We start from the raw sequence: 71,219 nt of genomic DNA, 5'->3' as shown, positions 1-71,219 counted from the left end.
GAGCGGCGCCGTGACAGCGTGACCTCAGCGGCGCCGTTACAGCGTGACCTCAGCGGCCCCATTACAGCGTGACCTCAGCGGCCCCCGTGACAGCGTGACCTCAGCGGTCCGCACTGTAGGCACGAAGCCCACCCGGCAGGGTGAAACCCCAAAAAGCAGCGGCTGCTTCTGACACTGTGGGAGTTCTGAGTAGAAACTGACTAGCGGTTAGCGTAGCCGTCACCTTCCTGCTTCCTGTCAAAGTGTAATGCAGACGGCGCTGAACTCCCACTGAGATACGAAGTGAAGAGCACGGTTTTCACTCGCACATATGACATGAAGGAGACTCAAAGCAAGGAGCCCCCCCCGTCCCGTCCCCCCCATGAGGAGAGGGAGCAGCTCGGGCAGGCGGCTTGCAGGAGGCTCCCTGCCTGTGTATTTGTGAAGGGAAGTGGGCTGCTGCCTAGCAATGCTGTTTATTTAGGCAGCAGGAAGGAGGTCTCCCGCTCACAAAGTCACCTTCAAACTGTGATCGGCTGCTCTGAGCTTTTACCAGCATCAAGTCCTGGCAACAAATAAAGTCAAAGGCCGCAGCGTATTGAGAAGCCGTCCTGAAGTGAAGGAACGTCTCTGCTTCACTCGGGGATGTGACTCATCGGTTCTCTGATTTGCTGCCGCGCTAAAATCCCAGTGATACCAGCTCATGCGAACCTCCTGAGGCCCCGCCCCAGCAGTTTGACACCGGCAGTGCAAGCACCCCTCCCTACATACTACCACCCACAGCAGGAATGCAGAGGCTCCGGCTGCTCGAGGAGGAGAGAAGAGTCCAATCCTACCGTAACGCCCCCCCCCCCGCCAGCCCCCTCCATGCTCTGAAAGGACCATCAGACACAAGCACTTAAACCAACTCCTGTGCTTTCAGTAGGTTTTTTTTTGTTTCGCATGATATTTTTGGCAAAATGCATGATCATTTTCAGAAATACTAAGTTCCAGAAGAGGGACGGGACTCTCAGGAAAGTTGATTTAAGACGGGGGTCGGGGGGGGGCAATCTGACAGACTTGAATGACGGTCTTCAGAACAGCTTGAGTTCCTGGGCTTTGCATGCACTGGGGTCGACACACACACAGCTCTTACGCCGGTGGGTGCGGTTGAGCAGCCGTGGCATTAAAAAGCAGAAAGTAGCCATCTTAGCTGAGAAGATGCTGAACGTGCAGAAAAGCATCCGCCAGAATAAACTCAACAAAGTCCGGGCCGGGTTCGAGGCAGAGCAGTGACGGGGGGGGGGGGGGGGAGCCCCAGAGGCGGCGGGGCCTGCACCGCTGAGGGTAACGTGCAATCAGGAAGTCACAGAGATGCCCCCCCCCCCCGACAGCTCCATCACAGCCTGCCAGAAACGTGTGTGGTTTAGCCTCTGCCGATGATGTCATCCGTACACACGGGAACTTTCCCAAACAAAGGGAAGTCTGTGTGGTTGGGGTGGTAGCTGCCGGAAAAGGTTTGGGGGGCGGGGCAGTGGGGGGGGGGGGCAGTTTAGAGAGAACACAGTCTCTTTTGCAGCTGGGGTGAACTCGGAACCCTTCTTAAATCATCAGCACCTTCACATGGACAAATATACACGGCTGGACCAATGGTACAATGACTGTTTGTCTCTGCATGTTACTCTACTGCTGAATATGAATACAGCATGTTTAATCTGTCCTGTGTATTTAAACGTAACCGTGTACTCAAGCAGACAGACTCAAGCGAGGCACAAGGACACTAAACTATTAATATACCGTATTTTTTGGATTATACGTCGCTCCGGATTGTAGGTCGCACCAGCCAAAAAATGCATAATTAAGAAGAAAAAACCATATATAGGTCGCACTGGAGGATAAGTCGCATTTTTGGGGAAAATTTATTTGATAAAATCCAACACCAAACAACATATAGCACAAAGAACATGCTAACAAGTTTACCAAAATATCAGGTTTTACTCCGAATCACGAAATCCAAGGAAATCTTCATCCTCGGTGTCACTTTTGAACAACTCCCCCAACTCGGCAGGTAGACAAGACGCCGCTTCCTCTTCTACGTCGCTTACATCAGACTCGTCGTCAGTTGCAGTTCCAATTATTCCAGCCTTTCTGAATCCCGACAGGATGGTTTCGGTTGTCACTGAAGCCCATGCTTTGTCGATCCATTCAATGACTTCCAGGAAAGTTGCATGGTGCATTCTCCCGGTTGCCGTGAAGCTGTGCTCTCCATCCGTCATCCACTGCTCCCACAGGTTACGCAAAACTGACTTAAAGCTCCTGTTCACGGAGATATCAAGTGGCTGGAGTATTTTGGTTAAGCCTCCAGGGATGATGGCAGGTATGGAGTTGAAAACTTTTAATTTATTTTTTAACTGTGGTGTGATGTGCGCTCTCATGCTATCCATCACAAGCAGAGCTTTGCGTGCTCTAAAGAAGCCATCCGGTCGCTTATTGTAGCACTTTGTAAGCCACAAGTTCATCATTTCTTGATCAATCCACCCTTTCTCGTTCACGGCAACTTCAACTGAGGAGGATTGGATTTTTGCCATGGTTTTTCGTTTGAAAATGACCATCGGTGGCAGTTTTGATCCGTCTCCACAACATGCCAGCACCACTGTGAAGTGTGATCTCTCATGACCAGTTGTAACGATATTCACACTTTTTTGCCCTTTCTCTGCAACACTTCGGCCCATGGGGATGTCAAAAGTGAGGGGGACCTCGTCCATGTTAATAATATGATCCGGTGTCACGTTGTGATCACTTACATGCTTTTCAATGAACGCGCGGAAACTGTCAACCTTGGCTTGGAAGTCCGCTGGCAGTTTTTGGGACAGTGTCGTCCTTGCTCTGATAGAGAGGCGTTTGCGCTGCATGAAGCGGTAACACCAAGAAGGTCCTCCCGCAAAGCCGTTTATATTCACCTCCCTGGCAACCACTTGGGTGCGGAGACGCAACTGCACCGTTGACAAACCTCTCCCAGCAGCACGTTGTTCAAGCACCCATGCGTGAACTCGTTCCTCCAACTGCGGCCACCTAGCTTGTCGCCCGCGATTAGCTTTCTTTGTTTTCTTCATTTCAGTAAGCGTAACCTCCGCTTTTCGCCAGTCCCTTACAAGTTTTTCGCTCACTCCAAACTTTCTTTCTGCTGCTCGATTGCCGTTTTCGGCTCCATATTTCACTATCTGAAGCTTGTAAGCCGCGGAATATGACTTTCTTTTCGGCGCCATTTTCATTCAGCCCTTCTAATTGGTGTTTATAGATAACAGGTGTGACAGATAACTCTGAACCTCCAGAAACCGCGACAGATTCTGACGGGTCACAGAGTTCCCTGTAACACCTGTTATAGAAATGTGTAGGCTACTGTCTCTGCGCTCACAGATTTTGTAAAAAAAAAGCATATATAAGTCGCTCCGATTTATAAGTCGCACCCCCGACCAAACTATGAAAAAAACCGCGACTTATAATCCGGAAAATACGGTATATGTCTTATTTCATGCTTTTTCATCTGTGTCTTCATTAAACAATATGAATACTATCAAAATACAATATTATTATGCTATAATCTGAATTAATTAACTATTTTTTAATTGCTTTAATTGTTTTGTTTTTTTAATCCCCCCAAATATCACAAATACTTCAAAGCACCTTCCCTGCTCATGGGGGAGAAAATGAGCATTGATTAGTTTCCGAGTTTTGCCCCCCCGAGGCCAAACTTGCTCAGGATGTAACCTGTAACCATAGAAATAAATACAAAAAGATAACACTTCCTCTGAAAGGCCTCTCTTTGGTATCTGAGATCTGCTCTGGAAAAACAAAAACAAAAAACCTCCCTCCCAGAATGAGCCTCAACCCTACTTGTAACTATGGAAACAATGAAAGTCCCTAAATGGTGCCGGACACTCATTATTATATGCTGTGGTTGAGGGTGTACAAAGTTAGATGAAAAGAACATTGTATTATATTACAACATAATAATAATATCATGTCTTTAGTCTTTAGCCGGTTGGACCTTTCCTAAATCTCTCTATCTTTGTTGGTGGGAGGAGCTAATAGAAAATCAACATCTGTGTGCAGTTCCAGCGTAGGCCCAGCTGCTCAGAGACGGAGGTTGGTGGTGGTGGTGTGTGTGTGTGTGTGTGTGGGGGGGGGGGCTCAGTCGGGGACCAGACGGGTTCTTAACCCAAACATATCTGCAGTGGCCCAAGTTCTTTCCCTCTTTGGACGCGACCACCAGAGCGACTGCGGTTAAAGCTCATGACTAAGCCGTCGCTGGCTAACTGCGCTGCCACGGAAAAGTCTGAGTCACCTTTGTCTGGACAGGAAGTGGGCTGAGTGGACCGGCCCGTCTACGAGCACAGCGTTGGGATTCCATTCTGAGCTGCGACATCTTTGACTCACAGAACGGGCGCGCCGCAACGCAGAGGCGTTGAGGCGAGAAGCGGCGGGGTAAGGAGCGACGGTGAGAGGGAGTCTAGTGGCTGGTGGAATCATCACAGGAAGCCACACAGGCGAGCTCAGTGGGGAGGGGGGGGGGGGGGGGGGGGGTCTACAGGGCCGCGAGATGGGAGGGCCAAAACGATTGCATGAATGTCTCCTTTATTAGAATAAAATAAATAAAACGTAAGAAGCAAGAGTTTAGCAGACCTGGACGACTGGGTGTCCTCCTGCCAGGGCCTTCACCGCGCCCCTGCTGCCCTCCGTCTCATAGTGGGCTCGATGGTGGGACTTGGGTTGGACGTCTATCTGCAGGCTGTACGGCCCGGAACTGGAGGGCAGCTGCCAGTCCAGCGCCGGCAGGGACGGGCTGTCGGCGGGGACATATGTAGGACATGTTACCTCGACAAGCTGGAAGGACGGCTTATTTTAGAGGCACCTGTCCAGGTGGAACGTCCCAGCTCACCTGACATAGTGCTTTGGTTTGGACCAGGAGTATGGATGTTGTGGGACGTCCAGAAACCCGCCACAGTAGCCCTCTTTTTTCAGCGGCAGGCGGTTCGACGGTTGCTCATCCATGCAGAACTCCCCTGGACTCAGCTCCTCCCCTCCAGGCTCCACCTTCATGCCAACCGCAGGGCCGAGCTCCTGGCTGGTCTTCCGGGCCTTCAAGGGCACTCCCTCTCCGATGTCAGCCACGCCGTCTGTGGTCAGCGCGTTGATGGCTGCCAGGATGGCTGAGTTGGTGTACTGGTTGGTGTTGGGCAGCCAGGTCTCGTCGGTAACGCTGAGGCGGGGGGACGTCTGCGGGGACGGTCCAGGGGAGTGGTTGGGCGAGTACGGGAAGGACTTGTGCGCCGCCGCGCTGCCGTTGAGGCTGTACTTCCGCTTTGCACCGCAAGGGGAGTTGGGCCGGGAGCCACGCTGGCCAGCCCAGCCGTCTTCTGTCCGGCTAGCGCGCGGGGAGGCGGAAGGGGAGTGGCGAGGGGGAGCCCCCAGAGGTGCAGCCATCACCTGGAAGTGTGAGGGTGGACCCCTTTGGGGACACAGAGGGCGACTGCCAGGGGGAGTTCTGTGGCGAGTTGTCGCAGTTGTAGGAGAAGCTCGACTCGTAGGAGGAGGCGTCAGAGTGGCAGCTGCGAGACGACAGGCTGCTGGTTGGACTCAGGCAGCTGGGGTCACGGTAGCCGTCGGCACTGGGGAGGGTCAGCGTCACGACGGCGTTGAGCCGCTGGGCCACGGGAAGGCTGCTCTCCTCCTCCTCATCCTCAGGAAACTGGCCGTAGGCTGTGATCTCAATGCGGGGGCTCTCCAGGGTCGGGGCGCCGCCCGGCCGGACGCTTGAGGGTGAGAAGTAGGCGGCCGCTGTCATGTCATCCTGAGCGTCGTAGGCGTAAGCTTCAGTACCAGAGACGGATATAGCGGGGCTGGACTGGGGCCGCGGTACTGGGAGGAAGACGGGGGTGACCCAGTGGAAGGGAGAGGCTGGCGTTCGGCGTGTAGCCGTACGCGCCTGGAACGCAAAAACAGAGAGAGAGCGTTTGTTAGCAGGACGATCAAACACACACATGCAGAAACTCAACAAGTTAATGCCCCATAAAGATGGGGAACCCCCGAACACGCTGAGGTCACCGATGCGAGCGTCTCCGAATCAGTTCTCTGCTCAGTTTAAGGTGAGACGCCGGAGCCGACTCTAAAAATAGCTCGCCGGGCTTCCTGTTGCCAGATTTAAACCTCTTAATGCACGCGCCGCCGCCCATAAACTGCAACGTCACCAAAAACACACACTGATGCGTTTGTTGGCCGGCCCCATATTAGAGCAGCCACTGAAAACAAACGGGGGGGGGCGAGGTTTATCTGCACTGCGCCCATGCCTGGTGAAGCCCATGGGTCCATGCGACGCTCCCGCTGGGGAGCATGAAGCTGCACATGTTGTGGCAAAGGCTGAGGTCCCAATCTGAGCCAGCGGAGGGGGGGGGTGTGTGTGTGGGGGGGGGGGGGGGCATGGGAATGGGAGCTGTGGTGCATGAGGCTGGCTGAATGCAACCACAGTGGAGTGCATTGATTTGGATGGGGCGGCTTCCAGAGACAGACAGTTGCACTCAGAAAGTCACCACAGCTCCTGTCTGCAGTAAATTAAAGAGCGTTAGCCCCCCCCCCCCCCCCCCCCGTTATAAAGACCATGACATCAGCGCTACGCCCATACGACTGCTTGCAATAAAAGAAAACGGCGTTTGCATTTATAGCTGCTTGTGGTGCGTGACACACCACCAGTGAAATGTTCTATAATTAGTCTGCTGTGGATTAGCGGATATGCTAACAGGTAGCCCGGGGGCTCACAGCGTCCAATTGCACTGTTGAGTGCCGGGCATCAAAATTACCCACAATGCCATGCCCGTCATTCGCGCAGGCTCAATTTTGACTACTTCTGGAAGTCTTTGTACAACTTGTAAAGTGCAGAGGCACACCCAGCCAGCCTGACCCCTCAATGATTCAGTGATCTGGTATATGGCAGGGCCCCCAACCAGCGGCCGCTGCCCGGTACCGGTCCGTGAGGCATTGGTTACCGGGCCGCACAGAAACAGGAACTCATTTTATAACATTTCCGTTGTATCGATTATTAGCGTCTAAAAGGTGTTTTATTTTGAAAAACAACCGGATTTTCTCCAACATAACATTCGCCTGTGAATTTTCATGCTTTACGTGATACGTTACTAAAAACAGACGTAAACTAGCGAAAATTAAATGAAAGAACAAATGTCTTTGGAGAGCTTCTTTGCTAATGGGACAATCCAACTGAGGAGGAAGAAGAGGAGGAGGAAGAAGAGGAGGGGGAAGAAGAGGAGCCGGCAACGTCCAAGAGAATAAAAGTATTTTAAGAGACACCCAGGAGTCAGACTTAAACACGGTTTATCTGCAGCTGATTAGCTTCGTTAAGGAGCAACGAAGGGTTCAAAAAGGGTTCGATACACAGAGACCAAGAACCCTGGATTAAAAAACAAGAACCCTGGAATAAAAAACAAGAACCCTGGATTAAAAAACAAGAACCCTGGAATAAAAAACAAGAACCCTGGATTAAAAAACAAGAACCCTGGAATAAAAAACAAGAACCCTGGACTAAAAACAAGAACCCTGGATTAAAAAACAAGAACCCTGGAATAAAAAACAAGAACCCTGGATTAAAAAACAAGAACCCTGGAATAAAAAACAAGAACCCTGGACTAAAAAACAAGAACCCTGGATTAAAAAACAAGAACCCTGGAATAAAAAACAAGAACCCTGGATTAAAAAACAAGAACCCTGGATTAAAAAACAAGAACTCTGGATTAAAAAACAAGAACCCTGGATTAAAAAACAAGAATCCTGGATTAAAAAACAAGAACTCTGGATTAAAAAACAAGAATCCTGGATTAAAAAACAAGAATCCTGGATTAAAAAACAAGAACTCTGATTAAAAAACAAGAATCCTGGATTAAAAAACAAGAACCCTGGAATAAAAAACAAGAACCCTGGATTAAAAAACAAGAACCCTGGATTAAAAAAACAAGAATCCTGGATTAAAAAACAAGAATCCTGGATTAAAAAACAAGAACCCTGGAATAAAAAACAAGAACCATGGATTAAAAAACAAGAATGTGGAATTTATGAAACAAAAAAACGTGATCATGAAGGACAGCAATTATTGAGACCACAACCAATGGTGAGTAGATATTGGTGTAATACTTGTGTAATAGTTATTGCAAGTGCATAATATAAAGTTCATTGATAAGATTATATTCCTCTTTTTTAATGTAATTACCACCCCCCCCTGGTCCGCAAAAAAATTGCCCGGCATGAAACCGGTTGGAGACCGCTGACTATATGGCATAGAGGTGGTGGGTGAGGTGGGGGTGGGTCCTCCTGGGCCTCCCAGACTCTAGGATCGCCCCTGCAGCCACTCTGATGAATAGAGACATTGATCTGGAGGAAAGTGCAGCGAAGCGTTTCCTGCTTCACCAGCGAGTGTAAACGTGAATAAATAATAAACATTCATACAGACCCTCTGCAGCGGAGTCCATGATCCCGCCTGAGCTCAAACTGTGCGCGCAGGAGCCGATGGGAGTAACTCCGTCTCCATAGAGCGGAGTTTATGCCCCCCCAGCTGGTGATCAGGATCCTCTCGCCGTTTTGATCACAAATATCAAAATGACAATAAAAATAAATAATCCGCCACTTCTAAAGAGTTCAAAGTCGCATCCAAAACGAGAAGCGCGCATCAAAACGCGCGGAAGCGCGCCGCGACCGGGTCGCTTGGAGAAGCTCTTTTCGTCGCCGTGTGGGGATCTTTGGGGGGGTGTGGGGGGATCCTGGGTCTGCTGGGTCTGCTGGGTCTCCGTGACGCACTGATCCTGCGCGCACAGGATCGCTGCGCTTTTAAACTCGGGAATCACCTCGGCGGCGGCGCGCCGCCCCTCGACGCTCTGACGCGTCCACGCAGCCGGCCGCGCGCCAGATGAGACCAAAGGAGATCCTCGCCGGGGTTTCCAGCGGTGGAGGAGGCCAATCAGGAAAGTTGGCAGTGACGCGTGGACGCGCCCACGCAAGCCTTCACTAATCCAGCCGACATCCATCTGAAACAAACGAGTTCCAGTGACACAGTCAGGAGACAGATGTTAGAGAAAGCCCCCCCCCCCCCCCCCCCAACCCGACCCTTGAGTTCATCTGCTTCTCTGTGCAGATGTTTCCATTGGCATCATCTACAGAGGAGTCATCGATGCTGCTGCTGCGGGACACCCCCCCAAAGGAGAAAGATTTAAGAGTAGACTCATCCTCCCGCGCCTGCTGGGGGGGTCCACGCTGGGGGGGGTCCACGCTGGGGGAGCCGGCCATCATCCGCTCGCAGCAGTTAAAGGCTGCTGGGGGGGGGGGGGGGGGGTCCAGATCGCAGCTTCGGGCACCAAACACAAGGACAGGTGAGCTGAGGCCCACAAATACACAAAGCTGTCTTCTTGAAGTTATTGCTACTGGTAGTACTAGTACTAGTACTAGAGTATCTTACCTGTATCAGGTAAATGGATGTCATTTGTGTTCTATCCAGCGTGGTCGTTTTGTAACTGTGCAGTATATCTGTCCTCCTGGTTCTGTTGTAATCCGTGTTTTATTTATGGTTTATGTCTTTGTCTCGTTTTTACCCTCGCCGAAGGGGAGGCGAGGGTATTGCAATTGGGTCCGTTTGTCTGTCTGTTTGTTTGTATGTTTGTCTGTTTGCTTGTCTGTCCGAGTGCATAACTCAAAAACTAGTAACCCAATCGACTTGAAATTTTTACACAAGCAAGGTTCTGTCCGTGGCTCGGTCCTCCCCGAGAATGATCCGGATCTGGATCCAGATTCTAGAATTATTTTTACATCTGGAATTGTGCCTGTGCTGTAAACTGCCACTTTAAGAGGGAGGGACACGAATGGCATGATGGGAAAAAGAGTCCAGATGGAGTCTTGTAGTACGTTCCGGAGCAGCAAGCTAGAGCAGGTTTGGCCCCTCTGATCCGGAAGCCCTGTTTACTGTCTCACAAGATCCAATAGTCTTTTGGAGGCGATGGTCTGCAATCTCTGATTGTCTTTCTAGTTATTTATGTATTTTATTTTTATTGAACTGGCTGAAGGGACCTCCGATGGAAATCAGCCTTTCTTTTTGGTAAGTTTACTTTCTGTGAGAAAAGATTCTGTACATTGTTCTGTTTTTAAAAAAATAAATAAAGAATTGGAATTTGAAATTGGAATTAAAAGGCAGAAATCTTTGCTTTCCCAACGTCCACCGGACACCTGCGGGACACAAATCACGTGATTTCCACGCACTTGCATGGACGCGCTAAAGTGGACTCTCACGCCCCGTCATTGGACACGCTGACCTGGGCGCCTTCAGCGGGCCTTTCGTGGGCGTGGCTGCGGTTGGCCTCTCCTTATTTGGCCTCTCTCTTGTTGCTATGTTTGGAAGGGCCTTTTTCTTTCTGCAGCAGAGCCGCGGTTTCCGCGGCGACAACAGTCGCCCGGCCCTCAGGGCTGGTCCATCCCTGCAGGGCTTTACAGCATCTCATCAGCCGACCCGTGTGAGGCCAGATGTGTCTTCATTTAGACAGATGTGACGTCTTGGGTGACACATTTGCATTCGGACATTTTGCAGGGATATCCCATGATACACTTCGTCATCGTTGAAATAGACTTCCTTTGATGCGTTTTAGGATTCATTATAAACACTCCTTGCTCAATGATGTTTTCCTACAAGCCCCGCGTCGACATACTGTAAGCGTCATTCGTTCAGATCTGTCCTCAGATCAGATTGGCCGATTGGCTGTGATGAGTCACATTCATTGATCTGATCTCGACCTTTCGTAAATGCGTATCTCCTCTGAAGACGCGCGCCGTCGCGGCTTTGCTCGCTGCAAATTATTCTGTATTTAGAAGATTTAAAAGACGCTTAAATGAAGATGAAATAAAAATGTCTTTAAGGTTATTGATTGTATTATGAGCTAGCTCATGAAACGCTAGCAGCAGATCCATCTATGACATCACACACACGTCACCATCAATCAGTTCTTCATCGGATTTAAAACCGTATAAGAAAGTGATTCAAATGCCATTTTTAACTAAATGTAAATTTGGATTTGAGTCGTCACTTCCTGGTTCAAACTGGAACCCGGCTGCGAACCGCATTTTTAGCGCCACTGCTAATTAACACTGACAAGATGCGAAATGAACCGCCGGCTGCGAGGAGACCAGAAACAAACAGAGCGCGCGTTTATTCCTGCCCGCTAGCTTTAGCTTTAGCTCCTTGTCCTTGCAACGGCGATGCCAACAACAACACAACGTGGAAATGTTAGGGAGCGGCTCGCCGGGATCCTGCGCCATGCAGCACGTGAGAAGTCCTCGCTCTGTTGCATCATGGGGAGGCAGCTCAGCGGCCCTCCAGCCCTCCCACTTCTGTCTTTGACCTCATGGAACGCTCCCATGGGGCATGACGGGGGGGGGGGCATGTGCTGCAGTAAACACTTCTGCCCACCAGCAGCTGACAAATCGCTCTGCTGCTGATTGACTCGTGGACCCGTCGGCGTCAGGACGGCGGCTGGGGCTCAGCGTCCGCTTAGAGGACGCCTCGGCAACACAAAGCCCCGGAGCAGCAGGTAATACAGGACAACCGATCTGTGCAAAACATCCCCCGCAGGGTGGCGGCGGCGGCCGATGAGTACGCTGAGAGAGAGGAGGCGGGTGAAATGGCGAAGGTGATGAATACGTAAAGACCGGGCAGTGATGAGAGGTGACAGGCCAACGGCAGCATGACTGAAGAGGTAGCGCTGTGCTATTGGGTAGAGGACATGGAAGTGCCACGCCCGACAGGAGGAAAATTAGGACGTGTTTTATTTATAACGGCTGGAAGGATCAATAAACCGCCAACCAAGTCAGATCTGGCTCAACAAGGTCACAGCAAAAACGCACTGGGAGAGCGCAGACCTCCGCCAAGCAGCTCGTTCCCCTCCTAACCAGATCTACACCGTCCACATTGTGATCCGGATCAGCACCGAAAGGTTCAAAATTGTTCTTGGTATCTTTAGACTTTAGACTTTAGTTATCCAGACAGGTATCTGGGTCGCTCTCAAAATGTAAAGAGATCCAAGTCAGACCAAGAAGCATCAGCAGACGGATAAACGGCGTTCAAAAACACGACCTCCTCACTCGCAGCGATCGACTTTCTAGCGCTGCCGATCTCGTCCCCTTCGTGCAAAGACGGGCGGAGGCGGAGCTCCGGCTTTAAGACAGACAGAGATACCGTCCAAGTCTCTTTAACTAAAATATCCACGACAATCTCAACAGTAGCGGCTTCCACGCCGACCCCCCCCCCCCCCCCCCCCCCCATCAGGCACTCATGATGCTTAATGGTCAACACACACACACACACACACACACACACTTTCTGTCTGGAAAACACTGAAACACATTTTTGGCCTCATGTCTGTCTTACATTGATCTGCACAGACTGGAGCTGGTCCCAAAGGCTTCCCTGGGGTGTAATCATGTTAAGAGTGTGGGGGGGGGGCATCAGGGGCCGAGGGTGGTCTCAGTGTCACAAGCCACATATGGGATAGAAGCGGCTCCTGCCAGGCCTTGTGAATATTCTGCCCGGAATGAAGCGGTTTGGCCCCGTTGAGACGGAAAAGACCGAAAGGCGCTTTTCTTTCCACGGCTCAAACCCTCAGGATCCAGGGCCTGGCTTTATTTGTGCCTGAACAAAAACACGCCGGAGCATTGGACGCTGGCGAGTTGTTCATAAAGTGAGCAGCGAGCGGCCCAAGCGCCGGCTCAAGCGCCGGCCTCCCCCGCCGCCGAATCACCTGCTTGTTTTGGAAAAATATATTGGAAGGAAACTGAAGTAGAGAAAAAGAAAAGTGAGTTTCTGTGTTCTTTGTGTTTCCGAGCACGCCCCTCTGAGGCTGTTATTTTATAGCGTGTTCCTTGATGTAGAATAATAAAACGGTATAAATAGCCTCTGTGAGCCACAAGTTGAGTTTAAACGGTGACCAGAAAGCGGCTTTCAGGGGAAACAAAGTCCTCGCAAAGCTCTCAGGGCGCAGCAGGCGGCGTCCGGAAACGACCCCAGAGATTCAGAACGCCGTCGGAGACGTGATGTAATATTCAGGATTAATGACGCCTTTGTTCGGGCTTGGCTTTTTGCTTCCTTCACAAAGTTTGTGTTTCTTGCATGTTGCCATCCAGCCTGTCGGGGGGGTGGGGGGGGGGGGGGGCGGTTGGACCCCTGGCCACACCACACCCCACCGCCATCCCTGCTCTTACAGTCAAGACTTCCTGGCTCCCGTCAGCGGTCTCCTTTTTTCTCCTCTCTCTGGCGTTGTGACGGAATCCCCTCGCCTCTGTTTCCTGTTGTGAAGGCCCGTTGCTAGGTGACAGGCGAGGGAGGAGCCTACATAGCCAGGAGGGTCATTTCTGTCTCACTAACAGCTCCCAGAGCGGATGTGAAGCCGGAGCAACAGCTCCCAGGGACATGCCCAAGGTCGGGGAATGGGGCCGAGCGTGGGCACCACAGACCCGTTTGCTGCTGGGGGAGGAGGCTCCACCCAGAACGCCGATCGTCTCTCCAACGATGTTAGAAAAACACGGTGGAATTCTGTGAAAGTGGAAAAAGAGTGAAAGATATAATGATAAAGAAGGACGACGCTGAAGAGTTAAAAGGGTTCAGAAGGTTAAAAAGAACATTCAGCGTGTCGCTGGAACACACACAACATTTAACACGTGACATGCTTGATCTTGAATTGAAGACTTCCACTGACGTAAAGCTCCTATAACACGTGTTATAACCGTCATGCATGAATCGGTGCCGTTAACTCCATCAGGTTTTGATATTCTGTCTGGAGTGATGAACACATTTACTCAAAGTGCCTTCATCTAATCCTTACATCTTACTTATGTAATACTATTTTATTAATAATGATTTCATTACTTCAACTCAGCGTTTAGACATGACTATTGTGTGTGTGTGTGTTTTCGACGTCGTCAGTTCAAACACCTGAGGAGGTGATGATTGATCTAAGAGCCATGAACTCCGTTGGAGCGTCCAGAATTCATTATTATGCCCGCTGAAAATAGTAGGAAGCCAGAAAAGCCCTCGGAGAGCGCCGACCTCCGCCGACCTCCTGTGTTGTGAGTCACACCAAAGATAATCTCACAACATTTAGATTTATAGATTCCTTTACCTTGAAAATTGAGCCCCGATTTCAACTGGTCCGTTTCCTCGGGTATTAAAGATAGAATACGGGACACACCGAGGAGACAGAGACCTGTCCAGAGAGGCGGGACCTGAGCAGGTGAGACGTGTAACAGGTGCGTCTCGTTCAGTTCAACGACGCAGAAATCAACAGCAGCAACAGTCACCATAGCAACCCTCACAGATGGGGGGTTTAATGTTAACATGAAAGATTCTTTGCAGACCTCATTCTGGATCAGATCCAGAAGACATTTTGCACGATGGTTCATATCTTAACCCTGGGACGTCCAAACTGCTCCACGGAGGGGGCCGAGACACTCTGGGTTTTCTCTCCAGCCGCTGATCTCACCAATGAGCTGAAGGAGGCGCTGATAATTAAAATCACCTGCTTTAGTGACCGGCTGGAGCGGTTTGGGCACCCCTGCCTTGATGCCAGTGGGTGGGGTCTTGGGTTGGGGAGCGGAGGCGTCCACCGGGTCACCGGTTCGAGTCCCAGCCCAGACAAAATGTGGAGTGTGGACTGGTGGCTGGAGAGGGGCCAGTCTACCTCCACTGCCGAGGTGCCCTTGAGTTGGGCACCCCCCCCCCCCCTAAACTCCATAAACATCTGTCAAAAATGAACGGAGACATTGAGGAGCACATTTTAAAGCTCCGTTGACTGCAATGCTACCGAAAAGTGATCCAGATCCAGGATCTCTTCTGGATCATCACCAAAATGTAACGAACTTTTCTGAGTTACCTTGTTAACAGACAGACAGACAGACAAACCAACGCAGGTGAAATCACAACCTCCTCGGTAAATAAGTAAGGTAGATAAGAAAACGGTGAACTTGTTAGTTAGAGATCAAACAACGCGAAGTCCCGATTCCGTTTAAAGCAGCGTCTGTCTGCCCTGAAAGCAACATTAAAAAGCAGGGAGGTGACCTCTAAGAGAGGAGAAGTGGGAACATAACTCCCCAAAAGAAAGAAAGGAGGAGATCTGATTTATATTGAACCGTTGCACAACGGGGGCCCAGAGTCGAAGCGTCTGCAGGTCAGCAGAAACTTCAAGGCTCCGTTTAAAGTAGCCGAGCCGTCAGTGAGAGACAGCGTGAAGGGAAGCCGCGTCATCGAGGATGATTTCAGACCCAACAATGTGGTGCTTTTGTAGGAAGTGACAAACTGAACAAACAACTCATCAACACAGAAGAACCCAGAGGGCGTGTTCAGCGCTGGAATGAGGAGGTCTGGCCAGCCTCATCCAGCCAGTCGGGGTGCATCATCACCAGCAAACTCACCTCTGCTGGTCGCTCTGCCCGGTGGAACGCGGCTGCAGACGCCAGGATGGCGTCGCAGCAGCGCCGGAAACAACAGCAACAACATGGAATAAATAGCAGAACCGGACAAACGTTCCACGAACCGGACGCTTTGGTCGTGTGAGTGTCGGATCGCCACTGAAATGCAGCTCGGATAAGAAGGGATTCCCAGGGTCTCAAGGATATCAGAAGACGAGAAGGACGGCGGCTATTCATTCAGGCACACCCTGGACAAGCCGCCAGTTCATCGCAGGGTCGCACACAAGGGGGAGAAGTTATTCCTCGTTTCGTGTGCCAAGGCGAGACTTCAGTCCCTCCAAGCCAGGACTCAGTCCGGTAATCTGCAGATACAGTTCTACCTGCTGGATGGGATCCGGTTCCTGCCGGTCCTCCCCGGATCGATCTCTGAGCTCTCCCCCCCCCCCCCCCCCCCACACACAAACAAGCCAAATATCTTCCACATCCTCTACAGATAGGACCGTGAGACAGACCACTCTCCATTTCTCCCAGGGATCCATGGTGTAGCCTGCTGCGTGGGTCCCGTCTGGACAGGTGCCCCCCCCCCCCCCCCGGAGCCCCATGCTTGGGTGAAAAAATGTGATCAATCGCACTCAGAGACCAGTTAATCAATTCCATGATTCAGTAGACCAGAGCTCGGCACGCAGCGGGTCCTGGGAAGCAGATAGACGAGACAAAGAATGCAGGACAGAGAGGACAAACGTCTGCTCTCGTCAAAGACCGGAAGAACCTGCCCCCCTAATTCTACATGTTTTTGGAAGCCGGAGAACCCGTAAAGAACCCGTAAAGAACCCACACAAGAACCCACTCAACTCGGGTGATTCCACTCACAGAAATAGTGAAACTTGTATTTCATGTTTTCATTTTATCGCTAAAGCAGCATTTTTTTATACATGATTTAAACTCGCTCTAAAATATCCCCATGAATGTAAATAAGAAGCTCCATTGGAGCTCCTCGTGCAGCCGGTCCGGACCGTCTGGATCCGGCCTGCAGGCCCGGTTCGGCGCCGCACACAGCAGAGCTCTGCAGCAGGAAGGAACACATCTCTGAACACATTCGAGCCATCGGACCATCACATCCGACACTCCGCCGGGAGAGATTGATAACACATTGTTTTCTCAATGGCTGCCATTGATTACAGCTCAACTGGTTTTGATTTTTACTGTATAGATTCAATATTCATTGATGGTCCTCGTATGTAAAAGCCTGATCTGGAATTACTCGATGGTCTCGTTCTTTTTTTTTTCCAATACAGTACACCAGCTTCAAACTAGTTTCCGAGACGACTTCTTTCAGTGTTTGATTAGCCGGGTGGATTTTTGGAGTCCACGTTTTGGCTCTTAACAGAAACCTGCTCCTGCTTTTAAGTGTAAAACTCTAATTTAAGCTGAAGAAACAAGAGAATGACAAAAAAAAAAACATCCAAAATTATTTTTAAGTGGCTGAAATTGTGATTTAAGTACGTGAAGGGCTTAGATTGATGAAGTGCCATTTTCTTCACATGAATGTTCATAATTTAATTTTTGAAAATCAATTTCTCATGAAAGTGATAAGATTTATTACCAGGAGCTAAACTTGGAGCTCCGCCCCTGTTCTTCTGCTCAGAGTTCCGTCCCCATCTAGTGGCCAAATGATGTCATGGCAGATGTTCCTTATTATTCATCACATTTTTTTGTATGAATAAAGAGACACGCTGTCAGACGTTGCAGCACAAAGATCAGAAAACAAATCAACAAGCCTTTCTCCTAAAGGAATCAGCGTTCAGTTCGGTTTAAGGCGACGCAGCCACACAGAGGCTTCCACAAACAGCCGCTCACCGGTGCAGCTAAAACAGTACGACAAAGTTAAGGAATGATCAACTCAGGAAAGAAAAATACATCCCGTTTACCGAAACGCACATTTAAAACGGTCTATAGTTGGTCTGTCCTTTTTTCCTTTCCTTCGTGTACAGAGAAATGATACTAACGGTAGGAGTCATTCCTCAGGCTCCAGGCTGAAGTCAGAGAGGCTCAGTAAAGACGACTGGGACTCCGGTGGGACGTATTCTGTGTCTTTCCCAAAAGAGGAATGTAAAAAAAACAAAAAACAGAAAAAGCAGGAAGTTCAGATCAGCTCCAGAGGTCGACAAAAACCAATGTATGATTGTTGAACGTCCAATGCTGTGAGAGCAATACTTCTTAATGAGGCACAAATCAAGGTCAAAGGTCAAGGCCGAATATTCCAGCAGAACGCTTCAGACGGCTGCTTTTACGCTACACACGGACGCCGACGGGAGCGTTTCATCAAAGGTGCGTCGTGTAAAAGCTTTATTTACAACGGCGTCGGAAAAAACTCGGACATAAAGGATCTAGTTTTTAATCCCGTAACGCAACACTGTTCACATATTTTAGCCAGAAACTAATTAATACACAGGATTAAAAATAAAGAAAGTTAAAACTCTCATTGCTGTGCATAAAAAGAAAAGTCAATCTTAAACAGATGCATCAGAAGTGTAAAAAAAAAAGAGACAATCAGAGCTGATTGGAAGCAAAAGAAGGCAGATTCTTTTCCGGTGGGGCCACTGATCGACCCCCCCCGGACGTCCTTTACGCCCCTTCTTTGTGATCTGAGTTCTTCAAATCATCTCGAGTCACTGTGACCAAATCCAAAGAGTTTCTCTCTCTCTCCGTTTTGCTTTCCAGCGTCTCCTCGAACCTCCACAGGTAATCCCAAACAGTGGGGGGGGGGGGGGGGCAGTAGTCCCAGTGACGCACAGATCAGATCCAACCGCGACCCCGCGCCGGATCACAAGGTGAGTTTGGAGTAGCTCGGAGGCGAGAACTTGCGCTTCAGGTACTTGATTATGTAGAGCGGCAGACAGCTGACCAGCGTGATGGTCGACACCTTCCACACGAAGGGCCAAGTCGTGATGAACGACAGGTCTGGGGAGGGAGACACGCTTTAGTGGCAACGCAGGAGAGTCATGCACCAAGAGAGGACGAAAGAATCGCACGAGAAATTCACTCAAATGAAAACTCAACAGCAGAAGGAAGAACAAAGAGCCAGATGATTTCAGAGCGTCCGTTCTAAAGCGAGGGAAGTAGCACGAACACGCTGGCGGAGCGGTTAGCGCTGTCGCCTCACAGCAACAAGGTGCCGGGTTAGAAGCCCACCATCTGTGCGGAGTTTGCATGTTCTCTCCGGGCTCCTCCCGGACAGACAACGAGATTAGGCTGTGTGGACGCAAAACATTTACGAGTAAATGGTGAAGGCTAGAATACAAAGTAATATATATATATATATATATATATATGGTAATTTTCTAAAGAATTGGATTGCTATAAAAATAGATTTTCTCCTGATAGTCCTGAGGAGGAGGAGGGAGAGAGAAAAAAGGTGTTTTTGTTATTGTAAGAGAAGGGTTAAAAAAGACGCTGAAGTGTTGTCCTTCGTCTCCGTTTCATTCACTCATTCATTCATTCACAAACGCAGCGCAGCAGAGAGAGAGAGAGTAGAGCAAAGGTTAGCATGAGCACATGAACAGAACGGGACAGAAGAGGAGGGGAGAAGGAGGTGCCAACAGCACAGATCAGCCCCGGAGGCGAGGAGCTCCGCCCCCTCGAAGCCCGGCGTCTCCCACAGAAACGGCGAGCCCTGCTCTGGCGTTGTGACGGCCGGCAGAAGGAGAATCCTTCTCTGCTGCTTCTCCGTCAAAGCTCAGGTAGAAAAAAATACAAACACGAAACACCGGAAACAGGGGAGAAGTACCGAAGAACCTACCGAAGTACTCTGGAGGGACCTACCGAAGTACTCTGGAGGGACCTACCGAAGTACTCTGGAGGGACCTACCGAAGTACTCGTTGAGGAAGGCCAGCGAGGCCAGGTAGAAGCCCAGGCTGAGGAACTCGCCCACCACCATCAGCCAGTGCCACGTGCGGATGGTCAGCGCCACCATCAGCAGCTCGGTCAGGATGAGCGCCGTGAACGAGATGGCGACCACGTGCACGAACTCCGACTCAAACAGCACCAGCCCGCCGTACATGAGGATGCCACCTGGTGGCGGCAAAAGGGAACCGAGTCAAGCAGAGACGACGCCGGACGGCTTTTAGGTTGCGTGTTTGGGAGGGGGGGGGCATCTATCAGTGACTATTCAGATCCGTAAGGATCCGAAAATCAGACAAACGTCGGAGAAAGTCTGGATTTAAACAAGCTAATCTATCCTGAGGACACAGCAGGAGAAAGACGTAACAAGTTTAGGAGACGTCCGTCTCCGGTAACGCGTCCAGACGTCCTCCTCTGTCCTCGCCGACATCTAGACGGGCCTTCGTTTACTCTAACCGGGCCCTGATTGGGCCCAACAGTCACACAGCCTGCACACACACACACACACACACACAGAGCCTGCACACACACACAGGCTGCACACACACACACACACACACACACACAGACACACACACACACACACAGCCCACACACACACACACACACAGACACAGACACAGCCCGCCTGCACACACACACACACAGAGCCTGCACACACACACAGGCTGCACACACACACACACACACACACACACACACACACACACACACACACAGACCGCATACACACACACACACACAGAGCCTGCACACACACACACACACACACACACACACACACACACACAGGCTGCACACACACACACACACACAGACACAGACACAGCCTGCACACACACACAGGCTGCACACACACACACACACACACACACACACACAGCACATTCCAGCCAGTCAAACACTGTAATAAATTAAGCTGCATTAGAGCCTAATATTTCCGCCCCCCCCCCCACATACCTGCTATTGCCTCTTAATTAAAAGCCCCCCCGAGCTGTCAGGAAGTCACGCTCCAGCAAGAACACGGATCCTTCCCGCACGCTGCATGGCTTAGCGATTACAGAAATATCAATTTACTGGACACACAAAAGCCTGCATGTAAAAGCAGATGGCAGCTGGAAACCCAAGATACTGAGAAAGCGACTGTCTGAGAGCCGGGGGGGGTCCCAGAGGCTCCGGTATTCAAGAAACCATAGAAGAAGAGCCGCGTCGACGGTTCGTTCTCCGTAGCGGCCATGTTTCAGGGGGTGGGAATAACAAATAGAGTTTATGCTAACGCTCCCAACCTGCCAAACTGTCGTATCGAGTGGGTGGAGCCTCACCTTGATACACACTGATCAAAACCCAGATGAGGAACGTCTTGAAGGATAAAGAACGACCCTGACGGAGGAAGAAGGGGCAGCGTTTAAGCCTTTTCACACGGGACGTCCTGCTGTCCTGCTAAAGGTTCTACGGGAACACACGTGTGGCACCTTTGTGAGGTCTTTATAAAGCTCCGGGTAGAGGAGAGCCATCTCTGGCTTCACATCCTGGTCCAGGACCAGGGAGAACACGGGGAACATGGTGTAGATGGTGGCGTACCTGCACAGGAGAGCAGAGACAGCCCCGTTTCAGGACGAGAGCGTCCTCCTAATTACGAAAGCGAGGGACAGTCGGTGTATCTGAACACCAGGAGGACGACTGCTCGGCTTTTCAGCAGATCAATTCCCGACAGAGGCGTTCGTGGGCCTTTTAAAAAGGATACATACCCCACCATGAGGAAGCCCTGGTACAGGGGTATGGAGGCAAAGTAAAACGCGGAAGAGAAGACGGCCTGAGGACAGAAGACACGCCATTAGGTGTGAAAGTCGGACGCTTACGCAGAGATTAAAAGCGAGGCCGACCGCCGGGGCGCGGGGGGCAGTCTGAAGCGAGGCCATGCCTCCCAGAGACTTGGGCGTCCGGCCGTACCTGCATGGCGGAGATGATCATGCCCCGGTGCATGACGAACTGACCCAGCGCCGCGGAGCGCTTGTAGCTGTTCCTGCCATGGACCATGAACAGGCGGCCAATGTGCTTGAACTGAGTGATGGAGAAGTCGGCGGCCAGAGACGCCTGCTTCCCTTCCTGTTGACGCAGCGGCACGGAGACGGGGGGGGGGGGGTAAATGCACCGCCTCTAAAGTCAAACCTGCTCCTAAGACCCCGAGACAGACGTCAAAGTTGGAAAATAAATACAGATAGAAATCGGTTTGCCTTGGAAGGAGGCGTGGCCACCGCCACCACGGTCATCCCAAGATAACTGTTAATCACTCATTTGACTTCCAACATGTCTGCTCAAGGGTTCGGGGCGTGTCTGATGGGATTCAGGCTCTAAACCAGTAACACTGAAGCTCTTCTTTTACCTTTCCTTCAATGCCAATGCCGCAGTCTGCAGCCTGGATCATACTGACATCGTTCCCTCCATCACCTGAAACAAAAAGAAAAGAGAGCGCAGATTTACACGACCTTGAGTTTATAAAAGTTGCAGACTTTTCCCCGCTCGTGTGCGCTCGCTGCCATCTTGTGGGCATCAGGAGAAATGCAGGCATTTGTCCCAGACCTGCATCCATTCTTTTAAGTGTTCGGATAAACTGGTTCCCCAAACAGCCTGTCTGAGCTGCACGTTAGCGCTCAACACTCGCCTATGGCGCAGGTCCTGTTAGCCGTGTGCTGCTGGAGGAGCGTGACGATCTGAGCCTTCTGCGTCGGGGAGCAGCGACAGCAGACCACAGCCGGACACTGACACGCCAGCTCCACGAACTCGTGCTCATAATACCGCAGGCACACCTGCAAAGGGAGCCGGGGGGGGGGGGGTGCAGATACAGTTACATTAGTGGATGTGTTTTAGTGATTTGCTTTCCTCTCCAAATCCTGAAGGTCTTGGTTTAAACATTCCATTTTGGCTGAGAAGCGCTTTTTGATTCTTCAAATTGCCGGTTTGGCTGCGTCCTCAGAATCGTCTGAGGCGTCCCCTGCGTGCGGCTCCGTGCTGCCGTACCTCTAAGGAGTCTCCGGAGACGACCAGAGCACAGTCATGCTTCCTCCTGAAGGCGTTCAGCTCCAGATGGGCCTCCCCCCTGCTGGAGACCTGCTCAAGAGCCACACGAGACGATGCGGTCAGGATAGCAACGCGTCGGCTCGTCGTCAGTTCAGCAGGCACGCGGCTTCAGGGTCACCGGTCTGAAGATGTGGACGTCCTGAGTCCTGGAGACCAAATGGGAGCTTTTGGCGATGCACGTGGCCGTTTCAAGCTTGTCGCCCGTCAGCATCCAGATCTGAGCAGGAAGAAAGGAAACACGCATGAAGCCCCACGGACCTCTGTGTCCGAGCCCAACCCGGAGCCATCGCTAGGCATTTTGCTTTAGCAGCAGCAACTGCTCTGAGGGTTTTAACCCATCGCTTACCTTGATGCCAGCGTTCCTCAGCAGCTCCAGCGTAGGCCTGACATCAGCCTGGAGCTGGTCCTCCACACCGGTCAGACACAGAAGCTCCATTTCCCTCTCCAGGCTCTCCACCGCCGCCGATACCTTCAGCGTCCGGTCGTGGATGCTTAGCTTGGCTTGGGTGTAGCGGCTCTGCACGTGGAGGGGGACGAGAGGGAAGGTTTCGCTTCGATAAGAATAGAAGTCTGGACTGTACGGGCATCGAGATAAAAACACAACGGCGTACGCCCCCCACCTCAAAGTCCTGGTACTGCTCCTCGGACAGCGACTTCTTGGCCACCACCAGCGTCCTCAGGCCTTCTCTGGCCATGTTCCCACACTGACACAGGGACGGATGCTCGTCAGCAACGCTCGGCATCGATATATGAATATTGAACCCGGACACGGCCTCTGGCGTAATCCGGAGGACGCGGTAAAACAAAGGGCGCTTTATATTTGATATGAAACGCCAATGGGGGGCTGATTGGTTATTGACGGGCCGAGCAGCCACGGCGCCGGCCGACTCGACAGCAGGATGCTACACCCAACGGGACATCATCAGCGCCACCGTTCAGGAATACGACGTGCTGCAAGCGCGTGGACGTTTTGTAGGTCACTCATTAAATCAAACACCGCCCGCAGTAGCCAGCGACTCAATAACGCCAATGCAATTATGACCATAAGCTCATGAGCGCTTCCCGATAAAGACGGGGGTCCGTCCTCCACAGCGGCTGATGGTCCCACGCAGCGGCGCCTTTACCTCCTCCTCCAACCAGTCATTATACTGGACGATGCTCGCCATGGCAATGTCGGCACCTTTCATGTAGAACGCGATGTCGCCTGTTGACTCCTCCTAAATGAAAATCACAAATTGCATTTCTTGAACAAATGACCATAACGTTTAAAACGAGCAGAATTAAATACTTTCACACACCAATCAGCAACAAAAGACATGATTCATGGCCTAAAAGGCCCGAAAGGAAGCAGCAGCCACACATCCTGTTCTACCCACGTCACACACCCGGACAATGATGCCCATCCTTTTGCTCTCGGAGGTGAAGGGGAAGATCTGCAGGATGTGGAAGGACAGAATCTGTCCAGACGGAGCCTTCAGCTGCAGCGAGGTCAGGTCTCTATCCACCAGGGTCAGGCCGATGCTCTCGGTCCACTGCACCAGCGCCACCTGAGAACACCGGAGGGAAACGGAGCCTTCTGTTGGACTCGGAGGTGGAGAAGACATCGCACCAAACACACTATTTGACCCGCAGAAAGAGAACGTTCTGCTCCTCCAATGAGGTAACAAAAGAATTGTGCATGTTTGCTATTGTTCTGAGAATAACTTAAACGTTTCTTAAAGGATGCAGAGGAAGTCCCTCGGTTTGGGGAAGAGGCGATCAGATTCTGAGGAGGATTTGGCTCCAGGGTCATTTTTGCAGCCTCGGCAGGTTCACCGAGCACCCCCTGAAGTATATCTTATTTCCGTCATAAATGTATTCATGAATAACATCCACAAAGGTAATCTTATTTTTCATTTTAGGGTGATCACTGCTGACCAAATAGAAACGTTCCTCTCAGTAGAGGGAGACGAGTCGCGGCTCCTCATTCCGCTCCGGATGAGGGCTTTTCTGTTCCTCTTCCGCAGGAGCTGCATCCCCGAGTGAGCCTTCAGCTGCACACGACTCAATTCTCAATGGGCTCGTTTTCAATTTGCTCCCTCAAAGGTTGTTATTATACTCTGACCTACAAATTGGAACTTCCTGTTTATACCCCATCGTTTCTGCCGCGCCCCCTTTGAGCGCCGTAAAAGGGCCTGCCTATATTTACTTAACACGCATCTGTGATTTATTATGTTTGTGTGTATGTGTACAAATATAATACTAATATACATGAGTACAACACAACCCATGCACACACACACGCAAATGGGAATATAGCCTTCATCTCCTTTATCAGCTGTAGTGAAACTAAAGCTTCCTTTGTTATTAGACCCTTTTAATACGGTTTAGGTTTTAGTTTAAAACAATAACAGGATCTGGTTACATTTATAGATCATTTTCGTTCAAATGTAATTGTCCAAATGAAATACGTCAGCTGGAGGATCTTTGATCAAAAATATTGATATTATCTTATCTGTCAAAAAATAAAACGCATCAGGCATATTACATCTTTCAACATTCTTGATCTTGGTATAAAGGGTCTAAAGGAAATAAAGAGTGATGACTTCAATCATAACTGAGATGGCAGCACGTCTGGAGATCTTTGTAAAGTTGTAGACTCTAGAGTGAAGTTACATCCTGAAATATGTAATTCCTTCCACTCGGGGTTTATTTTATCGAGTTGTGTTTCGTCACTCCTGGAAGCTACAGAAACAGGTGACCTGTAATGTTTCCATGTCTTCCTTCACTATGATGCACACACCTCACACACAATGAGACGGCCTGAGAAATCCCATTGAAGGCTGCTCACGATGTCCGGGCCATGGCCAATCAAACACTGACTGTGTTCAAGGAGTTCTGACGTTGCAGTTAATAAGCGTCGAGATGAGTACAGAGGGTCAGAGAGACACAGCAGGGACATGAAAGGACAGAGAGAACAAAGAATATAGGAGGGGGGATGATGGGACAGCAGACCTCCACTGCTCATGGGCTCAAAGAGAAAATTAAGTATTGACCACATTCAGGCAGTGCAAGACAATAGAGAGGGGAAAGAGAAAAGAACGCGTGAGGACGGATATATATAATCATCGTGTGTGTCCCCCCCCCCGGGCGGTACGGTGTCTCATTCAAGCTCGGGTCCAGAGGCCTGGGAGCTTGAGGGTTCTGCGCAGGCTCTTAGCTGTCCCTAGGACTGCGTTCTTCTGGACGGACAAATGTCAGACGTTCCTGGTTTCTGCTGGAGCCATGCACCCAGCTTGGGGGTCACTGCCCCGATCACTACTGGAGAGCCATGCACCCAGCTTGGGGGCTACTGCCCCTAGTGTCCCGATCACTACCATAGCCATGCACCCAGCTTGGGGGTCACTGCCCCTAGTGTCCCGATCACTACTGGCTCCACTGTTGCCTTCACTCCCCACATTTCCTCCTTGCTATTTCTCCAGCTTTTCGTGTTCCTTCTTCCTGATGCTGCTGCTGTCGCTCGGGATCGCTACATCCACCACCACCACCACCACCACCACCACCACCACCACCACCACCACCACCACCACCACCACCACCACCACCACCACCACCACCACGTCAGGCTGGTTGGCCGTCACCAGTTTGTCCGTCTAACCCTAACCCTGCTGTGATGTGCTGCACCGTCTCAGGGCCTGCTGGGGCTCCTGTCTGGAGTGGTCGACCCCGGCCTCTATTGATCTTGTGTTTAGGGCCTGTTCTTGTGCTGCCATGATTCGTGCCTTCGTGCTGTATTGGAGTTTAAATTGCCTCGGAAGTCGAACACAGGAGTCGAGCCGAGGCGAACGTAACACACGCGAACGAAGGCGGAGTCGACCCGAGTAGGTTCCGTCCACCTTTCTATTTTTTTTTTTAGATAAGATCCAACCAGATAAAGAAAATGTAAATCGATGTGGTTCTGACTTGAAACACACATTACAGTAACTGTAATCTGTAACCCCAAACGCAGCTTTGGTGGAGCGTAGAGCCAAACGCCGGGTCTCTCACCTCATCGGGGCTGGAGGCCTGGTAGGTGCGGTTGTCATCACCGAAGTCCTGGTCGGCCTCGGCAGACTCCGTCTCTCCGTTCACGCTGGCGTGCGGCTCGTAGACGGGCGTGACATTGTGGCAGAGGGCGATGGCCTTTACAGCCTCATGGATGCGACTGCTGACACTTTTGCGGACTTTCGGCCCCGATATCTGCGTCTTCCTCAAAGGGGTGGAGCCACTGGAGGTCTGCGAGGTCACCTGATGTTAGGATAAATAAAAAGGACAGACAGAGGCTGCACCTTTAGATCAATCGCACATGCGAGGCAACCAAACGCTCCTGAAAACGTAATCCGAGGGAAGACCGACCACACGCCACGAGTCACTTGAGTGTTCTTCTTATAGGGTGAGAGTTTTAGTATGTTATCAATGTCAATAGTCACTTTTCAGTCAATTCACAATTGAGGGAACCGGTCTCAACCTGCACTGGACCGGTTCCCTCGGATACCGCCCTCACGCCGAGCGACATCTTTTACGTCTTCTGACATTAACAATCAGGGAGCTGCCGCGTTTGACAGCCTACCGGTACTCGACCGACGCATTCCATGTTATCTCCTTATTAACTTTCGTCCGTGGCAGGCAGGAAAAAGGAGGCGGAGTCAGGAGGACGGTAGGCGAGCAACCTTGATCAAGAATGACAGCGAGACGAGTGAGAGACGAATGCAAATGAAACATGTTGCAGAAAGCACAGCAGAGCTTTAGAAACAGACGTGTGGAGGTTTACAGACATTAGTGGAAGATGAATATGCAAATGTAATATAAATATATAAACAAATGGCCTTTTGGTTGTACTGTTACCGTCACAAACCTTAAAGTATCCTAGAAAGAGGATAAATGATTCAAATGTCTTAACCCTTTGAGTGCCATTCACATCTAAACCCTCACGTTGAAAAGAGCCAATAACTCCGGAACGGAAAATTGTAGGAACACACTTTCTATTTTCTGAAGAAAGAAGAGACTTTAATCTTTCATTTGGTTCGACATTTGCGTAGTCATAGTAAATAATATTCTGTGGGGCTTGGAAAATCGGGAAAAATGTGCGACACCTGGGTCACTCGGCATATAGCTGTTCTGAAAATGGCTGGCACTGAAAGAGTTAATCTCACCTTCAAGTTGAAGAATACACAGCGGATTAACAGAAACTTGATCAAATACGCATTCCTAATATTTCAAAGAGAAAAATGTCAAACACTAACAAAAAAGTACAAACATTACCTTTAGTCCAAATACTAAGTTCCGGAGTCACTCCTGCTTTTCTCTCAAAAACATTTACGTATTTAACAATTGACACTAATCGACACGTCTCATTATTATCTCTGTGCATTTGAGAAGACCATGAGAAGTTAGTCGCTGCTTTTATATAAAATGACAATAACAATTACGCATTCAGTGTAAGGGTGTGAGGCAGATGTTTTCTGATTCCTCCAGATGTTTGGAGCCGGCTGAGAACGAACAATATCATTCTGTCCAGAATGAAGCAAGACTTGAGCCACCCAGGGAGGAAAGCACTTGCTTCCAGGAGAGTCACCAAGGGACACCCCGGGATGAATGAACAATACAGCCGTCAGTCCTGGAAAACTTGTGTTTACCTAAATATAATAAAATGATGTACAAGGAGAGGCGGGATTGAGCAGGGCAGAGGGAAATATGCTTCAAATTTGTTCTTGGATCATCCCCGCCTACGCTTCTCAGCACAACGAAGGACGAGTTTCACTGAGATACGATGCATTTATGGACAGGCTGCTTTTACTGGCTGCAGTAATTTAAACATTATATTCCCCCCCCAGAATATTCTCTCTGATTTTTAAGTACATCTCTTATTGTTATTAAAACTACCTTTATAGACTTTAGCAGAATAGTTCCAAAGTTTATTCTAAAAGCTAAACGAAGGTTAATCCATTAATCCTCGAGGAAAGGGACAAGTATCCGCAGACGGAATCCGGTCTCAGGACGAGGCTCACGCTCTCATCCTCGTCCTCGGACGGAATCCAGTCCAGGTATGAGGCCGGGACCTACGACTAGAAATCATTCCTGGACCGAGCTCGTAAATCAATTTGCTCGTATCTCAAATATATTTTTCCCTTATAACATAACTGAAATAATTGTATGCAAAGTAATGAATGCTGTCTAAACACACCTTCGAGACAGACGACAGCGTGCAGAGGGAGGGTGAGCGAGAGAGAGCTGGACAGTACGTACACACTTTATACAGTAATCGTACCTTTACATGTACTTTACACGTACCCTAAACATAAACTAGTTCTGCCTTTGGAAGGCTTTGTGTTCTTGAAGCGTCCTTCTGTTAGAGGATTGTACATGTCGTCGACGGACTCCGCTCGTACTGGCGCAACAAATCACGTACGGTAACCACGGTCACGTTTATCGATAACTCCATCATCATCATCATCATCATCATCATCACGCGTCTTTTCTTCTCACTGCCATCCTTACCACTCGCTTTCATTGGACCCATCACTTTACATTTGAACTGCCCTTGCTTCGTTGTCGTTGCTGGTGACACACCTGTGAAGCATTAAACTAAAGTAAGAGGCGGGGCAGATCTTACCTGTGCGTACGACTGAAAGATGTGGCTCTGTATCTCGTCCATAGTGTCCATGCCGTAGGACACAGTCCCCAGATGCAGCCGCTTGAAGACCATTTCATTCTGCGTCAGAGTGCCTACAGTTCAGGAGAACACCTTGTGAGACTTTCTCAGCTGCTTTCTATGCCGAGCCCCCCAGAGAGCCCCCAGAGAGCCCCCAGAGAGCATTAGCCACCCGCCGACTGCTGCCCCCCCAGGATGAAAGACGATGACGGATGCATTTTGTGCCGCACACCTGCCATGATTACACCCGTTACTACTCTGCCGGTCCTTGTTGGTGTTTTTACAGTGAACCTCGGCCTTTTCCCTTTCAGATAAACTAAGCAGGACATTTCGCACGTTAGAAATAACTTATTTACTTGTTGGGCAAACTGTGAAATATTGCTTCCACTGTTCCAAGTAGTGAATCTTAGTCATTGTACATCAAGTACAAATAGGTCATCTACACATACCGTACTGCTGATTGGCTGATTCATGCATCTTCATCCATCCAAAACTAGTCAAGAATGAGTTTCTTTGACTGACAAATACGCTGTCTGGAAATATCAGGTTGACCGTATGGTCATGCGGTCAACCTGATATTTAATGACGAGATGATTCCACCATCATGCTGCTACATAGAGCATTTACCATCTCGACTAGCTTTAATTTAAATCCTGTAAAGGTGAAACTCCGTCAGTCCCTTAGGAAACCTACCAGTCTTGTCTGTCAGCAGATAAACTAGCCGGCCCAGTTCTTCTGGAATGGTACTGGTTCTCACAACGGTGCCTGGGATGTGCTCGTCTTTCGTGATCATCCAGCCATAGACCGTCTTCCCCATGTCCAGGTTCACACGTAAACTACACAAAAGCAAAGCGATCGACAACAGGAAGAAGAACGTTAACAGCAGGAGCAAAAACGTCGACTCCGTTAATGTGAAGAAAGAACAAAGTACCTGATGGGGATGATGTAAGAGAAAAGCACAATAAATCGGAAAAGGTTGCGAAGCCAGGGGCTGACGAATCCCTGCAGCGCTACCATGACAACGGACAGAACCACCTGGGCCAGGAACAGGGCCTTGGTTAGACGGTTCAGCTCCAGGTCCAATAAGCCAACCTGCAGGGAAAGCAGGTCGACACAGCAGACATTACCAGAACGGTTCTATCGTTCCTGTCCGTTCTGTGCTCAGTGATTTGAGGAGATCTTTGTTTTTCGTTCAATGGAAATCGTACATTTCGTAAACTTTCAGTATAACCCCCCCCCCCCCCCCCCATCTGTGCCAAAAGCCTGCCAATATGTTCCACAGGGAGAAAAAAAACCAAAACCAATGAAAGAAATTCTTGGCTGCGGGCTTTTACCATGCAAACTGCCAGCGGAACATAAATACGTTTATTGGTGGCCCTTGTTTGTGGTAAACAACAAGCTGCCTTATTGACATGCTGAAGTATTTGTCCTTGAAAGCGGCGGAAGGTCAAAAGGCTTCAAAAATAGAGTTCCCAGATTGAGATGGCTCCCTAGGAAAAACAGGACAAAAAAAAAAAGAGGGGCAGAGTTGCCTTTTATTTTTCGAGTGCATCTCCCAGCCAATCGAGCATGTGGGAAAAAGACGTCAAATAAAGAAATGGCCGTCCCCCTCCTGGCAGCGCTCGCAGCAAAGCCTCGCACACAGAAGGCTTTCTTCTGACGCACCACGCTTACAAAAACAGCAGAACATAACATCGCTCCGACCTCAAATAAAAGAAACTGCCCTGAAAAGGAGAGGATGGGAGGAGGGGGGGGGGGAAGCAAAATTCCTCCGCTGCCTAAACCCCCACCACGCTTATTCCCCTGAGGACTGGGAGGCCAGTGTGACTGATTTATCAGTTGCTGTTAAACTTCCAGTAGTGGAGTGTGCAGAAGGGAAGGGTAAGGGGAGTGGGTGGGTGGGTGGGTGTCTCCCCACCCACCCACCCACTATATGGTTCATGGTTGAGCTACTGAGAAAAATAGGAGGTTTGGGTGGATTAAAATGAAGAAAAATTAAGACACAGAGCACAGAGCATGCCTGAGAAGCGAAGGATCCCCTTCAGCTTGAACAATGGCTGGTCGGAATGTCCCAAGCCTTGCTGGGGATCGGATGAAGTCATTATTCATTTAGTCAAAGGGGGGGGGGGGCTCAATTACCTCAAAAGATCCTATCAATGAATAAAAAAGCAGCATATTTTCCTCCATCCATTAAAAGTGAACGCGCTGATTCGACCCGCCCGCGCGGCTCGTCTTCTAGCGTGAGCCTGGACCCGGATGAAGGACCGCCGTCGGGAAATGAATGTTCGGCGAGTTCAAGCCGTGGAATATCAGGAGGTTGCTCAGCGTTCCAGACGAAGGGAATGAACCGATATTGATTGCTGAGAAGTTCTTAACAACTTGAAGTTCTCTGACTCAGACGGCGTTTGAGAGACAAGCGAGCACTCGGACTGGAACATGCGCCCCTCTATTGAAAAGCAGCCTCTTGTCAAGCCGCGTTGTTCTGCCTCTTTACCCCGACGGGGGGGTCGGTCTGACAGCCCTGAGGCAACGAGTGACTCTTCACGTGACCTCCTGTCAATCTCCCACCTCCATATTGGCACTTCTGACATCATATCGGTGGTTCCTGAAACAAGACTGGCGTCTGAACCGTGCCGCCGCAGGAGGACGTTACCTCTGTAAAGCTGAGGCACGTGCTGCACACCCAAGGAAAATCCCATTTTCATTCATCTCCTCAGTCCAAATGCTGGACAGGGATTCCGTCAGATGATGATGTCATTCCCCTCCTTCGTTAGCTCATTGCCCCTTTTTTTGCTAATTAGCGACTGGTCCTGACCTTTTGCATTAACAGGTCCAGCTTTTTTCTAGAAAGTCAAGGTAAAAAAAAATAAAAAATCACCTCCCCACAGTGATTGATTAGTGATTAGAGGGCCGGGGGGGGGGGGGGCTCCGAATAGCTGAGGCATTTCAGAAAACATTTGTAGAAAGCAACATGATTTCAGTTTATTGTTCATGTGAGAGAAAATATATCTCTGCACATGTGGAAAAGAAGAAAGTGTGTTTTAACGATCTGCCATGAAAAATCCGTTGATTAAAAAAAATAAAAAAATACATATAGTACTGACATTTTATACATCAGACCGTGAACGTTAGATTACTAAATAATAATAAATCATAGCACAGCAACATACAGCACAAAAATATGCTCTTAGAAAAAAAACAACCAAAACTTCCATTTAAAGCATTTAAAACAGATACTCGTACCAACAGAACTGCAAACCCTAAAGCAGTCACCTTGTTCTTGGCGAAAGACGTGTTCATTACGCTTCTGGTCTCTTTGCCAGTGTAGATCACCGCCCCGATCACCGTGCCTGCCAGAGAGAGACAAAAGGAAAGTAATGCTGCTCGTTAAGTGCACCCCCAACATCTCTCTCACACACACACACACACACACACACACACACACCTTGGTCAAATAAGACAAAGTGCATGAGAGGAAACACAATAAGGTTTGTCTCAAGCCAACAGACAGGCGTTTAATACGCTCAGACTCAGCTGCCCTATGGAAGCTCATAAAACCTGATCAATACGCTGCCAATTCATTACAGCGGCCTTATAACAAAGGATTAATTACTCATTAATATTAAATGAGCCTAACGGAGGAGCAAGGGCCACAATAAGCCGCTGAAATATATAAAAATGAAGTTAAAAGTGAGCAGGGAACGAGGCAGGACAGCTGAAGCGCAGCCGGAGAGCAGAGCGCCGTGTTGCAGGACCCGAGGAGGAAGGCGAGGAATTGCTCTGGCGGATTTCTAACTCCAGAAAATACTGAACGAGGTGATGAATCGCTTTGTGGCTTCAATCTGAATATGCGAACAGCTAATTCTCCACTCACAGCTGGGCCGGGGCCTACAAAAAAGTGAATACATGGTGACCTGGGCCAGTTCAAGAGCCCAAAATACCACACTAGAGCCCAAGACGTGTCTGTCAAGGGGGGGAGGGGGGGGGGGGTTGTGGTGTACAATGACATTCCCAAGCAGAGATGATGTAAGAGGTTTAAGTCTGGCTGTGTGTGTGTGTGTGTGTGTGTGTGTTTGTTCTTCTTTCTTCTGGTCAAGGTCAGGCCGGAGGGGAGAGCAACGCCACAAATCAATGGTGTGGCCATCTCTGCAAGCGTCAGGAACACTCAACCGACACAACCGTTTTTGTGGGGAATCGTTTAACACGGGGGGGGGGGGTAACTCCGCCGTGGGGATTCTCAGAGCTCTTCAAACAACTGAAGGGCTTAGCGCCATGAACAGAGCCACAGCGATCAGGACATTCATGAATTACTCAAACGGAAATGAATTGGGAAATGTTTTGAGAGCATCGATCGTGCAAATCTTTCTTTTTTTTTTTAAAGCAATCGTGTCGATGGAACATTTTCTGATTCCAGCCCCTAAACTGAACGGATGTGCTGCTGTTGGATAAATGAAGCGATCTGATAATGCTATGCTGCCGTCGACTTAGAAACATTGGAATGGAAATCAACATTTTATAAACTTTTTATTTATATATAATTTTCGTTTATAAAGAAAAAATGAGAAAAAAAATAATGATGCACAACAAACTTTTTGATCGCTTCTATTCCAACATCGATAAATGTGGCTCTGTGGTCGGTGGAGAGGTTTTCATACGGGGACCCTCGTCTGGTTTATTTTAATATCTTATATATTGAAATGTTTTAATGGAATATAATAGAATACAATTGGTGTACGGAAATACTTTCGATCTCGAGTTAAAATATTAATTACTACTACTGTACTTTCTTCTTGTCCCCTGAGGGGTCGCCACAGCAACCATCTCCACTTCACCCTGTCCTTTGCATCGTCCTCCCCAACACCAGCCACTCTCATGTCCTCCCTCACTACGTCCATGTCTCTTCTCCTGGGTCGTCCTCTAGCCCTGTTCCCTGGCAGCTCCATCCTCAGCATCCTTCTACCGATATAGTCCCCGTCTCTCCTCTGGACATGTCCAAACCATCGAAGTCTGGTCTCTCTGACCTTGTCTCCAAAACGTCTAACCTTCACTGTCCCTCTTATTGTCTCATTTCTAATCCTGTCCAACCTGGTCACTCCCAAGGAGAACCTCAGCATCTTCATCTCCTCCACTTCTAGCTCCGCCTCCTGTCTTTTCCTCAGAGACACTGTCTCTAAGCCGTCCATCATGGCTGTCCTCACCACTGCCTCTAAGCCGTCCATCATGGCTGTCCTCACCACTGTCTCTAAGCCGTCCATCATGGCTGTCCTCACCACTGTCTTGTAGACCTGTCCCTTCGTCCTCTCTGACTCTCTCCTGTCACAGAGCACACCTGATACTTTCCTCCCCCCGTTCCAGCCTGCCTGCACACGATTCTTCACCTCCTTTCCACATTCTCTCCATCACTCTGCACTGTTGACCCGAAGTACCTGAAGTCTTCAACCTTTACATTTGAGATATAATTTAAACAACTTACCAGATGCAACAACTGTGCTGGCCCAAAGCGTGTTTTCAATACTCAGACTCTCGTGAATTTGTGGCTCCGTGTCCTCCTGCAAGACAAATGAAAAGGACGAACATGCTTCACACCATGTTACGGGTCAAGCAGTGAATCAGGCAGCCATGCTGGTTCCCCGCGCTGCCGTGAGCAGCGTGCCCACGCAACGTTACACTCCACCTAAATATATCATAGCCTGAAACATACTAGATCATCTCCTTATCGAATGCTTCATGCACTCGTTTCATTGCTCGTACAGATGTTTGCTGCAAAGATGCACTGCTCGCTGTGAAGATGCTGCAACGCCCGTCTAGACTTTGCTACAGAACAGAAACGAAACTCCCCCGAGAGGCAGAGGAGATCGATCAGGGCGAGAGACTCTCCTCAATGCTGGGAATTTATCCCAGCAGTTAACCAACTTTAATTAGTGTTCTGGGCAAATAAGAAAACACCAGACCATGAAGCCAGGAATTTTGCTTTCAGACATATACAAGCAGGCACACACACACACACACACACACACACACAAAATTCAGATCACTTAGAGGAAATTCTCCCTCAAAATGAAAGGAAATCAAAGCTGAAAGCAATTCCAACTTAAATCCAGCGTTTTGATAATTAAAAGGAAACATTTCTGCTCAGCTCCTGTTATTTATGAAACTTTCTAAGTCAAGTTGACTTTTGTGATGTCTGTGATCGTGGTCGGTAGTTTGGCGGTAGTTTTCAGCTAGACAGAGCATCGCCACCTAAATACCTGGGCTCTGCTGCACCATTCATTTACAAAAGCTCCAGACCCGGCTGTGCAGCCTCTCGCAATACTGTTACAAGGTTTGGCCTGGCGATAGAGCCTCCTTTTAAAAATCAGTTCAGAGAGTGCATATAGATGAGATTTCGGCGATAAATAAGCCCCTGGAGAGCCTCCCGTTTCACCCGTCCCTCCCAGGTTACCCCCTCGTCTCTTAAATCAAGGAAAACGTCTGAAAAGGGCTCGAGTCCGGAGAGCTCCAGTTTCAGCTCGAATTGCTCAATATGATAATTATGATACCGAAGCAGCCACATCCTGTCAATCCACTCAAAACAAGGGAAAGAGTGCATGAAAAATAAATGGCAGGTTGCAGCATGCTCGACCGCTCTGACATTGGTTAACTGTGGTGTCCATAACGGCAGAGGGTCTCAATAAATGAAGCAACCATATCCGTCTGGGGGGGGGGGGGGGGGGGGGGGGCTCATAAATAGGTGAGTTCATTTGCTGCGGGTCTGTGGGAACTCTTTTTTTTTTCTTCCCATCCTGCTGAAGACTAAAAGCAAAGGAAGGCCGCAGAGGATGAATAAGCGGAGGAAGTACTCGCTCACTAAGCCTGGTGTGTGGCCAAGAGTGCAGACAGACCACAAAGCCTCCCTTTGTACTCCGGCCCTCCTCTCTGTGGGGGCTGCGCTAATCTGCTATTAATAAAAAAAAATCACTGAGCAACAAGCAGCGCTGGATGGACGGAGCTGTGAAAACCTGCCCGTGATGTAAGAGCTATTCCTGCTAGAGACGACAATGGGCCCAGATGGACACACACAAGCTCGCATTGATGTGGACACATCTTCTCTGTCGGTCCAGCCTGCATGTGTGTAAGGTTTGTTTTAAAGCGTAGGAACGCGTCAACGAGCTGCCGTACCCTGGTGAAGTTCCCCTCAAAACTGTGGATATCCAGCTGAGGCTTCTGGGCGAAGACGTATGCGCTGATGGAGAAAAGGTCCTGAGACAGGGAGACAAAGCAGGATTTGGTTGTTTTATAAAGCTGTAGTTTCTTTTTTTTTTCTTACATGGAGGATCTGGTTTCTAGAGCGCCATCTTTGGAACTTCTTGTACACTTTAATTTCTGCAAGAGGCAAATTCTTTTAAAGTGACAACCATTTATAAACAGTCTGATGAATATTAAATACATTTCTTTGTGAACTAAATAAGTGCAATGCATTCTATTTTTCTTTACTATTACTCATCTTCTAAAACTTGAAGCTGCCGTTTATCATCTCGCATTTAAAGAAGTCTGGTGAATGACTGGACATGGAATAAACAGAACAGAACCAAAGGAGAAATCATCCGTTCCTTCAGGCGTCCCAAGTGGCAGTGGGACAGCTGAAGGTCCCACCGCAGTCGTCTTTGTCCCACTCCCAAGCAAATACAATTGATTGTAAATATTGCATTACTCAGGCAGGCAGCCTCTGAAACAGCCAGTCAGATCGCAGTCAGGCTGCATTGTCCGAGTGTGAAGGCTGTTTTACTGAAGCCTCAATGGAAAGCAGGATTTTATAGGAGATTCAGGCCACGTACACACGTAGACGGGCTTTTAAAAGGCCTGCGCTTCAAAAAAAACATTTCAATCCACACGTAACTGCATAGATAAACACACTCATAAGCCTGCCAAACCAATCAGCGGCGTAGTTCCCCAAATCCCATCCAATCAGAACGTTCCGTCTCTCGTCGTCACTTTCACCAAACATGAATGGCGCCAGGCTCGTCCGTGTGGAACGACAAGGGGGCAGAATTTCTCCGAAACGTATAAAGTCAACAAGTAAACAATAAGCGATCCGTTTTGAAGGCATGCGAGCCGTTTCCGAATGTAAACACATGACACAGCAGTTTTTGTCGCAGGCAGTGATGTTTCGAAAACTTAAAACTCCGTTTACAGGTATCCAGACGCAGACGTAGAAAAAGACGTTTGATTTTGGAGATTCCCGGCTACGTGTGGACAATGGCTTAAAATTCCAGAGATCCAGAGGGAGTCTCGACACATTCAGAGATATAAACGTGTCCGCTGAACATAAAAGACATGAACAATACCACGAGAGTTTAGTCTGAACTTTCAAACTTGCAGGCGGTGTTAAAACTTAAGACACATTTTCCATCCATTCATCCATCTTCTAACCGCTTATCCGGGGCCGGGTCGCGGGGGCAGCAGCCTAAGCAGGGAAGCCCAGACTTCCCTCTCCCCGGCCACTTCTTCCAGCTCTTCCGGGGGGATCCCGAGGCGTTCCCAGGCCAGCCGAGAGAGATAGTCTCTCCAGCGTGTCCTGGGTCTTCCCCGTGGTCTCCTCCCGGTGGGACGTGCCCTGAACACCTCACCAGGGAGGCGTCCAGGAGGCATCCTGAATCGATGCCCAAGTCACGTCATCTGGCTCCTCTCAATGCGGAGGAGCAGCGGCTCTACTCCGAGCTCCTCCCGGATGACTGAGCTTCTCACCCTATCTCTAAGGGAGAGCCCAGCCACCCCACGGAGGAAGCTCATTTCAGCCGCTTGTACCCGCGACCTTGTTCTTTCGGTCACTACCCAAAGCTCGTGACCACAGGTGAGGGTAGGAGAACGAAGATCGACCACCGGATCTGTGCAGGGTCAGCATTGCTGCAGACTTCGCACCGACCCGTCTGTCGATCTCTCACCCCATCTTCCCCTCACTCGTGAGCAAGACCCCGAGGTACTTGATCTCCTCCCCGACCCGGAGGGTGCTCTCCACACATTTTCAATTTATTTATTTGACCTTTGATCTTTAACTTCATTAAAAAGAAGCAGCTCCAGAATATTGGCGCTGCGCATCGTCAGTTTCCAGCAGCGAGACGTCACTTGATGGCCGATGCTTTGAGGGACAGCAGAACGCTTAGCCGCAGCTACCAGAGATTCACCACACGGTATCGTGTCCATACCCCGACCGCCGCTAGCCGCTGTGTGCAGCCGACGGCCACCTTCAGCTTCCAGTCCGTTTCTCCATCCAGCTGATCTGTTCTGATGAAACAGGAGCCTGGAAGACAACAGAGACATCCGCCATGAACACTACTTCCTGTTAGCAGACAGCGATCAGTGCATTAAGCAGCAGACCCCAAAAGCGCCTCTTAAATCCACGCACAGCGCGAGAATCCCATATTTCAGATATCGCACAACAAAAGAAAACGGCCGGTCCTTCAACCGACCCGTTTTGTTCATGTTTGACTGAATCCATTATTATACTGTAAATATAAAATATACGATATTCAAAGGAACTTTGGCCAAAGATTACAGGAGCATGATAAATGTTGACAAAAAGCTTTAAAAGGTAAATAAAATGCAGTTCACTGATTGGTTGAGGTTTGTCAGTAACATCCACAAGTGGCTGCTAAGAAGTTGGTGATCATAGAGAACAATGTCAGCCTGAGTGTATTAACTATTCAACCTCTCTGTAGCAGGAGGAAGACAAAGGTTTTCTAACTTAGGGTCATTTCAAACAGAATATTACCGATTTTATATTCATTTTTTTGGTTTCAGTGACATTCACCAACACATTTTAAGATGGCTCTTACTGAAACTCTAAGGAGCGTTTGATCTTTGAGAGACTGTTATAAAAACCTCAGAGCGTGCTGAAACACACGTTACTCTAATCATCTGGAATAGACTAGTGCCGGGCCAACAGTTGTGGACGTTGAGGACACGGCAGGGTGCAATAAACATTGAACAGTCATGACCTGTATTGATCTGAGGTAATATTACATGAGACTGATGGATGAGAGCAATCATTTGACAGCGAGGGTAAAGGGCAGCTGTAAACTCTCCCCGGAGTGTTAAGTATGATGGAAAACATCAACACAAGGGCCATGATTCATGCTTCCTTTCTGCTGCGATGGCACTTTAGCTCCTCACATGACCTCTCTGAGTGCGTGTGTGTGTGTGTGTGAAAGACAAAGTATATGAGACTGTATCCGTTTATGTGTGCGAGCTACAGGCGTAAAGACGTCAATAACACCCTGACAAGATTATTGGCACATCAAACATTGATGGAAATGAAGTCCTCAGAACATTTCCTCGTCAGAAAAGATCCGGGATCTGACGCAGCTCATTGATTGATTGGAGTTTGCATCATCAGTCACGGGAAGAAAGTGGCGTGAATCATGTGAATCGCTTGCTCCTTTGCTCAGATGATGTCAGAGGACTGCGACTGCGGAGAGGAGGCTCCTTCTCACAAACAACATCGTCACACCGTTTGTTGAAGCGCAGCAAACCTAGATGAAGGGCTTTCTCGTTTATTTTACGCTCGCTTTGCATCGATATTTTAATGATTTATTATTTTTGAACAAAGACACTTTCTCTATTTTTCAGCCTTCATCATTTCAGGAGGAGTTTTGGACATTGGCGATCTTCAACATCGTCCCGGGTCACCGGAATAAAGTCACCATAGCTTCATCTGCTCACCATTTTTCTCTGACGTCCTCAAGAATATCATGTCGGCAGGAATCCTTTGGTTCTGCAAAGAGGAAGAGGAAGTGAAACTAGTGCAGTATTGTTGAGTAGCCAATCAAATGTAGCTGCCAGAACACTTAATCAAGGTCGAACAAACAATAATGGAACTGTGACAGTGGAAAAAACCTTTTAGCATTAAATAAAATCATGTGAATCAAGAAAAGTCGGTGGGAAGCATTTGCTAAAATGATGAAATAAGCAAAACCTATGAAAGCAAAGCAAGTTAAACTTGTAACAAAACTAAGGGATTAAATATTAACATGTTCTAAATGCACACTTTGTATTCCAGAAACTGTTTTGTTTTTTTAACAGTGACGTTCATCCCAGAAAACGGATCCTCATAAATGTCCTCATAAATGTCCTCATAAGGAAACGCGTTACCTTCTCAACAATGATCAGGTCTCCAACTTGTATGTCGGAACTCTTCACTTGAACTTTACCTGTAAGGGAAAACAACAGAAAGATTTAGACTCTGTTTTTAAGCAGCCTTGTTCCTTTTTAAATAGGCAGAAACTAATATACAAATATTCATTTCTGTGCCTTGAAAGCGACGCCCACTCCTCATGCCCCGCCTCTGGCCGCTGCTCTGCTCGCTCACATTCTAACAGCTCGATTACCGCCGCCATGATAACATGACACGCTTCTGTTTTCATCTCTGGTCTGGGGGTATACAGTAAAAACTATGGCACATGGGGGGGGGGGCACTCTCATTTAGTATTGGCTCAATATCCGTTACAAGCCTCCTTCCTCTGGGCTCACGGGCTGCCATTAACGGCGTGAGAGCAGCACGCGAGCACGCCGAGTGCGGTCACGGATATCACACGGGAGGATTTCACCACACGTTGCTCCGGAATCGGACGGCCGTTAGAAACCGAGAGTCAAAAATCAATGCAATTACAGGGAGACGAACGGCGGCTCAAGTGGAGCGCTGCCTCTTAATTGCCCGGGCAGAACTAGACACTGGACTATCCTTTATCGTAACGTCAGCACACATTCGCAGCCGCGAGGAGGCGTTCGGGCCGACCCGGCCGCTGACCTCGTACGGTGAGCTTGCTGTAGAGCTGAGAGTTCATCTCTTTGTCGCGCCGGTAGCGTCGCACTTCGTCCACCGCTTCTCGCACTATTGTAACGGTTAACACAAAAGCCTGAACGACAAAACGAGAGGACAGATCAATCAAACCATGATCATTGACAAAGAACCCAATTGACCAGTAGAGATTAGAATACTTTCACACCGATCACAAACTCTAGAATTATCGGGAATATGATACAATTAAGTACAACGTAAACGCTGACGTGTACTTACCAGAGGAGCCCAATATGTGTACAAATATCCTATTTTCAGCGACGGCACAAATTGGGAACACGCCACTACAAGGAAGTACAGATTGAGAAAGAACTTGAACTGCTGGTAGAGAACCTGGGTGGGAAAAGAGGACAAGAAAACTGAGGCGGGTGAAGTTTTAAGCAGCGAGAGTCAAGGATGACGACGGCAGCGACAGAGTAAGACGGGCGACGCACTCCGGCGCCCAGAACAAATGCTAATGCTGCTCCGCTTGCTTTACCTGAAAGCTCATGGATCCGAACTGGCTTGAGAAGCTCATACAAAAGCAGGTTGGGAAAGAACAACAACACAGGAAGTGAACTTTAGTGAATCTAAGGTGCTGAACTGACTGAATGGAATCCACCAACTCAGCAGCTGATTTGTCGAAGGTCAGATTGTGAATAATGTTTGCAATAATCAGAGGGAAGCATCTAGTCACAGATTATCAGCGACAAGAGGATCAATGGACAGCGCCTCTTCTGTTAATGAACGCCCTGACCTTCAGGGAGAAATGCACGCTGCTAAAGTCAATTTGTGTGTATTTAATAATTCAGAGTGGAGAGAAGAAAAGCAGGACGACGAGAAATCCTGCATCTCTGTAAGACATTTGACATTTTATAGGCTGAGAACTCTTAATCACGGAGCCACGCGGCTGTTAATAAGCAAGTCTGAGGTCTAATTACAGCCGTTTGGCGTGGGCGTTGATCCGTGAAAAGACGGGACGGTTTCCAAGTGAAAGGATGAACTGCTGCTGTGGCGCTGATGAAAGTTAACCACACACAACTCGTTTAAAACCAAAGGTCATCGACCAGAGCACGAACGCCACGATCGGCAACGGGTCAAATCCCACTCACCCCAGGAACAAAGGTGAAGACGTTGTACTTCTGGTTTTTGATGCCGTTCTTGGGGAACTTCTCTTCACATTTCTCTGGGCAGCCGAGCCACACCGTCCGGGCCTTCAGCTCCTTCCTCCTGCAACACGCGTGGGCCAGGCAGTCCCAGCAGCTGATGGAGGAGGAAGCGGTGATGATGATTGATGGTGAACGCCAGCCAGCGGCAACACTTTGTGATTAGCAAGGCACTAGAATACGTTTCAATGAATCCACGTCTTCAGCGGCACAGGAAGTAGAGCGGACACGGATTTGTAGAAATGTTGGCAGTTCAAGCTCCTCAAAAAGTATTACGTTTTTACTTAATAGTAATAAATGAATCCATATAACTACGTTTGACATTACATTTGTAACAATCGACTGATCCTTTCACTCATTAAATGATATTTTCCTCCACCTTAAAGGCAGTGATCAAACACGGTGCAGAAAACATGCAGGCGGGCAGAACATGTGAATTCGTCCTTGCTAACTCTCTTTACTGTGTGCCTGTTTTATTACTGTGATATTATCGAAGTCCAAAGAACAGATTAGAGGGTAGAGATGGATTGCAGAATTACTTGTATATATATTTGACTTTCTATAAAGCTGCTAATGACAGAATTGTGGCTTATCTCGCAGATCTGATATCAAACACAAACAGAGGTGTAAATGAGGGCGAGAGCCGCTCGATGGGAGCGTGACCTGAACTGGCACCTCGGGTGGGAGGGGGGACAGAGGCTCGGTGGACACCGTCATGCTGAGCAACTTGGCTTTGAAACTTTTTAAGCACGTTGGCATCGAACTAGATAAATAAATCAACTTTGGTTAAAAGTCTTGTTTGCATTGGCCCTGATGATCCCCGTCTCTGTGCACTCCCAGTTCACTTTCACAGCCGCCGTTATTTGAGCAAATGAATTCCATTTAAATAATATGCCATTTGAACAATCGGGGTTTATTCAGCGTGAACTATTTGTGTTTTATAATCCCACACTAAACACACATAAAATTACTGGAAAGCATCAAACTGGTCAGCTGTGAAAAATCCAATTTGTTCATTAGTGGAGGGCACGGGGGGGGGGGGGGGAATCAATACGCAGCTCCGGCTAGAGCTGCACAGCTGCTACATACAGCCAGAATAACTTCTTGTAAATCTATTAGAGATAAAGATATTTTTTTATGTACGTTGGGAAATGTTAAACTTTAGTGTTCAGACATAAACAAACAAACAAACAAACAAACGAATCACGATCCAGATTCTAGGTGAACCGCGTCGTCGTGTTTGACATGAAGATCTTTTTGGGCTGACGGTGCGCGTCGAGGAACTCGACCAAAAACATGACCTCATCCGCTCTTTGCCTTTCATGCTCAACTACCGGTGCGTTGGAAATCCAAACTGATCGGCCACCGATATCAAACGGAAACATCACACGTACACGGACAGAATGCCTAAACGCATGGGAAGCTAAATGGGCTAGCACAAAGTGTTTTCTGACCACACGACACTGCAGGAATGCAAGATGGAAATAACATAGAAAACACTTTCTGGACAAGGTAAACGGCAGATAATGGTGAACACACCGCCTCTTCCAAGTGATTTCACCTCTGGAACGAGGGACCACAGGTGTGTTTGAGTCAGCATCACTGTACAGGCCTGCATCTGTGACGCGTGACCGATAGAAACATCAGGTGTATGTTGGGAGAAAGAAACGCAGCCAAGCAAGGATCACAAACTGGCAGCGCAGGCCCAAATCCAGACCAAGGGAAGCTTGAGCAGCGATGCCCGGTTCATAAACGTGATCACCTCCGAGGAGATTGTGTTTCCGGCAGCCTCGCTTCGTTTATCTGTTAGCGAGAGAACTCAAACGGTTCTAGACGGATCTTGATGACATTTTCATGAAATGTTGGGAATCTTACCAGGAACAATTTATACAATCTTAGTGATGATCAAGAAGAGGAGGGGGGGGGGGTCTCTATCTCACCACTGAATTTCATCCGGATCCGATCCAGAATGAGGTCAGGAATAAATATTACATTTTAAATATTAAAACTCCATTTACAGATTCAAAACTCAGTTATAAAATACACATAAATGCTGATTCACTTTGAATCTTCACTTTTCATGGTTGGTGTATAAAGATACCAAGAACAATCTAGAACCTTTTGATCCAGATCACCATGTGGACGGTGTGAATCCAGTTAGGAGGGGAACGAGCTGCTTGGGGGAGGTCTGCGCTCTCTGAGTGGTTCTCTCAAATTAATTCACAAGGCTTCACTTCAGCCACGAAAGTGGAAACTTGCTTTCAGTGAGCCTCCATCACTGAAAGCACAAATAAAAAAAACTGTTCAGTCAGCTCAATAATATTATTGTCGCCAGCAGGGATTAAGGTTTGGGGGCTCAGATCTCGGACCTCGGCCGGCAGAGGATACCAGGATGCCCTGGGGGGGGGGGGGGGGAATACCTGCCACAGAGGACTCTCCAGCCTCCCATCAGGAACCAGCCGAGGCCTTGCCGTCTCTGGTTGACTCTCGCCCGGGGCAGCGTTTGGTAGTTGCTTTCATCATTCTCAAAGCCCTCTGACATCATCAGAGGCATCTCGTCCAGATTAGACGGCTCATCTTCAGGCGAGTATCTGCGAGGACGGATTCAAAATACAAACAGGTCAAATGAGGTCTGTGCGTGTGTGTTAGGTTCTCTTGTGATGACCTCCCATTTTAAATATAGCAGTTACATTGGAAATGAACCCGCAACATGCAACATGCTTAATTAGAGGCTGAGACTGACACACAGCCTGTGTGGCCAGCGACAGAACAAAAAGGAGAATATTCCGCTTGTAGCACCAGATGTGAAGGAAAACTAACAATACAGCTCAGGTCTTCAATCACTGAGTACTGCAGAGTGTGTCTCCCATTCACGCCGGAAAGACTCCTCAAAGACACATAATGTCTTATTCATGAGGCCTCTCTAAAGAAGCGAAAGAGTGTGTGTGGCAAAACGGGACAGACAGAACACGAACTCAGTCACCTTAAACCCGAGAGAGAGTTACTTTAGCGTGGTTAAAGAACTCGTGCTGCACTTACTGCAAATACAGGAACACGAAGTGGCATCAAACCGTGACTAGCATGGATATCTGGACTAGTGTGCATGAATAACATTCATCTCAGCATCCGGGTCCTGATTCGTAGTGTGACGCATGAGCTGCTCAGTGGTGCTGAAAACTCAACAATCCTCTCCAACCCGTTAATCTCATCCTGAAATACTGCAATACTTCGACATACGAGCGTTCCGAGATACGAGCCAGCCTGCGAGCAACATTTCGCTTTGCGACGCGAGTATAAATTTGAGATACGAGCAGGCTTCTAGGTGCCGACGCTAAATGATCACTAAACCGAGCACAGCTCAGTTGTTCAGTGATTAGTCTTTATAATAAGCGATGGCTCCAGAGAAAGCAAGAGAGAAGGATGGGAGTGAGAAGAAATGACGCACGATGATGATGACGATGGAGATGAAGCAAGACATTATCCATCAACGTAACCGTGGCGTCCGCGTCCGTGATTGGACACGCCAGTAGGAGCGGAGAACGTCAACGACATGTCCAAGCCTCAAACAGAAGGACGCTGTCAAGAACACAAAGCCTTCCAAAGGCACAACTATTATGTACTTTATGTAAGAGTATGTGTAAAGGTATAATTACTGTACAAAGTGTTACGTACCATCCAACCCCCCCCCCCCCCTGCACACCGCTGTTAGAGCTATCGTCTGTCTCATAAAACCATAGTTTAAGTTACAGTAACACTGCATGCAATTCATGATATCATTGTGTGTGTGTGTATCTATATAGCAATTACGCTGTTTTTACATTATTAGCGCTGATTTAGGTGTTTCTAAACGGCCGGAACAGAATTTCAGTTAGCTCGTTATTCTTTGCCTATATAAATACCACCGATAAATGTTTTTCCAACCCGTTTTATTTCTTAATAGTGGCTTAAGTGCAAAGAATCCTCAAAGTGATTCGTTTCGTGCTGCATTTAAACTCCCTGCTACTAGAAAGCAGGGAGTTCAGCCATTTGATTCTTTTAATGGCAACAACATGGAGCGACGGTGGCGCAGGTGGTAGAGCGGGTCGTGATCTGGGAGGGCGGCGGTACAAATCCCCTCTACTCTACTGAACACTGAGCTCTGACATGTCATTGGTGAAAACGCAGCTATGAAGCACTGGCAGGCAAGCCGTGTGATTCGCTCCCACTTCATCGCGAGGAATCCTGAACTTTGCCGTAGCGGCGCCGGCTGCAGCCAATGTGGACGAGCTGAGAGGGTTGTTTAGTGCAATTAATCACGCAGGAATGTGGAGAGTTTGGTTATTTATCTAAAGGTGGGCACAATATGGAAAATGGCTTGTTTTGGGAGTCGGTCTGAAGTTGGCAGGTGAGGAAAGGCAGCTTTTGGCAGAGAAGTGGCTTCAGTTTGCAGCCCCGAGATCGTCACCTTATAAACTTAAAATGGTTTTCAACCAGAAATGCAGTAAAGATGAGTGTTACTGTATATAGTGAGCAGCTCAAGAAAAAATGTGAAAAGTATTTAGATTGTTTAGTTTGGAATTAAATAATGTGCTTTAACTAATTTTGATTTTGATTTGATTCTGAATTTGTAGATAATCTGTTGAGGCTTTGACATCAAAAACAACTATAATTGTAGTTTCTGTGCCCTTTTTACACCTTATCAGAACTTAACAGCATATATTAACAGTAAAGAACAAAACAAAAGCAAAAACCACCCTCACTTCTGATTCATTCGTCTTTGTGAAGATGGGGGGGGGGGGGGGGGGGCTGGTTTGTCGACTCTTTGTTGCAGCCAACACAGTTATTAGAGAAACTAATAGCGTCCTTTGTAGGCGCAGCTTGAACAGCTTCAAAGCCACCACTCTGCAGCCGACTCGGCTAAGCCGGTTCCATACCTGGTCCGAGAAGCAGTCAGGAGAACCTTCCCGTTTAAAGAACAGGAGAGGCAGCCCCCTTGTGACTCCATTTTGAAGGAATTAAAATTAAAAGACAAACACAATTTAAGAACAACTTCTTGCATTCAATGGAAATTGTGTTAGATATATTGGCTGTGGGGCATATATATTATGCATCAGTAAACAGTAACAACCTGCTGCTCGGTCTCAAAGTACCTGGTCATGTGACTACTTCAATTCCTGTCCGTTCCTGACCCTGAGGGCTTTATTAGCTCATCCCCGTCCAGTCTGGAAAAATGAACAAGCTTATGAATGAGAGCTGCAAAACGAAGCAATCGTTTCATGACACGTGATGGACTTTGGTTAAGAAAGAAACAGGAAGCAAGTAGCGCAGAGCTCTATCACAGTTTGCATGTCACCACCTAACGCCAACCAGCAGCAACAGGTTAAACCCAATCAGGTCATAAACAGCTGAATTCCCAGCTTCATGGATGCTAACATCAACAAACCAAGCGTCGTTAACGAGCAGGAGAGATGCCAAGCAGCTGCCAAGAGGTAAAGCTAGCATAACAAGCTAACAAGCTAGCAACACACACCGACAAGGAGCCCGTCACCAAGCGAGACAGCGAAACGCAAACATGATTTAATTCGCGTGTTTCCCGAACGCGCCGCCGGAGCGGCCACACTGCGCTCACCGCACCTTGGAAGTCTGGCTGAGCTGTAGTACGCTGTTATCCTCGGGTTCTTCCGCATCGGATTTAAAGGGATGCTGTCAGCCATCTTGGCTGGGCAGGACATTCGCGCTGACGTCACACAAAAAGGGGTTGGGTTTGTGTGTTGCGTTCAGGTACCTTAGTAAATGTTACGACTTTAAACTGTAACGTGAAGTCGGGCCTCACGCTTTGAATGAATGAAGCGGGTTTGGTTTTGGTTTTCTTTATCACGTTGCCCCTGCAGGATCGCTCAGATCCTGGACAACAGGTTTATACAACTGAAAATAATTAGAAAATAATGTGCAGTCTTCTGACTGACACCATTAAAGCTGATCACTTGTCTCACTGCATTTTAATTTAAATGTGTCTCAAATTATTTTCATCATTAATTCACAGAAGTGAAGATTTAGACTTTACATATTTCATGTGATCGGAATAAATGAATATAATGAATGCAGACAGGATTAGGGGGGCACAAAAAATCATATAATTTACATTCAATATTTTTTTTATTATTACCTCCGCCGAGACGGAGGTTGTGTAAACGCTGGCGTTTGTCTGCCCGTCCGTCCGTCTGTTAGCAAGATAACTCAAAACATCCTGGACGGATCTTGATGAAATGTTGGGAATGTTACCAGGAACCGATGATTACATTTTGGTGATGATCCAGAATCCTGATTGATCCTGGATTACGGATCAGTTTGAAATTTTCAGTAAGATTGCAGTCAATGGCGCGTTGATTATTGACTGATATGAATGGGATTTGACACAGTCATGTAGAGTGGGGACCTCTATTTTACCACTGAATTTCATCTGGATTGGATCCAGAATAACGTTAGAAAAAATAAATTTTAACATTGAAAACCCCATTTACGGATTCAAAAATCTGTTAAAAATACACATAAACTCTGATTCACTTTTACTTTTCATGGTTGGTGTATAAAGACACCAAGAATAATTTATCCAGATCACCATGTGGACGGTGTGAATCTAATTATGAGGGGAATGAGCTGCTCGGCTGTGCTTTTCTAGTATGTCCCTGCTGCTATAAACAGAACTTAACTTATTTTTGTTTTTGAGTAGTACTACTTTGCTGCATGCATGAGGTAAAAGGAGGGCTAACGTGAACTCTTTTCTGCGTTTGAACAGAGAGAAGTAGTGAATTGAACATACAGAGTGTTTGTTCTAGTTTTTATTAGGTCCAACTGCTGTTTAAAAATGACAGTTTCTCATTGTAACTGATTGTTGTCGGTATTTACGACCATGTTTTGTGCTTTGCACCAGCCGTCAGCGTCGGTCAGCCTATTGGAGGAGATGCATTGTTGATTTGAACATGCGTTTGTTCTTTGTTCAGAGCATCCGCACCTTTCCTGCACCTCAGGGATTCTCAGGTTCAAGTCAAACAACTGAATCAACGGATAGAAAAACAACATTGGCAGACGTCAGCAAAACATGAAGAACCGACTATTCTCTGTCATTTCATTAAAAGTTCTCTCTCTCTCTTTAAGAAAAAAAAAAACTCTATATATAATGCACCGGATCAAACAAAGTGTTTAACACACATCTCATTTTCATAATTGATTGCATAAGTTTTCAGTCTCTAGTCAGGTTTTTTCTCAATTAATTCCAATTTCTTTGCCGTCATCAATCAGCATAGAAAAGTGCCTATGAGCTCCCAGGTCCATCTTGCTCCGACTGGCTACTGGGCTTCCTGTGGTGCTGAGTCTGTCCATGCCTGCAGCCAGAGGGTGTAGCTGAGAGATGCCTCTGTTCTGAATCACCGAGATCTCGTTGTTCTTCGTGGCCAGGTTGTTAGCGATGGCCGTCGCGTAGCGGCTCCAAAACGCAGGGTCGACATTCATCGCTCGGGCTGCCAGGTCCTTCTGCAACATCGCTCCAAACTTCACGGCTTCTCCGCCGAGCAGCGCCATTGGGTTCTCCACCGACAGCCGCCGGCCTCTTCTGGCTGGGGCGTTGTTCCACATGTGAGTTCCCATATGCACCTGATGTGAAAGATGAGATCGATTTAGTGGCTGTTTTTATTTCATTATAAAACACGTTGAAACCCGGGTCGGGTCTCCCCAACCTTTATAACGATAGGTTTACTGTAAATGAAAGACCGGATGAGAAATAAAGACAAAGAGGCATTTCACGGGCATCTGAGGCCAGGCACATTCAGAGCAGAAATGAAAGCCAACCCAGTGTCAGGCTCTCTGTCACGTACAAGATGCCTTTGATGCTGTCCAAACACACTTTTCAAAAGCTAAAATTGATGTTGAATCCCGAGAAAACAAAATTCACGATGCTTATACTAACTCAAATACAAAGTCTCCGAACCTGCCATCGATTGCTTTATTTCAGGGTCGAGTCCGTATCTGGGATTCTTCATTGATGAAGCTGAAGCTCGGCTTTGATTTTAGGAATAAATCCTGTTTTTCCTTTGATGCTAAAAGCAAACTTGTTGCTGCTGTTGTGTATACGCATGCACCTTGTAAAAGTCTACCACGGAGCATTGCGGTTCATCACAAATCTTCAGGCCCTAAATCATCATTGCTCCGTCTGCTCACCCTGGACTGGTACGTCCTTATTTATAAGGCCATTCTTAACTCTTTCAGTGCCATTAACGTATAAAGACGTTTCTTTATAACCCAAACATTCACTGCCAACCCTGACATTGAAATCTGCCTCTCTTCAACGGCCAATAACCCCGGAACGGAAGATGGTAGGAACACAGTTTTTTATTACTGATGAAAGAAGAGACTTTGATCTCTCGTTTGATATGTTCGGTGTTTACTTATAGTCATAGTAAAGAATATTCTGCGAGGATTGGAAAATCGGCAACATGGGCGAAAGCGTAAAGCAGTGAGCATAAAGCTGAGCTGAAAATGGCTGGCACTGAAAGAGTTAACTTGCTTATTCATGTGAAAAGTGTTGGAAGCTGTTGTCTTCGCTCAGTGACCCGTTCAGGAACCTGAATTTTGCTGTCTTGAAATGGGGGAAAAGGGCTTTCAGGTACGCTGCTCCTGCAGCTTGGAATTTGCAGCAGGAGGGTTTTGGGTCTGGGGGGGGGGGGCTGATCTCAGTGAATCTGAGACTGAAGGTGTTGGAGGAAGATGCATCCGGCTGTAAATGCTCTGATGAACCTTCTGCTGTGTTTGTAATTGTTGGGCTGTCTTGGCCGGACACTCTTGTAAAGGAGATTTTTAATCTCAATGAGGTTCTTTTCTTGGTAATAAAATGTAAATAAAAATAAAATACAAAAACAATTAATTAGCAATATTTGAATTGCATTATTATATATTATATTACTCCTATTATAATACATTATTCCAATTGTATTTACTGGATTTAAGCCTCTCCGAGTCGCTGATTTCTTGTTTTTGTAACGGCTTTGACCCGTCCGTTGGTCAAAACTGGACACATCAATTGAAATTGAAATGGTTTGCCTCCTCATCGACTGTTACGAGATTCCTGACAGCACATCAAAGGGGAAACATCCTCGGTTTACCTTCAGATTCCCTTTCGTGGTGAATGCTCTGCCACAGATGGTGCAGACGAACGGCTTCTCCCCGGTGTGGGTGCGCTCATGGATCTGCAGGGCGCTGCCCGAGGAGAAGTTCTTCCCACAGACGTTGCAGTTGTGCTGCTTCGGTGTGCGCCGCGGGGGAACGGCGCTGGGGAGGGAGTTCGTCCCAACCGATGCACAAGCCTGAGGGCTGAACGGCGGCTGCTGCACTTCCGACGGGCCGTTCGCTTGATGGTGACCCTTCACTTCAGTCTTTATCGCGCCGGACGGCGTGCTAGTAGCCGGGCTGGGAACGTTCTGGCCTACGGCTGAAAGGAAATCACAGAGATGAACATTCCGGCGTTACAATATGACATGTATGTGTGGCTAACAGAAACTCCAGGTGAAGGCACCTCTTTCCTGGCCCGGCAGGAATGACGCGTAAGGATTCTCTTCCTTCACACATAGCTTATCAGCCCGCATTCCTCTCAGCTCCTGGGCCGCCGGGGCAGAGACGGGAGAATCGGGTTGCTCGCTCTTCACTGAGGCTGCAAGCGGCACCTGTGGCCTGTCGTCCCTCCGTGACGGTCTGCCCATCGTGCCCCGGCCGTGAACGGGAGATGCTGGGGCACAAGGCGAACAGGATGACTCGGACGCATTGGGGCTGCAACTCTCTGATGAGCAGCGTTGGGCGGCGTTGAAACCGTTGGTCAGGGGCTTCACACCCGGGGCGTGGTTCAGGCCGGCAACGGAGCCGGATAGCACTTGGTCGTCCAGAGCGGCCGCACTTGAAACGACTGCAGGGGACGTGGGAGCGGCGTATCGAGCGAGGAGCGGCGCTTTAGCAGGATCTGTATTTTCCTCTTTCTCACGATCCTCCTCCATCGAAACGTCGTCGGTGAGTTCATTACTGTCGCTGCTCAGACTGTCACAGTTCCGCTCGTCGACAGCCATCCGGCTGTCCGTCTCCCGCATCCCGTCCAGCAGCGCCGCGTCTGGAACCGGCCCCACCATGTGCATGCGGATGTGCTGCTGCAAGATGACGGCGTTGGTGAACCGCTCGTGGCAAAGGGGACACGAGTGTTGCACCGGCACAGGCGGCCGTTCTCTGTGAACGCCGACGTGGGCCTTCAAGTTGCCTTTGGTGGTGAACGCCCTGCCGCACACTTTACACCTGTAGGGCCGCTCCCCGGTGTGAATGCGCTGGTGCATCTTCAGCGCGCTCTGACAGCTCAGGACTCGGTGGCACAGCGTGCACTGGTTAGGGTCCGTGATCTTTTTGTCAATGCTCTCCACCAGCTGCTGGAGCTTTGAGGTTTCAGATGTTTGCATAGAGTCCAGGAAGTCCCCGGTTGGAAACCCAGTTTCACCCGAGCTCAGCAGGAGGGGTGGAGAGTCGGAAAAGGGGGATGCAGAGGCGGTGGTTTCAGGCGTCCGAGTCAAAGATGGGATTCTACTACTGGTCGCTTCTGTTCCTGGGTTGGCTCTCAGACCTAGGGAGCAGTTTTGGGGTATGTGTAACCCCTCGGGTTTGTTTAATGCTCCCGTCCATAGATTCGACCGCGGAGACTCTGACACTGGAGAGAAATGGACCTCGCTGCCTCTGCGGTTGGGCGACAAAGACCCGCAATCGAAAGGAGCTGGATGGCAGGAAGATTTAACAGATGGCGTCACACTTACAGGCTCATTTGAGCCCCCGACACTGGCGTCGCTGGAGGACAGCGGAAGAGCCATGGTGGCAGCGACAGTTGCTACGACAGGTTTGCTATCCAGCCACGAGGAGACTGGTTTTTCCGGAGGGATCGACATTCCATAGGGAATCCCAGAATTTGTTGGTAGGTTGTCTAGATATTCTGGCACCGGGTAGGGGTTCATCTGAACATGCGGGTACTTGTCTTTGTGCCGCTGGAAGTGCACCTTCAAGTTGCCTTTCGTGGAGAAGCGGTTGCCGCAGATGTTGCATTTGAAGGGCCGCTCTCCCGTGTGGGAGCGCAGGTGAATCTGCAGCGCGCTGTCGCTGCCAAACACTTTGGCACAGAACCGGCACTTGTGCTTAAAGAAGGGCTCCTCTGGGCTGGGCTTGGGCTCAAACAAAGACACGTGGGACAGCGTCCCTCGCCTGTGCTTCATCAGGGCCGCAAGGGGGTCGAGCGCATTGGCTGTGGCGGCGATGCTCGCCAAAGGATTGGGGAAGATGACAGTGCTGGGGGGGCTCTGAGGTAGAAATGGGAGGCAGTTCTGCCCCAGGGAGAGGGGGCTGGGGGAGTTCAGTGTCTGAGAGTGTGAGCTTGGGTAACGGGGCAGCAGCGCGGCCCCCGTCTCGTCACACAGCGGCCCGTGGCTGCCGCCGCCACCGCCGCTGTAAAGAGTAGGGCTTGGATCCTCTGAAGGAGCTGAGGTACGTGTTACGTCTCTAAATGTGGACTGACCGCATATCGTCTGTGAGGGGGGGCTTTGTGACCTCTGAAGAAAAGAGGACAGAGAAACGGCTGCCTGTCCGTTGACAGCCGAGGGCATCGTCCCCGACAGCGGCAGAACGGAAGGCGGCATGATGGCCTGAGGCGGGAATGGGCTAGACGTCTGAGACGGGGCTCCTGAGACTGGATTCAGCGCCGTCTGCACCGGCTGCCTGTTCATGACGGCCACCTGGCTGCAGATCTGCTCGATGAGCTGCAGTTGGTGGACCTGTTGCTTCTGCAGCGCCAGCAGATGCTCCAGGATCACAGGGATGGCTGCCGAAGCGGCCTTCCCTCCGGCGCCGCGGCTGCTGATCCCCTGGGAGAACTGGGCCACAGCCACCCGCGTGCTGTGAAGGATCTCCAGCGTTACATTTGTGTTCGGCATGCTGTAGATACCGGCAGACACGTAGGACCCGTCTGAATCCGGAGGATGCGGATTGGAGGATGAGATGCATTTGTCTTCTGGCCATTGCTCGAGCTCCATGGCTTCATCTCGCTCAGCGCCTTCTTCTAAATGATCCAGACTGTCGTTGTCCGTCACCAGCGTCTCTCCCAAGTCAAAGCCAGCGCCCGTGGACTCCGCCGCGGACAAATCACTGAATGCCACGCTCGGAACCGGAGAGGGTCCGACAGGCATCCGCTCATTGTCCTTCACTATCAGTACCAAGGGGTCCTCAGTGCAGCCCTTCTGATGTCCACTCAGTTCAGTCCACGTGATGAACTCAGCACAACATTTGTCACAGACGTGCGTTTCCTCCGGGCTGTGGCCGCCGGCCACGGCCTCCTCTCTCTCCATAGCCTCCGCAATGCCTGAAAACACACACACACACACACACACAGAGAAAAGAGATTAAGAAGGTAGCATTGATTATTTATTGGTTTGGTGTCTGGTTCATTTCTCCACATGTAGCAGTCCGTCCATCTTTCCAAACTCTTCAAGACAAATGAACCTAAAATTCCACAAGAGATCCTGAAATGTCCAACGATAATAGAGACGTCAGGCAGAATAAATGGTGACGTGAGGGACGATTAAAGAACCATTGAGATTGCCAGTACAAATATATATATATATGATATATTGTAATGTAAAAAAAAACATGACGTAAATATACTTTTTTCTGGCAATGAAGCTGCTTAAGAAAAACCCAAAGGCTCTCTGAGGTCTACATTTTAACAACAAATATTATTCACTTTTTAGAAAGACAAGTTTTCACAGCTATTTTAATTTTTTACAGCTGTTAAAATTACTAGTCCAGTGCTAAATCGCCGTTTTCAATTCCACATTCAATTGTAAAATTCAGCATAAAGATGATAATAATAATAACATATAATAATAATAATAATAATACTGTGGCTTTAAAGTCGTGGAAAAAGGTTTTAAACTCACACCCCCTTGTTTTTAGATGTTAATAATTCTTCCAAAGCATCAACACAGTTCAATAAAATCATCCGACCTCTCATTTGTGCGTTCAGACAGGTCATGAAATTCCATACAGTGTATGGATTTTCTGTGGATTCACACAATTCAGCGATGAGTCTCATCTCTACGAAAAGAAAAGACCTAAAGTTGAGTCAGACAGTGGGAAGAGCGCTGGCAGCGTCTTCTACCACTGAGGTGTGTTTATCTATTTATTCACACGTTCACATCCGGCACACTAAACACAAGGAGCCTGCCACGTGTTGAACGCTGCTTGTTGTAACACTCGCTTTGCTCAAATTCTATTAAAGAGCATTTATTTTTGTTTCTCTGAGGAAAACAGCTGTTACTGATTGTAATTTTCTTTTTTCTATTTATTACCATGAATCTCTAAATTATAGACAAAGCCAATAAATAAAAATCTGAATAAACTGGAGAAAATGGATACGAGAATGTTTAAGGTTCTAAATTACGATTTTAGACTCAGAATCACTGCTGGTGTTCGGGCTTCGGTCCATAAACAGGCAGCAATAACAGATGGAAAGTTTGGGAGAATCAATACTAAATTATTTTTATGTACAGTCGGGCTTTCCAGGACCAAGTTGGGGTTTTCTAATAATGAACAAAAGCAGATTTTTTTTATTTGTTTGCAATCTGACAATTTTTACTGTTTATGATTTTTTTTTTGTCACAATATCATGAATTGTATAAGATCAGTGTGTGTTTGGGGGGTGGGTCTACATGTGTTGCACCACTTGTTCTGAAACGCAGTAAATGACATAGACCCATTTAACATCCTTGTTCGTGTATTGCCGCTCTATTTCACCCCCGGTAAGAATGAGCATGCTAATGATAATCTCAGACATCCGGCATTACAGTTCTGCAGCATACTATGGTACTCCACATGTGCAGACACACAGTTTGTTAACACGCTGCAGTCTGTGGCTTCGGCTCGCCTCATGCACATCTGAGATGAAAAAAGCAGATTTTCACACAGCCGAGTGGCGAAAACCTCTGTAAAAGTCCAACTCGCCAGTAAATGATCAGTGGCTGGGCCCACTAGGTGGGTGGTCTGAAGATCACCATGGCGATTCAGCAAACACAGGCATGGAAACACATCCACTGCTTTAGGTCAGGAGTTTACCTCCAGGAAAAACAAAGAAGAGATCAGCTTTGATTTAAAGCTCTGAACGTATTCCCAGATATAATAACACACAGATAGAGATTTGTTTTTAAATGTCACCCCTCGCTCAATCCATATCATTGGGGGGGGGGGGCAGAAAACAGATTTACGTCTGCTTCACGCCAGGGGCTTGGAGGAAAATAATGAAGCTGCGAGCTGAAAAGCAAACAGACTCAGCCAGCGATAGCTTCTGGCCGTGTGACCTCTGGGCCCGCAGAGGTCGATGGTTCAGATGCACTAATTGTATTATGATGCGCGACATGCGGAGCACTTGCCCCTTTAGGATGAAGCTGACAAAGGTTAAGTCAGCGAGCTCGATCAAAGCCCACCTCCGAGTGAACGCATCGCTGTGGAAGGGCCTCGTCTTCTTCACCTCTCCACAGCCACAAATAACAAATAACAATAAACACAACAACAAAGTGGGAAGACCTGCAGCACGCGCTTTGCAGAGGCAAGTTGGGTTTATTGATGAAAAAAATAAATAGATAGCGTAATACAATATGAATCATGTTAAATTAATTCACCTCGAGCCCGGTGGGAGTTAAATCCAGGATTTTACGTTGAAATTTTAGCATTGCGGATTAAAATATGTTTAAATTCAGTCCATTTTGGATAAACACGTCCAATAGTTTAAAGGTTGCATTTTTCATGAATTGTTCTGAGTTAGATTCCAATGACAGCCAGGCTTTTCCTGCACACTTATCCGCAATAAAATGTTATTGTTTAATGAAATATGAAAACATCAGAAATTATGTTTTAGGCTTCTGGTGTTACATAACAGCTTACAAATAACGTGTAGAAGGACGATCATCGTCCAGTAATTATTTTATACACTCCAGGGAAAACCTTCATGTGCTCAGACTAATGTTGAAATCCATTTAGCCTGATCTGTTTTGTTTTTCCACATTATTTATTATTATTATCATTATTGCAATTTGAGTAAATACTTGTAAAATATGACAATTTGTTTGCGGTTTCGGGTACCTTTGATTTTCCGATCATTTTCTCCTGATGAATGGCGTAAATGTTAATCTCTGAAGTTTATAATAGATGGCAGGAAGGCCTCCAGCCGAACTTAAGCTGTAGAAACACGTCAGAGACGAACGGCAGCCGTGTCTGCGCTAAAAGGCGGATTTAAAAGCTGACATGAAATCAAACACGAAAACAGCTTTGATTTGGCGTCACCGCTTCCTGGCATTCCCAATTCAAAAAGAGTTTCTGAAGAAAAATATCAATGATTAATAATTTATTTAAAAACCGATTCAAAACTTTTATCATCATTTATCGTGGTTGTCTCAAAAAACGTGTTAATTATTTTCCAGACTAACACGTTTTCGAATGACTTTAAAATCAGGAAATAATAATAATAATAATAAAATAAAGATAGAGTTTGCACGATAAAGACATTCAGCCAGCAAGCCCGGGCTCGGTGCTCCCGGTGCTCCCGGTGCTCCCGGACACCTACCGTTGTTGCAGCGGGGTCCGCTCCGTGCCCGTGTCCGTGCCCGTGTCCGTGTCCGTGGCGCGTCCACCTCTGACCTCAGGTGTTGCGGTTTGCTCTGCTTGCGGCGGGACATGTTGGTCTCTCTCTGCGACGCGTCGCTTCCTTGCGCCAACTCATCCACGAGCAGCGGATGAGACTCTCCGGAGGGAGCGGCGTCGGTGGAATACGCGCACGGCCGGCATGCCCGCGCGCAGATCGCGCATGTCAGTGTAATTGTGACGGATAATACTTAAACGACTCTTGCTGCACTTCGGTGGGTGATTGGCTCCATTCCAGGCAGATATGGAAATGAGGGACCCGGGGGGGGGGGGGTAATAATAATTAGAACACTTCCTGTCCAGTGTTCGCCCAACTTTTACGCACAGCTCCCAGCTGCTGCGTCATGGTAAAGTTCAACCTCAACTGCTGTGAGCATCTTCAGATTGAACTTGGTGACGAAAAAAAAAAAAAAAAAAAAAAAGAGCTGCACATCGGGCTGGTTTCAGATCGAGCTGGGGGGGGGGGGGGGGGGGGTCAGATGGGAGTCCCGATCGAATCTCTCCCCTCACGCAGACCTAACATCGGCATCACAGGTAATCCTTCCGCGTCCCGACGCGACGCGCTGAATGCGTAAAGACCGAAAACCTCTGGATCCGGGTCAGGCCTTTAGGTCCGAGCTCCAGCTGGTGGCTGAGACTCCCTGGCTTCTCCCGGGCACCGGCGCGCTCCTTGCTGCCTCCGCCTCCGGCCCATCCAGACACCGTTCAGCCGCCTGCGATAGGCTGCTGCCTGCAGGAGACCACGGGAGGTGTTCGAGTCCCTTCTTCGGTTGATGCGACCTCCCACTGCTCGGCGCCATTGTAGAGTCTGAAAAAACGTCTCTATGTTGGAAATCAAAACTTATGGAGTGACGGCCGGTGAGCCATCGGAGCCCCCCCCCAGATGAAGTGTGAAAAGGAGATGGTGTTGAAAGGAAAGCAGAACTTCACTCTTTGAGTTCCACAGCCTTCATCCACATCTCTTATTTATCACTATAGAGTAATAGAAATAGAATCAAATCAGCTTGGGTATTATCGATTGATGCTCTCCGTCCACATAATATAAGTCATCCAAAACTGAGGAAAGAATGAGGGATACTTCACTAAATCCCTCTCTCTTAGGTGTTGTCCAAAAACATGTAATTATGTGGCATTAAAAGACATTAAAAGCTCAGGGAGGAGAATCAGCTGTTGATAGTGCTACACAACAGCCCGGTATTGATCGGCATGGCTTCTGTTCCCCTGCTATGGGGAGATAAGGAGGACCCACTCCTGCTGGAATATAATTTCTTCTGACCTATCAGGTTTCTGCAGACTTTATGATGAATAGCCAGAGTGGCCAAGAGCCCTTATCTGGAAACTCAACGCCTCCTTGATTCATTATTGATTCTCTGTAACCAGCGACGGCGCACAAAATCAAACTAGCAACTACTTGAACATGATCTCGTGGCGCTGCTTGCGCTCACAGCCTGGAGAGCCCCTTGAATTATTGTGCTAATTTGTTGGGGGAAACAAATGTGTTTGTGCGAGCAACTGGATTTGAACACAGTGAATCATATTCAGTAATAAATTACTCTTTAAAAAAAAATATGAAATGACGGCAAACCTTTTTTTGTAAAACACAAACACAAATGGGGTTTCAAAAAACGTTGTCAATGGCACTCAAAGAGTTAAGTGCCATTAAATGACAGGGATTATGCTTTAGTTCACTGCGGGCTGTTTTAAAAATAAAGTCAGCACACAAGCGGGAAAAAATAGGAGTTGTAAAACAAAAACCAAAATGACTTGATTCACTTCTGAAAACACTTTTTTAATTGTATGACTTACTGAAACTCAGTTACGGTTAAAGATGCATCGAGTCAGAGCAAATATAGTTGACCCACGTCCGATTGGGACATATTGGCGCCAAAGATTTATACTGTCTGTCTGAAATTGAGTCTGTAGAATGAAAGAGGCCAGTTTTCCATACAAAGATTACAATATAGTCTGTGAATTACTGCAAAGCCGCATGCAAACGCAGATACAAGCAGTGTCCTGTCAGCCGGAGCCCCGCTGAGGAGTGAAGCGAGCGGCCACAGACGGAGATGTGGGAAGCTAATGCCCCCCCCCCGACATTCAGCTACGGGAAAAATGCTAAGCTGCGCTGAGCTACGTCAGCCTGAAAGACCTAACCAGTGTTCACTGAAGGTCTCTCAACATCTGCACGACACGTAAAGGGAAGGACAGCCAGGAATTCTTTTTTTGTTTTTTTTAATGCCGACTTGGGTCCGGCCACGTTTCCTACACTCGCCAATCGCAGCCAATCACAAACGTCCCAGAGATGCAGTTGATTTGATGCATCGTGCACCTTACAACACAAACATTGTCAGACAAGGGCGGCACAGAGCTTCAAAATAAAGTGAAGGGATATTTGGATCCACGTTCAAATATCCCTTCAGTGCTACAAACGCATGGTGGCAATGTGAGGTGAAAGCATCACATGACGAGACTGCACGGCCTTCTTCCTGCTATGATTTGGTTTTCAATGGGAGCAACTGGACCGTAACACATCTTTAGTTGGAAATATATTTACCCTGGTGGCTCCAGGGTGACAGTCTGTTTGCCCCCCCTCCACATGCTGCAGAATAGCGCTAAAAGAATTACATTCACTCCGGCTGTTTCCTCATACAATCACACAAAAGGATTTTTTTTTTCTTGAAAATGATCATGAATCACAGACCAGATCGATACGCTGGGCCCTGCCTGCTTTGGGCCTGATAACACCAATCAATACAGGGTATTTGGATTTTAATTAATACATGACAGTGCCCCAGCCCTGAAACAGTAAAGTATGACCTCAGTCTCTTCTGAAATACCGCCCCCCCCATTAGCCCCCCCCATTAGCATGTGGCAAACACCACATGCTAATGTGTAAGTTATTACAATAAGGTTATATTTTTAACAGAAACAATAATTATAGATAGGTATGATTTAATATAATTTGAAAAGCTGTCATAAATTAAACGTCTTGTCATTAGACTTTGAGCGGAAGCACTGTGGACGTACAAGAAGAACATTTGGTAGTGAGTGGAAATCAGGACCACCCACTTAGAGCTGGGGTCTGCTCTGAGGTTTCTGCCTGTTAAAAGACAACTTTTCCCCGAGTTTGGTCATTGAGGAATGTTGGGGTGTGTGTAAAACAGGATATGGTCTAGACCTGAACTATTTTGCTCATTGTAAATAAAAGTAACTTGACTTGAAAACAGCATAAACCAGAACGGCTGTCAGTAGAGTTCATCATATGTGACGGGTGACCAATAAGCAGAGCTGCCTTGCTTTTTAGGCTGCTAAAGGAAGTTCACCGAGTACAAATACAAGCTTGTGATCAGCTCTCGGTCATTATTCATATCTTATCTGATTACTCGTCAATATCACCATTGTAAATTATGCGTACGTTTTTAAAGAAAGAAAGAAAAAATCCTGGATCTGCCCATGTCTGAATAGTTTTTGTGTAGTAAATATTAGTAAGAATTCCTGTATTCTCATTGTGGGTTTCACATTTAGATTAATGGGTCCTTTCCCAGCTGCTGTACAGTCCCACAAACAAACAAACAAACAAATGGAAATGAGCGAAAACAAGCCTGGAACTGCCAAGATGCTAATTAGCGTGACACAAAGTGGAGCTAAGTTGAGTAGGAATGTCATTAGGATATGGTTCTAAACCACTGAAAACGTTCAATGCACCATAAGAAATGCCAATATATAAAGTCATAGTGAATAAATTAGGACAGATAACTGAATGTGGTTAGGATAACCGTTTAAGAGCAGATTCTGATTTTTTTTAATCTTAAATGTTGAAATAAGATGATTGAAAATATATATAAATAAGGGACATCCTGCATCTGTTTGCAGTTGGACAATTTTGTACCAATATTTGAGGGGCCAGACTGAAAAGCCCAACCGGCCCTACGTGGTCCGCGGTCCACCGCTCCCCTGCACCGCTCTAGAGAGACCAGGAGCAGTTAAAGCTGATCAGATTTGCTCCCTCGCCATATCGAAAAGCTTCAGTCAGCAGTTATTGGAGCTGAATGGGGAGCAGGTCCTTCATCCCAAAACACAAAGCAAATAGGGAAGAGAGCAAAAGTAAATCCGACGTGAACAAAGAGGGATTGAACAGAGAGTGACGGGCGATGGACGGCTCTGAGACAGGGCTGTTATGTCGACTGAGATCTGAGTGGCCGGGAAATTTCTGATCACTTTAATTCACTCCAGCCAAGCTGGTGCCCCCCCCCCAACTCCGCTTTTATCTAACACTGTGTTTCTGTATTGATTTTTTTTTCTTTATCTGTAAGGCTGGATAAGAGGACAGAGAACCACCAGAGTAAGAGTGACTGGAGAACTTTCCTGAAGATTGCTGCTATTCTCGGGCTTATTGCCTCCTGTCCGTCACGGTTTCACGTGACGTCCCGGGTGCCGGGTTCGCCTTCAAGCTGTAAACGAGGAAGCCGCCGATACGAGCGGACTGGGGTCATGAAGAAAAAGGAGGAAATTGGTAAAGATAGAACGAAATGGACAATACATTTTAAAGCATGTCTAAAAGTGTTGAGCGATCAGTGCAAATGGTTAGCGAAAAGAAATCGTTCACTCAAAAACAAAAAAGGATTTAGCCATAGTCACCGCCCCCGAGGCGATGGATCGCAGGGTAGAAGCAGGTTTCTAAACAACCGAAGCCAATGAGGCCTTACATGTAAAAGAAAAACGTTAACGTGTTAACACACATGATTCCTCACAGTTCTGCAGAGCGGAAAGTTCGCCAAGCCACTCATGGTCAAAAAGATAAGTTCAGTGAAGGGCTATTAGAATTCAACCGTGGACTCGCTGGAGGAAGGACAAGTGCACATTGGCCAGATAAAGAAACCTGGCTGGAGTCAAGCTCCTGCTGTCTGAGCGATAAAAGACTGCCATCGATATAATTCTACTTCTGATTTTTTTTTAAATAAATCTCAAATCTAAATGAACTCTTTTAGTTCCATTAACATCTAAAGATGTTTTTTTTAAAAAAAACCAAACATTCACTGCCAAAGCCTGACATTGAAATCCGCTTCTCTTCAACGGCCAATAACTCCGGAACGAAAAATGGTAGGAACACATTTATTTTTTTCTGATGAATGAAAAAGTTAATATTTCATTTGGTAGGTTCGTTGTGTGCATCGTCTTAGGAAAGAATATTCTGTGGGGCTTGGGAAACCGGGAAAAATGCGCGAAAACTGGAACACTCAGCATATAGCTGAGCTGAAAATGGCTGGCCCTGAAAGAGTTAAGATGCTATGAAGTAAAAGTCATTTTAATGTTTGGCTTCAAACACCATACATAAAAGAAATGTCGTTTTAGTTAACAGCGCAGCCCAGTCTGTAGATTGAGACTCACATTATTAAGCCTCCTTTTAACAGACTCTTCAGTATCTTCCTTTAGATAAAAGTGTAATCGCACACTCCAATCTGAGAAAGGTGCACAAGCTCCAACTTGTGTGCGTACATCGCTCGGTGTCCCAGTACTGCTCGGCGTACCTCCCCGTGTTTGCCAGTGCAGAAGTTCCTCCACGAGCAAGAGGAGCTATGATGCAATTCTGTTGGATCCATCGTTCCGTTTTCACCGTTTTCCCAGTGGACTGTGCACGAGCAGGGCGGACTCCCGCCGCGGTTCGCTCTCACTGCCGTTGGTTCATCGATCCCAGTAGTTTCTGTGCACGTGTTTGAACTCGTGGAGCTTCCCCGGACGGGATGCACGCTGATGAGACTACAGCGGTCTAAAAGGGCGAACGCAACATCTGTTTGGGATCTCTGTGCTCATAGAGATGATTTTTTATTTATTTATTATATTGACTGACTTTCCTGTCTTACGTTTTTTTTTTTAGGTTTTATCCACAAAAAAAAGTTATCATATTCTTCAGCATTTTAGAAAAAGGTTTCAAGCCTGTTTTAATGTCATTTTGTTTCCAGAAATGTTTTATGGATAAGACATTTTTGTCACACTTTACGTCATACACGGTGGCAAACTTAACTTAATGTTTCATTGCATTTTGTGTTTGTTGGTGCAAATTGTGTCATCTGTTTATCGACAGCGGGGCGGGGCTAAAAAAGTTAAGTAGAACCTTTGAGCATGCACCATCTGAGACGGAAAGAAAGCGAGCCACGATATCAAGAAGTCGCAGCAGGATATTTAAAAGAAGCATTTCAGGGAAAGCAATCAAATGAAGAGAGAGTAAAACAAAGAGGAGATGGTCCTGAATGCACCAGCAGGACACTCCTTTCTTTTCCCAGAAACAATGAGACAGCACAATGGTTTGAATAAGAATGGACTGTTCTAAACAAAGTGCCAGGGAGAAGGCTTTTAAGTGCTGACTAACAAAGCAGTCGACCTTGCGAGGTTGACCCGGGTTCGTTCTAAAACCCCAGAGCGATTCTCCCGATGGAACAAGCAGAAATCAAGTCTAATAACTTCTTATTCTTACCAGCAATCAACATAAATGACATCCAGCCTGTAGCTATTTGTAGTTAGCTTAAAAAAACAACAACAATGGACACACATGTTCAAGCAACATGTGTGTTTGTCTTCCTGGCCCAACGAGGCCCTCTGTAGGAGACGGAGGACAAACATAATAGTAGAGTAGAGGACATGTCCTGAAGCGGACCAGGACGCCACACGGGCTGCTGCTGCTTGTGTCCGGCCTCGTTATCAGAGAGTTCTACAAAACAACACACTCAAACCAGAGCAGGGACAGAACAGAACCGCTCGAGCTAAGCCACGTCTGCGTCACATTACAGCCCCATTGTGAAATCTGAAGTCACGCAGATCCAGCAAAGAAATAAAGGTGTCCTCTCCCACCTAGGGAAAGACGGATGAACTCTATCACCTATTCAATGGAGAGAGAAAAGAGGAAAGAAAAAAGGAGCCCAGACTGGTTTTTATGTGAACGTTGCCTAAGAATGGCCTCCATCTGTGTAAACCCTCAAACCGTGGCTTCCTGTGAGTAACAGTCTGAAGCCTGCAGCGAATCGCTGATAGTTATCATGCAGGATGGCACACATTCCCAGAGTTCAGTCTGGCTCGGACCGGCTCCACGAGGCTCCTTTCAATGCGTCGGGTTCGGTTTCCAGAGTCGCAGGTAAGGTTGTCTTCTCTCTTCATGTCGTCGGCGCTGCAGAGGCCATGCGGCCATGCGGCCATGCGGCCATGCGGCCTCGCTGCAGACGCCGCAAACATGTTCAAGATGTTACGCACTGGATAAACAGGAAGAGTCTCTCAGCGCCGTCTGTGGCAAATCAGCGCTTCCGTCACTTTTTGTTTGTCGGCAGACTTGCAACTCGTGTAATTCGATCATTGTTCTGAACTATTTTCCTGATATTTGGAAAAGAATCGTATAACTAATTCTTAAAATTTAAGAACCGTAGAAATTCATCGGGTGATGTCTTTAAAGTCCAGTCAGCGGACTCTGCTGCGCATGTCTTCTATAAATCATTATCTTTAATTGTTTTTTTATTACTTTATCTCCTTGTAAATGTCTCTTCATAAATGAATACATGTTGCAGCAGCTGTCGAGGCGATGGGTTTGTCTGTATTCTTGTAAATGCAAATAGAGAAAGGTGAACTTGTCCTTCGTTAGCGCCACTGTGGAAGTTTGCCCTGTGGGTTCATGAAAGTGAGATCCCCAAAAAGCTCTTTAGACGCGCCGCCACCCTGGATTCCCTCGGATTAATGATGCAATAAGCGTCAGGAAGGAGGAGCGGGTCACGGGTCGTTGTGAAGTCAGGCTCCACGGAGCCAGCGTGGTTTATCTGATTAACCTCTGGTGACAGGTCACATGCTGGGAATATGTTCATGGGTCATACATGACCCCCTGCTGGGGGACGATCGATAGACAGACAGGAACTGTCATCAGGGCCGTGTTTGTGTTCTGTCTGGTTTACCAGAGAAGGAGCTGGCAAAGATCACGACACTGTCTGAGTGGGCTGGTGTTCAGAGAGAGAGAGAGAGAGAGAGAGAGAGGTTGTGCTTGTGCTTGAACCCACTCTATATTTCTTCTTACCTGCCTTGCTTCTTCTTCTCTTGCAGTCTGGATCGAGTCACAAAGTGGCACCAAGTACCTCAAGCAGGAAAGGAAGGCAAGACAAGCGGGATGGGGGGGGGGGGGGGGGGGGGAGAAAAGCATGTCAAGTAATGCAAACAGTAAAGAGTATCCGATCTGCCCGTCCTCGCTCGCCTCCATCCTAAATCCCTCTCGCTGCTCCACATGGCTGTAAGCAAATGCAATTTTGTGTTTCCTGTTGTCTCGACACGACCGAGGCAACCGAGTTGCTGCAGCGATAACTTCCTGTCTGTGGAAGAAAAGAAAAAAAAAAAGATCTTGTGAAAATACCAACAAGGTTGAAATGTTTAAATTATCGGGAATGCAGATTAAAGCCAGATGAAGGAGAATTCACACAAGAACAAGAGTTCATTCTTTTGAGATTTGCATCAAAAATACGGAATTTCCTTGACAACAACAAAAATGAAAAATTGATATTTAAGATTCACAATGTTACAGCATACAGCATACACCATAAAACCTTCTAAAAATCTTAAACATTAACCTATAAATTAAGAATAAATAACTTGATTAATGAAGTGAAATTTGTGAAATCTTTAAAAGCATTTCTTTTTTAACTTTGAAAAACAAGTTGACAATCTGGAATCCCCCAGATTTCATTTAAAAACGTGAAAAATATATATTTTTAAAGACTAAACACACAAAAAACTGTAAAACTGTAAAATTATTATGAAAAATGGAAACCAGCCTAAAAAATGATGAAATTCTTAATTCATCCAGGAGATGCAGCTGAAAGCCGCGACAAAGCAAACAGATCCTGGTGTGGATTCATTCAGTCACAAACACTCTTCAGTCCCACTCACATCGCACGATTCTCTTACACCTCGCCCGGTATTCGTCCTGTAAAATTAACAGATTCAGCCTTGCGTTGAAACATTTGGTCAGTGAACGCCTCACGCCTCTGGCCGGTAACCACAGCGATCCATCCCAGCGCTGCTGGAACAGCCACGCCGTGTTCTGAACGAACGCGAATCAAAGAGCCTTCTGAGAAGTGATCATCGATTTAATCACATCATCAACTGCAGCCACTTCAGGGCTAAAGTAGCTAATCCATAAGCAGCCAAACAGAGTGACAGCAGCACCTGCAATCATAGCTAACCGGGGGGGGGTCTCACAGGGTATCAGCTTCTATCGCCTTCAGATGTGTTATGAAGTGCTTCAGCATCGGTCAGACATAACAGGTACAAGACCATCGACCGCAAGACGCGACGCTATCGACCAGAGAATTAGAGCGTTAATTGTTCCTCCTCTCTGGTGTGTGTGTGTGTGTGCTGATGTGTAATCATGTCTTTTATTTCTTATTGATGCTGATGCAGCGATCAGGGATGTATTTATTTACCCTCTGTGGGTGTACCTGGTTTCATCGACTATTTGTAAGTTGACTTCAACATGAACGTTCTGATAAGTTTCAATGTGAAACGGGAATTTCATGAACAAGTAGGCTGCAGCGCTAAGGAGCGTTGCTGCTGGCATGCAGGGTGTGTAAAGTTCCGGATTATGACCTTTTTTTAAAGATTTTTTATAGAGCTCAGAGAAAATAGATGATAGAAATCGTCGTCATCGTCCAGAGCCGAGATCTGATTGCAGCTGCAATTGCTGATTCAGTTTGGTTTCAATTTTAATGTGTTTGCAAAAGTTACCGATCTAGTCCTGAAGAAAACAACCATCAGACAAGTATTACTTGTTGAACTGTCAAACTAAGAATGATTCCTAATTCTCAAACTAATCATGAATCCTAATTCTTTGGCAGAATTTCCTAGTCAAGGAATCCTGTTTCAGTAACAGGGGAGTAGATAGTTTATGTAAAGGAGGAGAATACGACTGAATCTGCAAAATTATTGGTTTGGAACAGTTGGAAAATAAGACACTATTTTGCAGTGTTTTCCAGAATCCTATTCCAAGTTTAAAGTAATATATATATATAGTATATATTATGGATTAAAACTCTCCAAAGTAGGCTACTTCCTTTTCCTTTTCATGTGATATCTGGCAGAAAAGACTTGATTTCATTTAGTCAGGTGATAAATGCCACCCTGGGAACGCTCGGGATCATTCCTGGATGTCCACTCGGGAAGTATTTCCACCCGACTCTATGAATGCTGCTCAGGGGCCGGCCGGCGCACAAAGCTGGGCATCTGTGAGTTTAGAAACAAAGCTTTGTTTGTGAGCCTTGATCACTTGTGCTCATGAAAGCAGACACTTACTTGAAAATCTTTCTTTTCCTTTAAAAAAAAAAAAGAAAAGGGTGGGGGGGGCACACTCTAAACCTACATCCTGGTATAAATTTGCAAAACGCAATACAGGCCTGATTGTGTGGTGGAGGCGACGCAGGATGCATACAAATCGAATCCCCTCTGAAACGTCCCCTTCCTTCCACGGCTCAGTGGCTCATGTACAATAAGTCAACAAAAGAGGGCTTTAATGGCGGCGGCGGTTACTTTATCTTTTTACAGTATTTAATTGGAACTTTTCCCTGAAACACTACACCGTGCTTTCAAATGACTTTACCCAAATCTAAGAGGAGATTGATAAGAATCCCCCCTCCCTCTTACTCCTTAAATCTTTTTTTGTTTTTTCCCCACCTTTTTGCCTTTCAGGATAGAGCAAGTTTTTTTTGTTTTTTTTTTCCCAAAGGGAGACTAAAGTTACAAGTGTGTGGCATTTGGTAGAGGGAGAATGAAATCGGAGGCTCGGAGGGACGGAAAAGGACAGGCTGGGAAAAAGGGAAGTTGGCAGTGGGAGCGGGTCAACGGCGCGCCTCGGAGCCTTACCCACTGCACCAGGTGTCCACTTAATTCAAATGATACTATTATTCATAGACAGAGGAAGAGTATTGAAACGCCCCCCCCCCCCCCCCCCCCCGCCCCCTGCAAATCATTTGCAACTGAATACAGATATAATCCTGGAAATATAAGTCTCCATTAAGGCTATCCCATTTAGCAAACAAGGCGCCCATTGTGCAACATGTTGTGTGTATAAATCACAGTCTGAGAGAGAGGGAGAGGATAAAGTAAAACATTCAGCCCGACATGAGATTTGAGAATGTCACCAGTCGCTCACGACAAACAGGAGCGTGTTCAACTTTCTGATTTCATTTTATCCCCCCCCCAGGAGAGAAGTCAGAGCAGGAAATATTGTGTTTAAACCCGAGTCGGATCGTCTTCGTCTCCCGCTGCCGTGAATGCAACTGTCCATATATCTGTACCGTAAAGGCAGGAACATAGTGCCAAGCCCCATCCAACCAGAGACGACGTCAATCTGCAGGTGATTTCATTTGGGGGGGGGGGGGGGCAAAGTTTGGAGGCTCAGACTTGCTTCTCATCTCGTGTATGAAAGGATGCTTGAACTGCTGCGGAATAGAATCAGTGAAAATGAATGCCGTATTTTCATCTAATATTCTCTGTACGTACTTTTCATGTGGATAAAGTTAAAAAGGCTTTATGATAAGGAGACCTGACTATGGGATGCATTACTCCAACACTATGCGGATGTATACTGACTCTAAGCTTTCCTTGCATTGCTCATGAGTATTTCCTCTCAGCGTAGCGATGAAGGAAATGCATCACCACACCCGGTGCGTCTCTGGTCGTCTGAAAGCTAAAAGAAAGCAGCTCCTGCAGCGCCTCCTGATTCCCAGCGCTGCTCCTCGCGGTTACAGACAGGAGTTCGTCTCCAGCCTGCGGATCGATCTGAGCCTTCAGAGTAACGTGTGATGAACCGGCGCAATCACACCAAACAACAGAGGTCGATTCCCAGGTGGAAAGAGAAAAGAAAGAAAGAAAGCAGCCAGCATCCCCCCCCCCTCCCCCCCCCCCGATAACTTTCTTTCTTCTGACGACAGATGGAAAGTTTCAGCCAAGACAAATCGGAAGGCCACAGCTCATCGTTCAATGACTTCGCTGTGTCATATATTGATTTGTCCTTTTATCATTCTCAGATTAAAAAAAAAACTTTGATTTCTTGTGGATTCGCTAATTTAACTGACAGTTGAGCCAATATTGTAATCACTTTAATAATCACTGCAGTAAACTGTTTGATGACATCATCATAGCTTTTAGGAAGGCGTGACAGGGACACTATTAATACAGGTTTTAAACACTGTCTTTTCAGTGCAGGGATCAGGGTTATTATAAATTATAATTTGTCTGAGTCTGTCAAATGTTCCTTCCTGCCTCTGAGCTGAAGTTCCCATGGCCAGCCACAATGCAGCGATGATGTATTCAGGCAGTGACGTATGAAATTTGGGCAAATAAAAACCTTTGTCCGCCCACACTGGCTAATTATTTGACAGATTGGATCCCTGTTGTGTGTGGATACTGTGAAGGAGCCCTCCGTCGCCCATCCTCCACCCGAGGAAGAGGCCACTCGCAGAGAAAAAACATTCCTCTATAGCCGGCCTTTTCTATTCTTTGTTAGAAGATTAAAAAAAAAAATGTCACCAGGTTTTTTGTTTTTTTTTGGAGAGGGACCCTCAGAGGGATCCTGCGCTCAGGCAGTCACAGAGAGGGGGGGGGGGGGGCAGGACAGCAGTCAGCGGCCATTTAAAAAGATTTTCTCAAGCAGAAATATTTAATCTTCTCAGGGAAAATAAAGCAGAGTGGAAAAAAAACAGAGGACAAAAAAGAAGCTAATCATCCACAGGACTCCCGCCCCCGTCTCCCCCCGGAGATGCCCGTAAAAACCAAAAACAAGAGAGATTTCGTAAGATTACCAGAATAAATCTGCATGTATAATTATGAATTATACACGTTCCCACTTTTGTGTGCTTTTATTTCAGCAATCGACGCTGAGGCAAATAAACTTTCACCTCACGCGAAAGAACAACAGTCAACCAGCTGCGTTCCAGCAAAGGGAAACGCCCCCTCAGACACGCACGCAACGCTCCCTATAACTCAACATCTTCTGTGTTTGCCACTATCCTCACTACATTCACCTTCTCAGCAGCTCCCAACAACAACTTTCCAGGCAGACATGTTTAATTAATGGATAATTAGCCGATCGGATGCTGGGCCTGTCCAATAATTCTCTTATTGGAGCCCAAGTTTGATGCATCTGCATGTGGAGTAACGACCACATGCAGGAGAGTATCACCTGCACCATTCCTGCTAATCGCAGGTCCACACATTTAAATGACCGTCCACCATGAGTCTTGGGTTCTGTCAAAGGTTTCTGCCTGTTAAAGTCTTTCCTTGCCTCCGTTGCGAAAGTTTTTGTGGGACAAGTCGGGTTCTGTCTTTCCCTGCTAATCCTGTAAAGTGCCTTGAGACGACTTTCTGTTGTGATCTGGTGCTATAGAAATACAA

At 47.7% G+C, this 71,219-nt stretch overlaps 3 protein-coding genes across 3 annotated transcripts in view; all 3 read right to left on the bottom strand.

Annotated features, from left to right (window-relative positions):
• nfatc1 (nuclear factor of activated T cells 1) overlaps positions 1–9,300 on the bottom strand; it is a 29,766-nt gene extending 20,466 nt beyond the window's left edge. Inside the window, 6 exon segments of the mRNA XM_068747625.1 lie at positions 4,642–4,801; positions 4,898–5,457; positions 5,459–5,873; positions 5,875–5,944; positions 8,714–8,819; positions 9,121–9,300. Coding sequence (XP_068603726.1) covers positions 4,642–4,801; positions 4,898–5,457; positions 5,459–5,873; positions 5,875–5,944; positions 8,714–8,819; positions 9,121–9,300 — 1,491 coding nt within the window.
• Positions 9,301–16,374: 7,074 nt separating this feature from the next.
• Positions 16,375–47,773, bottom strand: atp9b (ATPase phospholipid transporting 9B). Its single transcript, XM_068746886.1, has 29 exons — positions 47,694–47,773; positions 44,501–44,671; positions 42,027–42,177; positions 41,155–41,268; positions 40,885–40,993; positions 40,230–40,288; positions 39,801–39,852; positions 38,285–38,379; positions 36,261–36,341; positions 34,576–34,651; positions 32,376–32,452; positions 30,034–30,194; positions 29,796–29,938; positions 29,064–29,176; positions 26,459–26,698; positions 23,818–23,979; positions 23,557–23,649; positions 23,053–23,136; positions 22,779–22,949; positions 22,551–22,649; positions 22,373–22,462; positions 22,017–22,161; positions 21,738–21,802; positions 21,305–21,460; positions 21,103–21,167; positions 20,827–20,935; positions 20,677–20,734; positions 19,322–19,525; positions 16,375–18,414 (listed from the first exon to the last, which is right to left on the bottom strand). Exons 1-29 carry the CDS (start codon positions 47,771–47,773, stop codon positions 18,278–18,280), a joined length of 3,360 nt encoding a protein of 1,119 aa, XP_068602987.1. The 3' UTR covers positions 16,375–18,277.
• A 1,549-nt stretch (positions 47,774–49,322) lies between these two features.
• On the bottom strand, positions 49,323–57,847 carry sall3b (spalt-like transcription factor 3b). Its single transcript, XM_068747200.1, has 4 exons — positions 57,736–57,847; positions 51,625–54,480; positions 51,215–51,534; positions 49,323–49,709 (listed from the first exon to the last, which is right to left on the bottom strand). Exons 1-4 carry the CDS (start codon positions 57,845–57,847, stop codon positions 49,323–49,325), a joined length of 3,675 nt encoding a protein of 1,224 aa, XP_068603301.1.
• Between the last annotated feature and the right edge of the window lie 13,372 nt (positions 57,848–71,219).

The sequence above is a fragment of the Brachionichthys hirsutus genome, chromosome 13 (genome assembly GCF_040956055.1).
Source record: "Brachionichthys hirsutus isolate HB-005 chromosome 13, CSIRO-AGI_Bhir_v1, whole genome shotgun sequence".
Lineage (NCBI taxonomy): Eukaryota > Metazoa > Chordata > Actinopteri > Lophiiformes > Brachionichthyidae > Brachionichthys > Brachionichthys hirsutus.
The sequence above is the reverse complement of the archived record's forward strand: the minus strand, read 5'-3'. Positions and strand labels throughout refer to the sequence as shown.

Bases quoted from the DNA above. Each gene is read 5' to 3' on its own strand.
- atp9b (XM_068746886.1), bottom strand. From the start codon at position 47,773: ATGGCTGACAGCATCCCTTTAAATCCGATGCGGAAGAACCCGAGGATA. The intron at 30,195-32,375 runs GTGACTGCTTTA...CTTTCCCTGCAG, and splicing joins CGTCTTTCGCCAAGAACAAG to GTTGGCTTATTGGACCTGGA. The intron at 19,526-20,676 runs GTGAGGCTCCAC...TGCCGCCACCAG, and splicing joins TTTGATCAGTGTGTATCAAG to GTGGCATCCTCATGTACGGC.
- sall3b (XM_068747200.1), bottom strand. From the start codon at position 57,847: ATGTCCCGCCGCAAGCAGAGCAAACCGCAACACCTGAGGTCAGAGGTG. The intron at 51,535-51,624 runs GTGCCTTCACCT...TTTCAGCCGTAG, and splicing joins CCTGCCGGGCCAGGAAAGAG to GCCAGAACGTTCCCAGCCCG. The intron at 49,710-51,214 runs GTAAACCGAGGA...CTTTCACATCAG, and splicing joins CCACGAAAGGGAATCTGAAG to GTGCATATGGGAACTCACAT.